General features: G+C 45.6%; 1 protein-coding gene across 1 annotated transcript; it reads left to right on the top strand.

Moving 5' to 3' along the window:
* Nucleotides 1-7,077: 7,077 nt before the first annotated feature.
* PPP1R14C (protein phosphatase 1 regulatory inhibitor subunit 14C) lies at nucleotides 7,078-56,600 on the top strand. The gene is made up of 4 exons (XM_084284138.1): nucleotides 7,078-7,490; nucleotides 44,281-44,364; nucleotides 45,705-45,737; nucleotides 55,309-56,600. The coding sequence occupies exons 1-4, from the start codon at nucleotides 7,209-7,211 to the stop codon at nucleotides 55,381-55,383; spliced, it is 474 nt and encodes a 157-aa protein (XP_084140264.1). The 5' UTR covers nucleotides 7,078-7,208; the 3' UTR covers nucleotides 55,384-56,600.
* Nucleotides 56,601-71,251: the final 14,651 nt, after the last annotated feature.

The following is a 71,251-nucleotide window of genomic DNA, read 5'->3' on the forward strand; positions in this document are numbered from 1 at the left end:
AAACAACAAATACTTGCCTTTTTCTTCACGAAAAAAAAAACTCTGAAAATGTGGATTCTGCAGCCTCCCTAGGCAGCATGTTTTGTCGTTTCTTTATCACTGCTGTTGGAAAATTGTTCATCAGGTATAATCAAAATCTCTTTTGCTTCAGTTTAAACTCATTATTCCCTGTGCTCACCCCATGAGATCAAGAGCACAGTATTTCCCTTGTCTTTATTGACATTTCTGCATTCTTTAAACTATGTATTTTTCGTTCTGTTAGTTTTTCCCCGTAGGTTATTAAAGAAAGGACATATGGTTTAGATATCTTATTGTTCCAGATGAGTTTCTCCAATTTCTGCCACATTGGTCCAATCTCACCTGGAGTCTAACACTCCTTAACAGAGGCCTTACCAACAGAATCTAGCGCAGTGAAGTTACTTCATGGCTCATATAAAGTACATTTCTCTTTATACATCCTGATGTGATGTAGATTTTTTTCACCACAGTGTGTTTCTAACTCATGTTCAGTCTGTGATCCAGATCCCCTTGGTCCTTGTTGGTAGAAGTGCTGTCAAATTTGCCTTTTCCAATCATGTACTTCCACAGCTGATTACTCCAGACAAATGTGGAGTGTTTGGATTTCTTTTATTGAATTGCATCCTCTTGTACGCTATATACTGCCAGAATGATTTATTAGTTCTCTTGCTGCTCTGCATTCTGCTGAGCTGCTTTCTTTAATGCCTGCATCCCCCGCGTTCTTCATTTGCTGGATTCTGAGTGGCGACTTGGAATACCCTCAAGGTTAGAAAAGTGCGGCCAGTCCTCTTGTAAGAATCATCCAAAAAGGCACGTGAGCAGCAGGGCTTGTTCTGCTTGGCTCTTCACTTTGCTCAGACTATAGCTGCTAGCTTTCACCAACTAGCCCACCTGATTGTTTATGCTTCCTCCATCGAAATAGCTTTTAGCTTGAAAGAGCATGCACGAGGATGGCATCAATTACTTACTGCTTTTAACAATTCCATGCTATCGATGTCTCTCGTTATAGCCAGAGAGACCACAGCCTCTTCCCAGGCTGAACAGCCCAGTATCATTCCTGCTTTCCCGAATGAGGTAACCAAGGACTTGTGAAGGTCAGCATATCATTCTTGTGCAGCGATCATGAACAGTGCCAGGTTTTAGCTACACATCCACCCCATTTTTTGGACAGTCTTGGGCCTCACTCTGCATATGTTCTTCTGCAGAGTGCTTTGGGGTGCATGCATGAGGGGACATTAGGCAGAGTGGCACTATTGGCACCCGAATTTCTAAGTAACTGCTTTCTGCTCAACTTGCAGTCATGTTTTTTCCAGATCCTAAGTGCCATCACTCAACACTAATTGCCAAACGAAATGGTAAAACATGCTACCTCCCTCTTCTGCCAAGCTATGCAGAGTAAATTATCATCATTTGTCATTATTTCTTGAGTGCAAGTGAAACAGGCTGTGGCGCACAGGTGACAGGTACTGCTCTGGGAGACTGCTGGTCCAGAATAACATTACTCTAGACACCGTGAGTGTCTCGGTCTCGAACCCATACTTTCTGTTAATGATTTTGTTTGTCTCTCTTCACGGACTAATGCAAACACTTTATCTGTGTCACTCATTTTGTCCCTTTGTATTTTACCAAAGGGTTAATACTTCCGTGTAAGCACAGCAGGACTCGAGGGCAGAACAACAATCAATATTACTAGAGGCTACGGGATGTTAATTGTCCAGCCTTGCTTCGTGGTTTATTTTGCTGGTTTTTTTTTTTTTTTTTTTTTTTTTCAAATGTTTTCCTTTATTGATCCCCTACCTCCCCACTAATCCCTTCCAGAAAAAAGGAAGGCTGTCCACATCGTTCTAAATGAAAGTGACAGATTGGGTGGCAGTGCTCAGATGAACAATCATGGATTATTTGTACCAGGAATTGCCGATGTTATTGAGGGCAAGTGAAAGTAAACAGAGGTTACCTACTTCTTGTTTAGCTGCCACCCATCCTCAGCAGGAAATACGTCTTTGTACTGACACAGCACAGCCTGCGTGTCCTAACGGGACTGAGCAGCACGTACCAGAGATGCTCAGGGATGCTGCACCTGATACCTGGGAGTGCTCTGAATTTCTGGCTGCTTTTAGGGTCCCAGCAGTAGGTGGACTGCCTGCCTCTGCCAGCTGCAGCCCTTCCAGAGAGACCTCCTGCTCTACAGGGCATCCTGTCTCCCCACCCCCACTGCAAGGGCAGCTTGGGCAGCAGGAGCTGAATGGCACGTGGGTCCCATGCCGACTGCTGAGACGAGTGCTGGCGGTGCAGTGGAAAAGGGGGCTGCACTCACACGCCCTGCTCAGATCTCTGAGACAAGAAGAGGTTGTCACTGTGCCTGCTTACTTTTCGGGAAATAATGTGTGTACAGGTACAAACTTGTGTTTCTTCTCCCTCTTCGTGTAGCATTTACCTTTGTACCTGCGTGTAGGTGGGCCTGTGTATCTCGCGAGTGCCCACCGACCTCCTCCTGAAATGCAGCACTCTTCCAAAGTTTCCTTTCAGAGTCCCAGGCTATGAACATATTACATCATAACCAAGGGGGGCCAGAGCAAACACCCCAACGTAACGAATGTTTGCTGTGTGTCATTTGCCTGTCAGCAACGAGTGTCAGAATTACTGCTTTTTACTGCAGCTGGGGGGTGAGCAATGAGCCTGTGATCCCTCCCTTGAAAGAAAAGAGAAAGAGGAAAAGGCAGCCCTTTGTGACAGCTTTTGTAGGAGGCAGACTCTGAGGAGCTTTTTCATAAAGGCAGAACAAACTAAAAAAGTGGGTTTTTTGAAGCAATAAAAGGACGGCTGCAAGAACAAAAGGTCCGGTGCTGAGGAGGATAGATGAACGCAAACACCGCGTCTTTGGAGTATGCAACATCACAAACTGATGAAAAGCGATCGAAAATGAAAACAACATCACAGCCCGGCTGGGGAGCCGAGGAAGTTACCAGTCAGAGGGAGGGGCATTAATTAGGACATGGAAAGTAGAAAATCACTTAGAGACACAGAGCCCATTAACAGCTCGTAGCCCCAAGCTAAATTGAAGTGGGAGACACAAAAATGGTACTTATAAAACTGAGGGACACAGATGGGCTGCCACTGCACTGAAATCAGCGCTCAGTTTTTCGTTGTTCATGGCCAACACAGGGTTCCCTCAAAATGGTTTTCCTTACTGATGGGGAAAATCACTTGGGAAAGTGTCTTCAGACTTCTCAGAGGCAGTCAGTGGGGGGAGGACTGACTATCTGTTTGATGGATATTTACGATAATTATGGAAAAGAGAAGCCCTGGGACTGTGCTACTGTGCCTGGAGCAAAGTGTCAGAGCTCACCAGCAAAAATGGCAGGCAGAGCTCTTAAATGGCAGGGTACCTGGTAGACAAAGGCAGCCTAGCACTGCACAGGTAACAGAGTCTGTCATTACACACGCAGGAGATTCCCTGGCAACTCCTAACCCAAATATTTTGTTAGCAAGCCAAGGAGTACAAGCATGAAACAATTCACGTGTTCTGAGAACATACAAAAGCTAGTATGCATATCAGGAAGGAAATAAAATCAGCGGCCTGCCTGTATTTTGCAGTTTAAACAAATCTGGGTTGCTAAAGATTTCCAGGTAATGGTCAGCCTGTGAGTCTTCTGCTCAGTTCTAATCCCCTAGAATTCTAATTTCTTTCCATTTTCTTAGAAAAGAGGCAAAGGGCAAAGGTTCTTCCTTTGGGCAGTCTCCCAGGAAGGAAAACTTGCGGAGGGAGACACAGGGAAGATGGGGTGTAGTATTTGACAGCATAGGAAAAATGTGAATTTAGAATGTCACTGAGGATAGCAAGCCTAAATCTTGCTTCCTAAACAGCAAGAGAAGAACCTTTAGCCACAGGAATGGGTCGATTACGGCATTGGTGGCCAGCGCTGACAGAAGAGTCAACTGCTTAGGAAGGGAGCACACCTGCTATCGAGCAGGGTTACTGTAGGTGAAGAGACAGTTAATGGTCAGAGTCTTGAACCCTGAAAGATCACGGCATAAGCCTCCTGAAAGGTTAATCTGGCTATTCTTAAATGTTTTCTTTGGCTGTAAACAGGTTAGGGCCATGCAATACGTGCAGGGGAAGTGCATACAGCGTCATGCAGCTTGCATTCTTACGGAGATTCCCACAGCCACCATTTGGGAACAAAACAGGGAAGTGCAGGTGATGCAACTGCTCCTCCGCCTTTTGTGTTTCCTAATCCATGCTGTCTGTTCTTCACTGATCTCGGGCCTCTCACTCACTACAATACTCACTGTATTTCACCCTGTGCTCTTGTGTGGGAGACCCGGACATGGTCACACCGAAAAAGCCCAGTATTTCAGTGGCACTGTATTTTAGCTTCCTTTCAGTTTTATTGATCAGCCATTAGCTTCAGATGAAATGCAGCATCACGATTATGATTTAGCTGCGGGAAGATGCTCATTTGTGAAGCATCTCTTATGTCCTGAGTCCACTTCTAGAGGTAGCTCTGAAACTGAGGCTGAAGGGTTGGGAGGGATTCTTCCTTCCTCTGCCACATGAACTCTTGTCTTTCTTAAGGGCATAACCACTTACGGTCCCATCAGGGTACTGAGAAGAATTTGCTAGGAAACTTCCGTATCTTCTTACTCCAACAATTGCTCTCATACACCTCCAGACACTCAGGAGAAGAGATTGTGCCCACACAGGGTTGCATTGCTCATTCCCAGGATGTTAACAGATCTAGCCATTTTTGTTCAACTTTGACTTTTAAACAACTAGATCTTTCTTTCACATGAAACAAAATTGTTTCAGGAAAGATTCTTGGCAGTGCTTTTTACCCTGGCTTCCTGAGGAATGCACTCTCTTTACAAACTGAATGAAAAACCAGTGGCACATAAAACTGCCTTATGACAATGCTGGCAGTTCTGCCAGCTTCTCATCCACCCACATTTACCAACCACTACGCATTATGTTAGAACTGTAATTTTGAAATGATAACCTCTAAGGACGTGCTTTTGCATCCCCACTACCTCATTTTCTACTTTAAGAGTGCTGTGGAAGTGCTGTTTGAATAGCAGGTGACAGCTTTTAACTGTCTGCAGTGATTATAATATCCTATTAATAATAGTATTGAAAAAGTCATTCAGCTAAGACTTTCTGGGTTCTCACGCTCAGAGTCAATAAGAGTGTGCTAGCCATCTGTAAACCCGGTATTAACGACTATGCCACCTGTACACCTGATATTTGCTGCACCAGGGAACAAAAAATCTCAGTATTTTCCAACCAGGGCTAATGCTTGGAAATTTAGGTCCAGTGTGGAACACCACAGAGTTCTTCTGGCTGCAGAAAATATTCTATTATGGCAATGATTTGTGTATTCTTGCTTTATATCCCATGGAAAAGCAAGTAGGATCCTTACTATGGCTTTAAAATATCTCAAACGCAGTCTTTACCACCTTTTGCACAAATGCGTTTTTTCTCGGATAACTACTGACCTATAGTGAATTCCAGCAGCTGAGAACAAAGTTGGTCCATAAAGATGAAAGTGTTTCTGCTCTGAAGAGGAAAGTTTCGAGTTCTGTGGTTCAGAACCTCAGGACCAGGCTTCCAAGATGACACGCAGCGGCGAAGGCCCAAATTACAGGCCACTCCAAACACACAAGCTTAAAAGGCAGCCGCTCCCCTCTTTCAAAAAGTCCTCTGCATCGTTTTGGTTTCTCTAAGCACAAGCTGTTGAAAATGGTGTTTTCTTACTGTGTTTACCCAAGCCCAGATTTATAAAAGCCAGGCAGCACCACGCAGCCGCAGCTGAAGTCTGGGTTTGCCTGGGTCATGGCAGAGGGCAGGGCAGACGCCCCGCACCGAGTCAGACCTGTGGGATGTGGCACTCGCTCAAGCTCTGCCTGCAGCCCAAGCTCCAACCATCATCTGATGCCCAGCTGTGGTTGCTCAGTATCGCTGAAAATCATGTGGTGCTTAAATACACATAAGGAGCTTAACTTTATATGCTTTGCTTTGAAGAACTGGCTTTTTTTTCAGATGACAATCTGAAAGCTATTGTAGCATTTAAGCCCAATAATAGTATTTTATCTCTTGATCATATTAGATTATGATCCCTTTAGCAGCACAAGCTGGGTTTCACCTAAGCAACCTGATGAGGCTCAGATGCCTCATGCTAGCCTCGTGCTCAGTGGTGCTGCCCAATGCAGAGAGCTGAAGAGGCTGAAACACAGCGGGCAGCATGTGGGCACACTGAGTGGCAACAGGGATCTGGCTGCAGCAGAAGTGGTGGTCATGGCTGTGATCCCCTTCGCCTCTGACCCAAGACATCCTCCCTGTGCTGGTGCAGGGCCTGGAGGACTCAGTCCTGTGAGGAGCGGCTGAGGGAGCTGGGGGTGTTTGGTCTGGGGAAGAGGAGGCTCAGGGCAGACCTCATTGCTCTCTGCAGCTACCTGAAGGGAAGGTGTGGGGAGCTGGGGGTCGGCCTCTTCTCGCAGTGATAGGACCCGAGGGAATGGCCTCCAGTTGCCACCAGGGGAGGTTCAGGCTGGCAATGTGGAGACATTTCTGCTCAGAAGGAGCAGCCAGGCACTGGGACGGGTTGCCCAGGGAGGTGGTGGAGTCACCGTCCCTGGGGGTGCTCAAGGAGAGGCTGGACGTGGTGCTTGGGGACATGGTCAGTGGGGACACTGGTGGTAGGGGGTGGTTGGGCTGGATGATCTTGGAGGGCCTGTCTAGCCCTAGCGATTCTGTGTGTGGTCAGCAGGGCAGGATGTGCTCCCCATGGCCCTGCCCCAGCTGTGGGGTAGCGGCTGCCCCCATGGCTGCTGCCCCCGTCACAGGGAAGCCTCTTCGCTAACGGACCCGGGCGGGCCCCGCCAACCCTCCCCTCCCCTCAGCGGCGGCGGCGCTGTCCCCGCCCCGGTGTGGCACATCCCTCCCTCCCTGCCTCCCTTTTTCCCTCCCTCCCTCCCTCCTTCCCTCCTTCCCTCCCTCCCCGCGGCGGGGCCGGCCGAGGCTCCGCGCCATGCCCGCCTTTAAACGGCAGGTGCGGGGGAGCGGGGCAGACGCGCCACCGGCGGCGGCCCGGCGGTAGCGGCTGGGGCTGGGACTGTGCTGTGTGGGGCTGTACTGGGCTGTACTGGGCTGTGCTGGGCTGTGCTGGGCTGTGCTGTGCTCTGCGGAGCGGAGCATGTCGGTGGCGACCGGGGGCAGCGAGGCGGCGGCGGGCGGCGGCGGCGGGGGCCGCGTCTTCTTCCAGAGCCCCCGCGGTGGCGGCGGCGGCGGCGGAGGAGGAGGAGGAGGCGGCGGCGGCTCCTCGCGGGAGGAGGCGGCGGTGGCGGCGGCGCAGGTCCAGCAGCGGCGGCAGCAGCAGGGGAAGGTGACGGTGAAGTACGACCGCAAGGAGCTGCGCAAGCGGCTGGTGCTGGAGGAGTGGATCGTGGAGCAGCTGGGGCAGCTCTACGGCTGCGAGGTGCGGGGCGACCCGGGCCGGGGGTGCCGGGGGCTGGAGGACGGTGTGCGGGGGGATCGGGGCTGGTGCCTGGTGCTTCGCCTTGGCACAGCTCCGCCAGCAGCATAACCTTGTGGTACCCCTGGTTTGCTGCTGTGAAGGGTCCAGGTGCTCAGCCTGCACCGAGGGTCTCGCCCGGCTGTGCCACCCGCCTTGGCTCAATGAAGCCATTGGGAGCTGGGCTGGGTGGCAGCTCCCACATCCCTGGAGCCCACGGCTCGCCCTGCTACACCACACCAGGATGGGCTCGGCAGGGCCCCAGGTGTGCTCGGGGAGCCTGAGGTATGCAGGACTCGGTGCACGTACCCCAAACTGATGCCCGGAGGCAGCCCCTTGTCTCTCAGAAGCAGCTCAGCAGCAGGTCTGCCAGAAATGGACTGGCCCTCACCAGAAATGCGCACGTGACGAGGGAAAGCCTCCTGAACTATTCGTGCCAGTGAACTAAGGGAGGGAAGGGTGCCGGTGGGTTAAAAATAAGCAGCTGCTGCTCTCCGCCTTGGCGCGGCTTGCCCGTGCAGCCGCCTGCTTCATGAGGCCGTGTAACCTGTAGGCTGAGAGGATTTCTTTGGGGCCAGCAGTGCTTCAGTCGGTCTGCATGAGCTGATGGATTTGTGTTTGCATGAAGCGATAACGTGGTCAGTAGCTGGCTTGCTGCACCTCCTGCCGCTGCTTGACTCACGCTGCTGTAACCCCGGGGCCTGTTTGGGCAACGTGTTGTGTGCTTTTGACACATAGGTGGAGTTGTTCTTTATGCAAAAAAAAACGTGTCGTACGTGGGACCAAACCAAGGTCTGAAGGAGTTATTGCTGCTCTTAACAGTGTTCAAAGAACTGGCTTGCTGCGTGGAAACACTTGAGGAATAAATCTTATAGTCTTTTCCTTATCATAGGTGCCACCAATGACTGAAACAGAAGGAGGTCTGCATTAGGAGAGGGGCTCTCCGTTGAGATGGGGACTGTATATGGCTGCATAATATATGGCTGTTTTTTCTTTGATAACTGGCTTTCTCAGATGTCTTTTAGTAGAAAAAATGGTTTGAGACAACAGGTGAAAGCGTTTTTAGCTTTGAAGGTTGAGGGCAAAATGTGTAGGTCGTCGGCTCTTTGCTGCTGTGCTGGGACTCCGTCCAGTCTCACACCGATGGCAGCAGTGAAAAGGTCAAGTAATTAATGTGTTATCAACATCAGGCTGAAGATGCATGATGTGTGTAGCCAATAAAGACGACAGCAATTTGATGTAAGATGCTTTGCTTGAATCTGCCTGAATGACTTCTAGGCTTACAGATGCAGCTCTTGTGCTGAAACAAAATCTCCTAGGCAGCGTTGGTAACTTTGTCCATCGGCAGGCGGGGGGCAGTGTGGGGACTGCTTGCTTCAACCTCTGTAGGTCTACCATGACTTCCTTGATGTTGTGACATTTAAGTTCTGAAACAGCCTCAGATCGGCTGGAATGTCAGAAATAGCCTGAAATTTCGAAGCCTGAAAGAGCTAACCAGTGTTAGCTTCTTCTAAAGAGCAGAGCACACCGTTCCTGGGAAGAACAGAAATAAGAGAGCAGAGCATGCTTGCAGTGCCATATGCTGAAAGGCTGCATAAAGACCTGGGTGTCTCTTTGTAGGACTGAGTACATGTAGTGCCTACCCACTTTTTTCCATGTAAATAATGTTTTCTGCTGAATTATGCCAAGATCTATCAGTAAGTGGACACCTACAGAAAGACTGCCTTTATTCAAAGCTAGACATGTATTCGTAGCCTCTCAAGTACCTGCAAGTCAAGTCAGCTATGTGCTCGTGAGTATGTCTTGGCTTGGTGACAAGGTTTAAGAGATGAGGTCTGGAAGTAAGGAGACAGGTTTGCTTTTCAGGTTCTTTTCCAAGTGAATCTTGGTTTTACCTGTACAGGTTTTAGTTTCAAAAATTAGATGCCAAATTGGGTAATGGAGCTGGGGGAATGTAGTTTAGAAAGAGCTCTTTGAGACTGGTGTTGATGCTGACCACACATACATCATCCAACGATCAGCTTTAGAAAGGCTGCTTCTTCATGAAGCGGAGTTTAGGGATAAAGACCAACCGGAGGGGTGAAGGATTCCCATGGCAGTAAACTTCAGTGGGACCAGAGACTCGTAAGCAGGGTTCATTTGGCACCAGAATCCGTCAGGCTGATTTACTAAGGACGAGTGCTTCAGGTGAGCATCAGTCTGGCTGTTTGGTCATGGAGCTGCTGTCATTAAAAAATGAAGTTTTATAACCTGTTCACTTTGGTTTGTATGAATGCTAAAACTGAGGATGCAGTCTCAAATTAGGGCATTGAAAATGCAGTGCCTTAATCACAGGACTTGAACTGACTTCAGCGTTGATCTTTACTACATGTCTGGTTTCTAAAAATAGTTTCTCTAAGGATGCTTCATGTTTTGGCCTAAACTCATTATTGGTTAAGAATTGCTACATAACACTGCACAGCACAACTTGCATCACCGCTATTAATGATTTGTAACTTGTGTGTCAGAATCTAAGTGATGACAGCCCGGTTCTCCAGGTATAGGATCCGCAGTGTACGCTCCTACAGAACTAGTACAACGTTATATATGGAAAAAGCTGCTGTATTTGACCCCAGAAACCATTCTGCTTTTCAAGTACATCACTGTGCTCAGGTGTACTGCCTACCCCCGAGTACAGCATTTGCTGTAGGTGGCAGAATGCTGGTGGAATAAGAGCACAGAGGACAGACATATGGACTTTACACAGCATTAATAAACAGCGAAGAAAGATTTTGCTGTGCTATGGGTTTGTTCCATGTAGAGGCATGGATGGTCAAATGGAACGAGCCCTTAGATTTTGGACTCTAAAAGTTGGAGGTAAACTTTTTTCTTCTAATATGAGCTGTTGCTGAGCATAGTTGAGATAATCCACTATTTTATGAGAGTGTGTCTAATCACGTACGGATATCAGTGCTTGGGATATGATCTTGGTTTAGAAGCAGCAGGGAAATTACATTCAAGCTTATGCCTTCTCTGTTGCAGGGCAATATACACTTATTGTGGGATTCTATGTTTAAAAATTCAACACACAAGCAAAAACAACTGGAAGAGCTGCCCACAAAAGCCCCTCAAGCATTTGATTTCAGAGCACGGAGCCGTGCCAGACCCAGGATTTGTTTGTGCCAAACTGAGGATTGTTGTCACACAGGGTTCTCTTCCACTGCCTGGTACATGGGGACTGCAAGGACAGGAGTGGCATAAAGCCCTGCACTGGGTAAGGGATTTCATGTTGGCAGGGCCAGTCATTGCCGCTGTTTGTTTAAAAAAAAGGGTATTGGTGGGGAATGGGAGGGAAGGGAGCCCTTAAGTCTGTTCCAGCACAGGCTGATCTCCCTTCCCCTGGGTGCTGTGTGGATGAGCACCCTCTTTGGCTGTTTTCCTGGAGCCGCTGGGATGTGCTAGCAGCAGCAGCTTGTGCCTAGCGGAGCATCGGGGGGAGTCTGTCGGTCTGTAGGCACTTGAGTTCGAACTGCTCGGTGCTAGACGGGAGGAAACAAGAGGAAGGCACTTATCTAGGCTGAAGAGCCGGATCGCGAAAGCAGAAACTTCCTGGCCCTCCCTCTCCCCTCCTGCCACCCAAATGTTTTGGCTGTGGTGTTAGGGCTGGTGGCAGGCTGTGAAAGGTGGCGTGAGGGCGGCAGGGAAGGTGTGCAGTCTGCCTCCTGCCAGGCTTCCCGGGAAGGATGGACTGGTGCAAGAGGGGCACAAATCACTTAACCGTGACCTCCGAAGAAATGAGCTGCCTTGACTCTTTTCCAAGATGTATTTTCGGTACTGAATCCATTTGCAGATGGATGCAGGAGCAGTGCTGCATATGCAGAATGACTGGATGCTCTACAGGGTACCCCAGGCAAGTTTTGTGAGCTGATGGACTCATCTGCAGCTGCTTCTTCCCCAGCCACTTGGGCCTGTATTCGTGTGCTCACCGCCCTTCGGCACAGCGTGGACCACCACCTCCAGCCCATCCTGCCGGCGTGCCCGCGGGTCCCGTGTAGCTGAGGAGTTGCCATGGCTACTGGCGATCTGTTTCGCTCCGGATTGGAAGAACATTGAGTACAAGGGCCAAATGCTTTATTTTTATTTTATTTTTCCCCCAAACACACCATTATTTCCAAAACAGCCTGCTTAGTATGCTGCCGAGGCTGCCCTTCAGTAATGTGGACCTGATGGTATGACCAGGTACAACTTATTCTTCAGGCTACTGTGAGATAACGTTTGAAGTTTATTATTCATTTCTCACAAAGGTGTTTGCAAGGAAATCAGCTGAATAAAACACCACGGCAACAAACTCACTGACTGTCTGACTCTTTGAATAGACTTCCTCTGACTTGGACAAAGACCTCACAAATGGTAATTGTGTGTGAACTCGTTTCGAAATGGATCCGAAGTGGAAAGAGACTGAGAGAGGTCTGAGAATTAGAGCCGTTCTGTAAAAAGAAGCATGTCAGTAGCAAGTGCAGTAAAGGATTTCTTTCTTCAGGAAAACGAGTATGACAGTCTAGATGCATTGGAGTATACGTAGAGGCTCATCAAATTGCCTGCCTTCTTTCTGGATGTATTTGAGTTGTTTCATTTGGACGCTTATTTCTGATGCCAGATCTCCGCGGTATGAACCTCACAGCACTCTCCTGAGGGCAGGGATGCTGCTCAACAACCAGAGCAGGTCGAAGAGTTGCTATCATCAGAGACCTCCGAAGGATATGGGCAACACCGGAACAGCACAGGCTTCTCCAATCATGTAGCAACCACGGAAAGGTATTTGCAGAGTCCCAAGGGTACAAAACAGAAAGCTCAAAATGGCCTATAAAATGCTTGGAGCTGTAAAACAACCCTCGTAAAATGCATGCTGCTGCTTTCAGGAAGAAGGAATGGGCTTAAGTACCTGTGAGGGTGCCGAGCACCTGCTGGCACTGAGGCCAGAGCCTTTTGTCTCTAAATGTGCAGCTTAAGCTCTGCGTTGAGGTTCTGAAGACCCTAATCTAGAAGGAAATGTGCCGCCATTCAGCTACCTTCCTCCTTTTTAAATGCAAAATTTTTGCTACATCCCGAGGAGTCCAGGAAAATTATTTTTTCAAACCACTTGAGCTTTGTATGGCCTGAGTGTCGTAGCTCATTGTTTTATATTCAGTAGCAGCAATATTTTCGACTTGTAATTTAGAAGCTTTACAGTGTAAATCTTAATCTTCCACCAGCTATTCCATATCAAGCCTTGTCCTTTCCCTCTCTGTTCAGGACTGAACTGGTCTCTTTGCCGAAGGGGTAGGTGTGGTGGTTTTATGACGAAGCAAAGAAATAATTGATTGCTTACATCACCTTTCATAATTGCACTTCTTAAAAACAGTATCTGCCAACCGTTGTGGCTACAGCCTCTTCTGCCTCCAGGCAAAGTGCTTTACATACACTCGGTGCCTGATTATCCGTGGTAACTGGGGTGGGGACTGGGAAGGGGTGGAGAACATGGAAAAACTGTGGATTTAAAAATAAAATAAAATTGTAAACTCTGCTACAAATAACTCAGCAAACAAACAGCTGAAGCGGGGAGGGGGCGGGTTGTTTCTCTACCTTTTTCTCCTGCTCAGGTTCATCACACGCTTTTGCTTTTGGACTCGAGTCTACCCTGGATGTGCCTGTACTTGCAGCACAAACTACAGCATGGATGATCTGTCCCCAGATAGCTGGGAGCTGGTTACTTCGAGCTTTGCTGCACTGCCTTGTACCCCTGTGCTCTGGCAGGGCAGGAAGGAAGAGGCTCTCCCCCATTATTCTCAGAGCTTTGCATGTTTAGAGCGAATCTAAATTGCTATAAAACCAAGTGCCTGAAACAAAAATAGCTCTGTTTAAGTGAGAAAGATTCGTCTTTCATGGCACGTCTGCCTCCTGTTAAAAGGCATAGTGAATATTTCGAAGGAGGTGTCGGATCTAAATAAAAAGATGTTCTACTTGACGTAGATCTTAACTGTTGCAGTACTTCTGCAATTAGGGCTGTCGCCTGCCTTAACTATTTCTCTGTTGATCCATGCATTCTTGTAGCTCTCCCTTTAGATTAGGTGGTTTCCATCCACTTGAAAAGGCACTGTACCTGTCCCCATATCCAACCAAAAAAACCCTGGGCAGTTTTGTAGTGCATGCTACTATATATGGTCTGCGTGAAGCAGTTCTCCAGGACTACAGCAAATGCTCGTGAAAAAATAGGCTATCGCATCTCTAACCTGATTCAGCCTGAGTTATGGTCACCTTGTCTCTTGTCACCACAGGTGATAAAGCAGCAGCAACATCATCAATCCATTCTCCCAGCAGCCTTGTGTCTTGCCTGCAGTATAAGAAGTCTGAGTTCTCATTTTTCCCTTCTCTTTTTATTTTCTTTCCTTCTATCTAACTCCAGAAAGTTCTGTTTGACAGCACAAATTGAGTAGGTTAGACATGGCCATCCATCTATGTCACTGCAGCGTTTGGCTGCCTGTCATAAAACATTGGCAGTTTCTTTTGCTGCCCCCCAGCATGACACACGGAATTATCTGAGTCAAGATTTCCAGAAGTTATTAATGTTGGAGAAGGTGGGGGGGGGAGAAGGATAAAATCTTAATTTTATGCAGTCTGTACAGCAGCAGTATGACTGTATTTCAAAGGTAGAATAAATTTAGCGTGTTAAAGATCTTGGAACGAAGAACGGTTTGGGCAGAGGTGCACACTGAAACAAATCAAATCTCCTTTGAAGTGATAAGTGTTTAATTCTGAGGCTCGCATTTGAATAGCAGAACTGTTACCTTGTTTTTCCCCCGAAGGAGCATGGTATCTGTTCTAGGAACCAGTTCAACGCAGTATCTTAAGCTGTTTTCAAGGAACACACAGATCACAGCCCCAGAAGGCATCTTGTATCTTTTTAATATACGTGATATTTATCAGCAGTGCAGATCTAGTAGATCTGAACCTAGAGAAAAATTATGTGTACTATAGATCTTTAATTATTAGAACGTTGATAGCTTAATTAATTCCATGTATAATATGGAAGTGGAGCAAATCTAGCACAAAAGCACTCATTGGAAGAGATGTAATGGCAAGTGTGTAAGTGGCTGGCTTGTGCGGTGGGAGCTAGGCTACAGGTGACATGACTTTTGGATGGAGAACACCTTTCTGAGTGTGGTGCTAACAACAGGGTCACACACTTCAGTCCCGTGTGTTGGACTTGATAAATAAAAATGATGGCACAGCGAATGCCTAATGAAAAACCTCGTATCAGACTGTCTTAATAGGATTACTTTCTAGAACACAGAATTGGGAAGGATCTCCTAGAGTCTGCTTTTTCATTTATAGATAAGCTCTTCTTTGCATTTGATACCATTTTGTAACGGAGCAACTCAGTTATATGATGTTTCTTTCCAGATTACTTCATAAATTCATAAGTATACCTGTCAGGCACTAAGGTTTTTTCACTTCTGTCATAAATTATAGAAGGCCATAGACAGAAGGCTTGTGCTTGCTTGGCATCTTCTTGTCTGGATTCTCACTCAGGGGCAAAGTTTTAATGCACTTTATCATGTCCTTACTCTGAGCATCATGAGGGTCAAGTGATGACCACAGGAAAGGGGCAGAAGTATTGAGGCAGTGACTGCTGTAGATCACTTACTACCTTACGATCTGTCGAGATTACTACCTGCCTCTTGACGAGATGTCTGCAGACTGCAGGAGAAATGTGCTCACTAATATTTCATAGAGTTAATTTAGCAATACTTGGAAAATATATGATGGTAACCGCTCAAGATCCTACCTTCAGCATGTGAATGATGCCTTCTTTAAAATATATATATGAATTGACTCTAGCATGATTTGTTCTTCTTCAGGTGAGTGATTATAACGGTTTGACACATCTACTTCAAGCACAGGGAATTCCTTGAGCTTTTGTGACTGGCTGCTTTACGTTTTGAAGGATAATACCCCAAACACATATTGCAATTCATGTCAGAAAAGAGCTCCAGATGTTCTGGAATAAACTCTTGGTTCTTAGTTTTGTTGTGCTGCTGGTAATTGTACTGTTTTAGTACACTTCAGCCCTTACTCAGCTGTCCCTGCAGTACGAGTTTAAACCTTTAGCTAAACACACTAGTAGTTGACTTGCTTGTAGGTATCCACCTGCTGTGTGCTGGTCAAGACCAAACGGAGGAGATTTTCTGTGGTGTCTTGAAGTAATTCTGACCACCAAGTACACCAAGATGAGGAAGCAAGGCCAATCCTTGTCTTTGTCATCTGGAGGCTGCCTTGTCTCAGGCTGCCTGCAGTGGAGGCCTCTAGGACCACTTCTATGAAAGAAAACACCTCAGTGACCTCCCTCCTTTGCCTCCTTTTCAGTAGGTCTCTGAACACTTCTTTCTGGTCATTTCTTTCAGTTCGTGCTAGATTTCCACTTGAAACGTTTATGTCACGACTACTATTTTAGCTCTTACTCTGAGTTAGTAGTTTGCATGTAGCAAGCAGTAGTTTGAACGCAGCAAGTAGAAGAAGGCAGGGCCAGGTGCCAAAATACATTTTTGGGAACTGGCAGGCAGAAGGAACAGTGGGATCACACAGTGGACCCACACAGTCTTTGGCTCCCTTCTCCTGGGGTTTGTTGTCCCGGGCGGGCTAGTCGCAGCAGATTATTCCACTCCCTGGATCTGAAGCAGTTTAACAAATTCATTTTAAAGATTCCTCAGGCGGTGCTCTATCTTTGGCAGTCTGGGGACTTGCCCGGGGAGCTAACCGATGTCTCTGGCCCCTGGGGAAGAGGAGTGCCGGCTTTGGAGCGTGTTACAACTCCTGCTGATGCCTCTTGATGCTGGTGGACCCGGGCCAACACGCATCAACTGCAAGGCCTGGCTCATCTTCTGCTCAAAATTAGTGTCTGGGGGGAGGCAGAGGGAGGCCTAGGAGCCATCACCGTGCAGAGGACACTGCTCGGCCCAGCCACCACTTGGAGGGATACGGAAAGCTCTCCAGGTCTCTTGCCAGCTGAATTTCTGACAGGATTGTGTTGCTCCTGGATTCTGTGGAATGTGAGAGCACTTGTTTTGGTTCCACTCGATACAACTTTTTTCCCCCACAGAAGACAGGCTTCTTGTCTACCATGTCAAATCTGGCATGACCTAATCCTTCTGACCGAAGAAATACTGGCGCTGAGAAACCGTCTGTTATTCTGACCAATAAGGCTTTAATTGACTGGTCAGACAAAAATGTGGTGAGGAGACCATGACTGTGTCTGATGCTCGATGTACCCATCCTGTGTGACTGATGGTGGAAGACAATTTATGCACAACTTCTCGGCGCAGAGAAAATGAGTTCTGGAAACTAACAGATGGTTTCTGCAAGGCCGCTGAAGCTGAGGTGAGGAGGGCTATTTAGAGGCCTCATTATCTCACATGCTCTCCCCTTGTGTTCTCTCAAGTGTCCTGATGGAGTAATTAATCCCTGAAGTGCCCCAAGAGGCAAACCTGCTTAATTGCACTGCTGTTTAGCCTAAATTCCCAGAGCGCAAAAGACCTGGTGTTGATCCTATTTGGTTGAAATTTTTTCTTAAACTCTCTTCCTTGGGTCTTTTCCACCTCCACTCTTAGAAGAAAGCAGTCAGTCTGTCAGATCTGATCTAGGGTGGTCCTAGGTTGTCAGGGGTCATGTGGGGAGAGCTTGACACCACTGTGGTCTGTCTGAAGGGGAAAACTGCAGATGAATCTCAGGGCTCCTCTGAAGTGCTAGGTTGATGGTTAGGAACCTCAGCTAGCTCTGTATGAGTTTTATTTCCTTCTGAAAGGGAAACAGATGGAAATGCAGGGATGAGGTGTGTAACCTTTAATTGCAGAAAATGCCCTGCATGTTCCTCCTGCGTTGTCTAGCTGTGGAGCTCAGAGCACATTCCAGCTTTGCTTCCATGTAGCACAGCTTGCCCTCACGAGCACTTTTCGTTCCTAGATGAGAAGTCCTCTCTCCAGTTCCTCTGGTTCACCATTACCTTCTGTGTGGTGCACCAACACAGTATGGGTTTAGCTGGCTTCTCTCTGTCGCGTTCTTCCCATATGCAGAGTTGTGTACAAATTGCAGGGAGGAATCAACTGGGCTCCCACTATTCTGTGGTGGTGACAGACCTGCTGCTGCGGATCAGGCAGTGGTGGGGATGTCCTGTGATGGCTGTGGGGAGAATCATCCCACCTGTGTAATGCCCAAAGTACCACCATTTAGAAAGCTCCCAATGGCTTAACTTACTGCACAGCCTGCCCAAGGGTGACTGTGTAACAGTGATTTAGAGTACGACATGTATTTGCTAATACCAAACTATTTCTGCCTTGTGCGAAAGTGGATGAGGACAAAAAACATGACATGTCCTCCATATCTGCTCTGGAGTGTTTTGTTTAAGAGAAGTGACAACCATGCATAGACTTAGCATGTCCTATTTTTATATCAAGAATACGAGGCATTTGCTTTGGAGACAGCGCTTGGTTTTCAACAAATGTTTCACTGAGATTGGATCTGTGTCATGGGTATGGTTAGAAAGTGCTGAATGCTTCTCTTACTCTTCTCAGTGTAGTTTGTGATCAATGCCTCTTCGTCATTTGGCAATTTCACACTTTAGTGGTTCCTTTAGACTTCTGTAGAGATACACAAATTAGACAAGAATTCCTTAACCAGTGTGTTATGGATATTTTTGGGTAAGTTGAAGTTGTTTTGACAGTTCAGTTATGAAAACAGTAAAATACCAATGTTAGTACTCAAGAAGCCTAAATGAAGTCTAAACCTTACCGTGACTGGATGTCAGCTCCTTCTCAGTGCTTACTAATGACGCTGCAGTTGCAGAATGCAAGATTCTTCATTTTCTCTGCATAATGAGCAGAGGTTTATTTATTTTTATTTTTTAAACTTACGCCTGAATGGAATTCTTGATGTACTGTGTTGTTAAAGGAAGTTCTTCTGGGGGAAGCAAAAAAGTATTTTGGCATCCTAAAATATTTTTCTTACGATCACATCTTCTCACCAATTTATTTTATTCGGTGTTGTGATAGAGCAGATAGAGAGCTACAGCTGTCGTAACACAGGATTGACTTATTATCAGTTATGAGCACCAAGAGTTGTAGTTTCCAGAATTCAGAATCTTATGGCATTTGGTCTTGTATTTCTTGTGGTGCTTGTTTCCCATAATTTAGCAGCAATGGCATGAAGCCCAGGTAACTTGCTGCTCCACCTTGTGTCGTGCCCACACCTCCACCTGCTGGCTGCATCCCCGCTTTTACTGCCTGTGGCTCTTAGGGTAATTTACCCACTTAAATGCATACCACAAGGGCATATCTCCTGCCTTGAGAACTGCTCTAAAATTTAAGTGCATGAGAGAATGGAGTGGTTGGGAACTCTTGGGACCCCTTGTCCTAGAAAGTGCAGAGGCTGCAGTTGCTGATAGGGCTGTGAGAAGACAGAGAATTTCGCACCTTTGCTCCACTTATTTCTCCACTGCAGTGTCAGCAAGTTCTGCTCAGTCCTAAACGCCACATATTTTACTAGGAGAGAGCAAATACTCCTCTCTCCTCTAAAGCTTGCTTTTGTCCATCTGTGTGGTAGGCAGTAGATGGGTATCCACTGTCCCTGAGCCAGCTGTTGGCTTATTAGGACCAGGCAGGTAGGCACTGGAGAAGCAAAGGAGAAAATGGAAAGTTGGGTGGGCCTGGAGAGGCAAAAGTAAGGTAGAGATGGTGGGATGAGAATAGCGAGTCTTTGGCAGGCTGCCTGCCCTTCTCTGTTTTGCCATGTTATTTCTTTTCCCTAGTGAGTACATCGGGTTTAAGTATGTGGGTAGATGTTCCCTTGCCTGAGCTCTGCTGGCTTGCTTCTGGCAGCAGCTAGGGTCAGTAGGAGCTGCCAATTTGATACAAGTAAGCAATTTTTCAGTAAGTTATTTTTCTTCCTGTTCCCCCAAGCCCCTGATCCACCTCGTCCCCTTCTATCTTTCTCTTCTCCGTTAGGCTTTAAAGACGCAATGCTCACACTGTAGGTATGGTGGAAGAGGGAACATCTGAAGTTAGGAACTGTAGGGACAATGAGATTGACAGTGCTTCTGTTTTAAGTTGGCTTATCTGGCTCTAGAGGCTGCTTTTGGGACAAGTGGGTACTGTAATTTTGTATTTTAAGAAAACTTCTTTTGAATAAAGTTTAAAGCAATGCCAATATTGAGGAATCTGCAGTAACACTGGGAACAGATTAAGGGAGAAATACTGCAATCACTACCAACAGCTGCTGGCCTTCCTACAAATAAATGAGGATATCTGTACATTTAACTCTGAGCTGTGATGTGCCCAAATGCTTTTAAAGTATTTGGTTTTAGTAACTTTTTTGTTCAGGGGGTCTGGGCAAGTGTCTTTAGGGACACTTGTGCAGTTGCCAACGTGCTCGAAGCGTACCACTAGTGGGTGAAATGGTCTTCTCAGACTTTTCTGGACTGACAGATGTTGAGCGAGATAAATTGTTGATGGCATTTCATGGAACAGCAAATGCAGGGTCCAAATGTCTAAGGTACAAGCTGTAGTAGAAACAGAATAATAGACAGTTACGAGCTGTTTTTCTGCACCCCGTGCCTCTGAGAGGAATGTTACGAGGCAAATTTTTTAATAGAAGCAATTTTCCACTCGCTGAGCCCATCTTAACACTTGTTTAATTTTAGTACTCCAGCTATGCTAGAAATAGTGTTAGAAAGTGGTGGTCTTTTAACGTTAGGCTCAAAGTGACCTGTTCACCGTCACGTTACAGCATCTGCTTCTGCTCCAGACTATTACCATTTTCTCATCCTTTGATATTTTTTTTAACCTTTATGAGAAGGCAAAACCTGAACTATACATGCAATTACTTCTGCAGTGCTGAACAGAGATGTGCTTCTGAAGCGCTGACTGTCTGGCTATGCCTTGAAAAAGCAGAATTTTTTTTTCCCCCTTCTGATTTTCACTGCTGCATTGTTAGGCATAAAAGCAGTGAGGCTAGAGTATGTCTGACTGTCCTGCTCCAACACTGGCTTGTCTTTGATGGCGACTCCAACCCCTCGGATTGTTTCTTTTAGCACTCATCTGCCTTTCTGCTTCTCTGCTTTGCCAGTGGTCAGTTAGCAAATTGATGTCAGGAAGGTTAGATTAAAACCTAGGCTGGGGATTTCTTCCCTCAAAAGACAAGGTACACAGAGGAGGCAAGGCAGGGGAAGCCATCCATGCGTGAAGGCAGGCTGGCTGGCAGAGGAGCTGAGCACAGCGGCTGCCTTACAGCTGCTCTGCTGCTGCAGGAGCGGGGGCTTTGCTTGCTCTCAGGTACGGGGAAGCGAAGCAGAGCGTGTGTGCGTGTGTTGTATGAGGGGAATTAATGTATGCAAAGACATGCCCACTTGGCATTGCTCCAGCTTAGCGTTTGAGATGCTGCTGGAAATGAGAAATAGAGTGAAAGCTGGAGGAAAAGGAGTGTGAGCTCTTCTCTCACGAATTAAAGCCTTCTCCGCTCACATCTTGTATTGCTCAGTGCAGAGCAGCAGCGATGCTGAAGCTGACTCCTGGCCAAAGCGTGGCCCTGGAGCAGCAGGCCTGCCTGGTGGGCTGGTTGGTGACAAATGAAGGAAAACCTGTGCGCCCGTGGAGAAAGCAGAAAGGTTGACAGCAGTCCCGTGGTGCTGGCTGGGAGGCGTTTCTGGAGCTTGCCTCTGCGGCTGACTGCGAATACAATACTCGGTGAGACATCTTCCTTTTCCCTTCCTGTGCTGTACAGCAGAGCCGTGATGCTGCTGCAGGGCTTGAGCAGCCCTGGGCCTTGTTGCAGGTTCCCAAATGTGCGGGCCTGGCACCCATACCATGCATGCTGGGCTGAAGCCAGGCCAGGACGTGGGCCTGCGGTGGGGCCGGGCTGTGGGGAGCTGGAGCCCGGCCCTGATGTGGCCTCGCTGGGGCTGGGGCTGGTGGCCCTGGGCTGATGTGGGGTCCTGGGGGCAAGCAGGGACAGGCAGGGCTGGCGGTCCCCTCAGGGCGCTGCACTGAGGTTGGTTTGGCTCCTGGGGCTGGCTTGCCTGTGAGCATGGTGTGCTTTGGGATATATTCTTATGAAAGGCTTTTAGTTCTGGGTGTTTTTTAAGGCTGTTGGGGTCAAGTGTCAGAAGTTCGGCCTTGTGGGGGAGGTCTCTAGGTCTGGAAGAGGCTTTGATGTGTGGGTGCACGATGCTGGGTTTCAGAGGTGTCCGTACAGACCCAGCTGTTGTGCCACAGCCAGAGCAGCCACCCCACCCCAAGGGAAAGGTGCGTGTCGCACCACTCATTTGCTTTCTGTGGGAAGACTCATTTCTGATGTGCATTTGTACAGCCATGAAACCCGTTTAAATGTCCATTTCTGGAACAATATTTCTTCTCTTAATTTTTGCGTATTGCAGCAGCTTGGTATGCCGAAAGATTCGGCTTGCGACAGGTTGACAGCACTGAGGGTGAAACAGGCAAACCCCAGGGGCCGGCAGCGCCGTGTGGAGGCGAGCTGCGTGGACCTGCCTGACATGGGAGCCCTGAAGGCAGTCCTGCAAGGGGCTGAGTGCTGGGCAGAGGTGTGAAAGAGTAAAGATGGGAAGAGCCCGAGTGCTGATTGGGATCCAGCATTCTCCCAGAAGTCAGCCATACAGCTCCCTCCTACCTCATGGTCATGGGAGTGCAGTGACAGACAAGCACAGAAGAAGGGAGTACAGAAAAGTCTGACTCCTCCAGTTGCATCTTCCTCTTCTACAGTGCACAAACAGACCTGCAGATTTCTGCAGAGATTCATGTAGGTGAGGAAAAAAGAATTAAACTGGTTGGATAGTACTTTCTTTGCAGCTGTGTAAGCCAGCCTTGGCTGCTGCTGTGTTAATGGTACCTTAAAGAAAACTATCAGCATGCTAATGGCAGCTCTGAAAACAGAAACTTACCCTGCACCATCCCATTCATCTCCAAAGAGATGGGCATTTCCAGTCCTAATGATCCATTTAACTGCCAGTATTAAACACACATCTCAAGAAAAATTATATGCAATTAAACAGGAAGAAGCCTGTTAATGTAACATCATGGCTGTGTGACTGAGGACAGTCAAGCAACTTCAAGACAGATTCTAAAACTGAGGTTAGCTTTAGTTCGGCTCTTATTCACAGTATTTTATTATTCCCAGGTAAATATTTGCATTGCATTAGTTCTAAAGTGCAGTCAGTCTCAAGTGCTCAAAGGTTAATGAACAAAGCGTCAGAAATAAGGGCTAGCTAAGGATTTCATCCACGTCAGAGATGAAAATGATCACATTGTGACTTGCCCAATGTCACACGTGCTCCTTGGGAAGACGTGACTGTAAGGTTGTTAGTCTTTGCTGTCTAATTGGAAGATGACCTTTATTTGCTATCTGTAATTCCTGTTTCCAAAGTGTGAAGCTCTTCTCTCTGCCAAAACAAGCCTAACTGTGAGCGGTAAACTTTTGCAAGCCCTGGAGAGCAGTCTTGCAGTGCTCGAATGAATTCAGTGCTCAGCTGGATGTTTCTTCTGCATGCCAGGACGCCTTGCACGTCAACCATCCCCAGCTGCAGAGCAGGTGGACTAACCTGGGTTGCTAGCCCCAGAGCACTTGTAAACAGCGTGGGTTGCAGTGTGTGCCGGGGCACTTGGGTCACATATGCCCGTTGCTAGGACTGCTGGGGCTTTATTCCCATAGCTTTCTGCTGCAGCAAGCCGAGCTGCTCCTCAGTTCCCAGTGAGCTGGGGGAGCTGGTTGGACCTCGGGGCATGTTTTGAGGGGGCAGGGAGGAAGATATTGTGGGAAAGCATCAAATGACTGAAGTTGCTGTAGGGCTCTAATCAAAGGGCTGTAATCTTCAAAAGGTGGAAGAGCACCAGCCCACGAGTAAGCAGCACTGGGGGATTTGCCTGTACTTCCAAATAGGCTGGGAGTGGAGCACCAGGGTGCGTGGTGCACTTCTCGTGTGGTCCGAGCTCGCTGGGAGCAAGGCATGAGCTGAAGCTGACTTGCCAAGAGTTTAAAGAAGGCCAGAATAGTTTCTTATGGAAAAAAAAAAAAAAAGTCATAGAAGAAAGATACCACTGCCTTGACTGCTAGGGCAATGTAGAATTGCTTTGATGTAAAACTTTAGCCCAGCGCTCAAAACAACTCTATCACCTGAGCCAGACTGCCAGGTTGAACGTGTATGTAACACAGGCCATCAGGCTGTGCTTACCAGGGGATAAGTAATTCTAAACTGCAACTTTAATTTACCCTCACTTGTTCCTCTGTGTAGGTTGAATCTTCCTTGTAGATTGGAAGCTGTGAACCATTATTTCTCCTCGGCTATATCTGAAGTATTTAAGGACTTACCACACTAATATTCACTATTTGCGTGGATATCCTGGGCTGTCCTTAAGCTATAAAAAATAGATTCCCCTTTTTTCTGTGTACAGACATTTTTTGCCTGTTTGTTAAGAACCACGACATGGAGAGACGCAGAAATTAACCTGCTTTCCTAACTGTCTTTGCATAAGCAGTTATCCAGAGCTGCCTCTGAAACCACAGCAGGAAATGAGTTTTGGTCTGCCTTGAAACAGAGTGAAACTGATGTCCCAATTTTTCTAATTAAATACATAGTTGTTTAATCCCTTTGGATTGGAAAATGGTGTTGCAAGTGCATGTATTTCGGTTTTGAATATTTTTGTGTTACAAATCGTCTTATGTTTTGGCTTGTCTATTCAGCAGCAGGTGCCAAAGGCATAATATGAAGGATCTTCAGCATTTTTAAGATGGAGCACATATACGAGTATTCCTGGCATAGCTCACCTCCCGCTTGTGGCTGTAGGTAATGGGGTTTTTAACAAAGGGGAACTGGATACATTTAATTTTAGCAAGTGGCAATGGATTAACTCCCTATTCCATGAGATTAGAGTCCTTCCTTTTCAGAAAGTGCTCCCTGGGTGCTGTGTTCTGCTGTGCTGAAACGCCCAGGCGATGGCTGCTGCGCCCATTCTGCACGCAGTAGATTTTAGCCTGTGAACCATGACTATGGAAGGAAACACTGCTTGTTATGAGTGTAGGATTTATTAGGGCTTGCCGGAGCAAAGCTTGCCTTTGGATGCTGCAGAAGTGCGGAGCCCAGCTCCCCTTCGTCGGAGGAAAAAGTCTGCCTGGGAGGCTGGATTCAGGCCAGTTGCTGTACAAGAAGCTTCTCATGCTGCTGCTGCGCTCTGGCACGCTCAGTCTCCCTGACCAGCTCTTGGAAAATTGCTAGTGTTTCTTTAGCACTGGAGCATGTCAGGCTACTCATCCAAACTTTTAATTTGAAACTGGGTATTCTATTTTTAGCCAGAGCCTGAAGTGGTTTTCAAAATCCACCTGCCACTTTCATTATCCTCTTTCCGTTTTTGTTTTTTTCTTTTTCCCGTGCTCATTGATAAGAGAAAATACTAAAGCGTGCATCCCTTTTGGCTTGTGGCTCGTGTGGTTCACCAACATACTTCAGAATGCATAAAAATGAGAACTTGGGTTTTACAGAAATCTGGTAATGCAGGTCGGACAAAGAGATACTGCATGTAATCCTGGTGCTGCATGGGGAATCCTCTGAAGCTCGGTCTATTAATTTGGGAAGGAAAGAGGTCTTTGGGACTACCTGAGCACTGACTGACCATTGCCAGTTTTAAGAAGGACCCCTTCTACTGTGGAGAGTCTTTGGAGCTGGTACTACAGGATGCTTAAAAGCTGAGCAGGAACAGATTACTTTTATGGGCATCAACACTTGTAGCAAGCCCAAAACAGCTTGCTGAGCCCGTTCAAATATAAATCCTGAAAGCTGCTTCTCTGGCCAGTACCAGGTTGGACTGCCACCAGAGCAGGGGGGTTGTGTCAGGGGCACTGAGTGTATTTGTCTCCATTATTAAGCTAAAATGGTGAACCAAAGGTGCTTGGCAGAAAATCTGCGTGTGCATATGTGACTGCTGCCAGGCTCACTTTTATAACATGAGTTTGAAATTGGCTGGGATGATACCTTGACGATTTAGCTGCCTATTTTCACAAAATTTAGAAGCCCCATGAGTACCTTCATTGAAGGGAAGATCTTTGTCCTTTATTAGCTGGTAGTGAATCCACACAGCTAAGCTGCTGGCATCTAGCAAGGGAAGAGCTTTATTTGTGCACCTAGGAATCGAGACATGAATCACAGGAAGCCCAGGCTCCCTGGGACCCACAGCTTCCTCACCTGTGTCCTTGTTTCTGCTCTGTGTAAGAACAGCTGTAAGGAATCCAGCCACAAACGTGGTATGCAGCCCTCTTCGAGTAGCTCCTATGTTGGTCTCTGACAGACCAGACATATATCTACTACTTTGAAACCAGCAATTTATCCCTTCCCTTCCCTTCCCTTCCCTTCCCTTCCCTTCCCTTCCCTTCCCTTCCCTTCCCTTCCCTTCCCTTCCCTTCCCTTCCCTTCCCTTCCCTTCCCTTCCCTTCCCTTCCCTTCCCTTCCCTTCCCTTCCCTTCCCTTCCCTTCCCTTCCCTTCCCTTCCCTTCCCTTCCCTTCCCTTCCCTTCCCTTCCCTTCCCTTCCCTTCCCTTCCCTTCCCTTCCCTTCCCTTCCCTTCCCTTCCCTTCCCTTCCCTTCCCTTCCCTTCCCTTCCCTTCCCTCCCCATGCTGACTTTGAAGTGCCTGTTGTCCTAAAGAAAATTACCTGTTAGTAGCAAGTCAGACTTTGATGTGAAACTTGTTTTCAAGCTAATGCCCTCATCTGCATCTACTTTGCTGATGTGCCACTTCATTGTCAAAGGGAGTCATTGCTCTTTGTGTGCCACAGTTTAAAAAACAAACAAAAGAACAAAACAAACCACCTAAAAATAGCCTCAAGCTCCCGTGGTCCTATACTTTGCCCTGAGTGCTAGGTGAGCGCTCTTGTTCCACCTACAAGAAGCCCTGTAAAAATCAGCAGTTTCAGGACACATTGGATGTAGCTTGTGCTGAAAGCTATTTTGAAACTGAAATCTTTTGGAGTGGGAAACAACAGAAATAAGAGAAAGGAGCACATGGAGCTTCCTCCCTTAGCTCTTTTTCCCAGAGAGGGAAAGGGAGTGCCTGACTTTGATCTTACTCCCTTCCTTCCACCGGGTTTTGCATGCATGTGCATGCAGTTTCGTGTCTGAAGACTTGATTACTGTCTCTGGTACCCCTGGAACATCTCCCACTTGAGAAGATCTGTAGGTGGGAATAGAAACAGGCCTGTGAGAATCTGGAGGGATAAAGACTGTAGGAATCTTCCTTGTGAACATGTTTGTGCTGTTGTGGCCTAGGTCATCCGCAAAGGAGTCTTTCAGGCTTTATTTTGAATTCATTTGAATTCATCCATGTCTATACCCCACGGGATGGTGATGTTATGTTTCCTATATACACTTCACTGCCGTGCAGTCTCTGGATTTAGATGTATGTGCTAAATACAGCGTGTCAGTGGGAGCACTGCTGTTCTTGGAAATATTTATTTTAAATTGTAATGTTCACCTGCTTGACATTTTCTTCCCCTGCACTTCCAATCACATCTTTGATTTCAAAGGTGAAGTTGTATGAGAAGAATGTGAAACAGCATGAGAAGAATGTGAAACAGTCACGTCTTTGACTAAGGTGTGCTAATGCAGAAGAGCTACCTCCTGTTCTAAGAAGTGCAGCAGGGAGGATGCTCAAGCAGTGTTACTTCCCCTTCTTGGTGTCTGCAGGTAGAAAACTATTTTCTGCAGAAAAGACTATTGCATTATATTGAGCAAATTAATTAAAATCTGTCCAAGTTAACAAGTTAATCTTGTTAAAATCTGTCCACGTTAATATTTAACTTGAGGCAGCTAAGTTTTTTTTTTCCTTTTTCCCTTTTTTTTTTTTTGGCACTGAAATTAACGTTTGTTGGGTGGTCAGAGTAGCCAGCTGGTAGCGCCTGTCTTTAGAACTTTTGATGTGTTTCTTTTCAGCTGGTAGCAAAAAAGTTTCGTCTTAAAATACAGTCTAACAGATGGAAGAACTAAATGACATTCATTGTGATTTGTAACATGTCTCGTTTGGCTAAGGAGGATGAGCAACACCAGAGCCAGTCCTTAAGACAGTCTGTCCTTGGTCTCATGTCCTGCCTCAACCTTCACCAAGGTACATGGGATAACTTCTTCAAGATCTGAAGAAGGGCATTGGCTTGGCCCTGCCGGACTAGGGTGGACTGCTGTGTGCATGTTGCCTTCAGGATCAACAGTACCAACAGTGACCTTCAGCGTCTGCCATATCAGGAGGATGCAGGTCTTCCGTGCTGGTATCTGAGTAAGATTCACCTGCCCTGAGGCAGACCTCTATGCTGTAGGTGCTTGATTCTCCCTTTTGAGTCTCCTTCTGTTTACTGTAGATGGTAGACATCTGAAGCCAGGCAAGAGAAATCTCAGCTTTCTGAGTCCTGGGTGTCAGTTAAAAAAAAACAAAACACAAACCAAACCAATAAAAAAAAAAGAAAAAGTTTTGTAGGTGTACTTTAAAATGTAGCCCAAGATGGGACAGTTTATTTGAAAGCAGGGCAGAAGAGAAGAGGACGGAAGGAGAAGGCTAACCTCCAAGTGCTTCCAAGATGGAAGGCAGTGGAAGGAAAAAGCAACACACAGGGATGAGTATTTGGAGTTTGAATCTAGGTAGATTGCTTGAATGATTCCTTGAAAGTCTGCTAGAGGCTAGAAACTAGCCAGCGTTGTCCAGAAGGATGAAACCCATGCTGCTGCAGCCTTTACCTGGTGCTACTCAAGCTTGTCTGGCTCCTCGTTGTAAATAGGTTGTGTGGGCTGAGTCTAAGACATAGAAACATCGAGCCCATGTTACACAAATCATAATTTACAAAAACAAAGTTGATCTGCCTCTTCACACTTTAATTTCTCTAGCCAGCAGCTCCTGAATGATGCCAGCAATTGCAAACTCCCCGTGATTATAATGACTTTGGTGGCCGCTGCAGGAGCTTTTGTCAGACCAAGCAGCTAATATTAGAGCCCTACTGTGACAGGAACATAAATGAGAATTAGTCCTTCCTGAAAAGGTGCTGCTGAGGGGTCTGGTGACGGTGACTGTAAGACAGTGCCTGAAAGACACAATTCGTGTGCCTGAAATACACATTTGAACTTCTCATGATGGTTTACAGAGAACTGGAATCAAAACCTTTAAAACCTTGTTGCTCTGAGACTCCCGGTGTGGAGGTTCAGCCGCTTTAATGTGGGGAAGCAGAACATTCTTCAGATAAATGGCAGCTTATCTTGCTCGGGCACTACAGAAATACCAGTCTCCTTACTTGATGCTTCACTTCAGGGCAGCTCCGTGGAGCCCCAGGGCTGCCTACGTGTCGTGTTTTGCTGGTTGAGTTTGTTGCCGCTGGGATCAGGGCTGTCATAACAGTGCTCACTGCTTTTTTCCTGGGGTGAGGTGCAGGAGTTGACCTGTAGCACCTGAAGGCCTCGCAGGAAAGCCTGCCCTCGTGGTTAGTGGCAGGGGAGGGGAAGGCACGCTGCTGTCAAAATGTGAGCGCTCGTCTCTGGAGGTGCCTCAGAACAAGGCCTCCACGTGCGTGGCTCTGGGTTAGCAGGCAGGGAAACCACTGCAGCAGGCACGGATGGGTTTCAGCAGAGCAAAACCAGGCGTAGTGCCGTGCCCTGCCTGATCCCTTCTGCTCCGGCCTGACAAAGCTGCTGCTCCCTGCTGAACCAGACTTCAACTCTGGTTATTTTTTAAGAGCATCCGTCTTTGTTGTGAGGATCGAAGTACACGAGAGGTGAAGTGTCTGAGGTTTGTTTCAGAGTTTAAGTGTGACAACAACTTGTTCTGGTGAAGAGCAGCAAGTAGTTTGAAATTTGCGTTGTCAACCTGTTCATGCTTTTCAATAAGGCTCGTGCTGTGCTGGTCTCCCTGCTTGACATTCAGAGGCAGAGGGATTAATATTTGACTTTTAGCCTAGCTCTCTAAACTTAAGTGCTATGCTTACTTATTATTATTTTTTAAGATGCAAAACAGCTGATTTCACAAATCAGTGGTGTCTCAGCGTGCTGCAGATGATACTGGCTATTCTCACATTTCTGTGCTTTTTAATGAATTTGAGCATCTTTTAGGATGGAGCCTGGAGAGCTCTGAGCTTGGGAAAGTTATTAGTTTAATCTTTATTCTTTTGATGCCAGCATTTCTAGGAGGAGGAGTGAAACTGAGATTGCTGAGACTTAGCTTAAAAATTTTGGAACTATCAGAGAACTGTTTTGTGTCTCTTTATAATAGCTGGCCCTGACAGTTTAACAGAGCTTATTGACCATCTGCTTTGTCTAGTTTGCCACATGGCAGAGTACAAGTAAGCCAAAACACTGACTGCAGAGTGTATTAATTAAACAACTTACTTGCGAACGCTATCAGGATACTAAACTGATTGATATTACGCATTTAACTTTGTCCTTTCCTTTGCTGCAGTTGCTGGATATGGAGCCAGGGAACATAAGATAAGTGGGGAGACAAGAGGTGTTGGGCTCTATGTCGGAGTCACTATTTCCCTCCTTGCCCGCTGTCTTCTGTTACCCACTCCCAACAGATGGGACACGGAGTATATTACAGTCTTGTCCCCCCGCTGCTCCTTCTGACTGCTGCTCTTTGCCTCTCACAAAGCTGGCAAAAGCAACAGCTGTTCCATAATTTCCCTGTTTGAAGGCAGGAACATAGCAAGGGGAGGGGGGAGAGGCTGGAAGACTTGTCATCTTGCCTGCGCAGGACTAGAGAGAAATGTTGTCCTTGCCTCTTTTTTTAAGAGCCAGTATCTCTTCTGAGAAGAACAGATTTCATGTTCGTCAGTGTTGGTGCTTCTGAAAATTCAGTGTGCCCTTCTCCGAGGTGAAAGCAGAGGTTCAGAGCTTGGTCATGCCTGCATATCTAGTGTGAGGAACCTGACTCTGGGCTGCCTGGTGGCGTAGCTAATTCTGCTTAAAGGCATGGCCCCTTGGGAAGGCAGATCTTGAATCCAGACTGTGCTGGTCGCAGAGACACGCAACGTGTTCTCTGGAACGGCTGTGGCAAGGTTTTGGCAATACCCAACAACTGTCTGCGTGATTGAGGAACACGCTGTAGGTAGAGTCTCTGCAGCTAGAAGCTGAATCCTGCCTAGCTTGCTGTGATGAGCAGATGGCTCGTTAGTGTGCTCTGCCGTGCTGTGGCAAGCAGCAAGCTCCTCCAAGGCCTTGCCACGCGCACTTTCATTGCAGAGTCTGTGTGCAGATTCTTTTTCTGCTGGTACCTTGCTGTAACAACAGGTAACTGTTCATACATAGGCGTGTGTAGGCACATATTTGTGGTCTGTTAATAGGCTTCTGAAGGACTGGTGTGTATACGTGTAGGCTGTGTGTATAGTGTGCTGTGGGATGGCATAACATGAAATAGTATGGCAATTCAGCACAACGTCAGACTGAATGAAGCTACTGTTTGGCTATATGTTTAATATACCAGAGCTGCTGGAAATGCTTTGCAGAGTAGGTAAATAACTGTAGGAGAAAACTGAAAGACTGCTGTACTGGTTGGGATTCTGTCTGAAAAGCTGTGTTTAGTCAGCCACAGACAAAGCCCCTGCTGAACACCTCCTTGTTTTGGCCTCAGGGATCTCGATTCCGACCAGGAGCATCCCTCTGACTGCATTTTGCCTTCAGGAGTTGCAGAGGATCTTTGATTTACACCAGTGCTTTGTACCCTAGGCAGTCCTGCTGTCTGTTATCCTGACAGATTCAGGAAGCTCTTTGAGAAACGGGATCTCGAGCGTGCATGTGAGTTCTCTCCTTCCTGGGAAGTGCTGAAGCTTTGGGATCCCTCCTAATTGAGGGTGCTCCTTCCGGCATTTAGAGCACACTTGAGAAAATTGCATTCCCCTTTAAACCTTCTTCTCCTCTCCACCCTTTTTTTTTTTTTTTTTTTTTTTAAACTTACAGTATTAATTAGCATGTTTAAGAGTAGACTACTGCTCTTTTGTTAGCTTGAAAACCTGAGGATTATAGCACTTCTGCCAGGGCACCAGCTTGGTAAAGAAGGGCTGGGCTTGATGTAGCTTTTTAAAAATAGCCCTTGCCTGGAGCTGTATTTCAGTCATAGGAAACACTTTTAGTAGTTGTTTTCTTTAGCATGTATGTGGGGGGTTGCTACTAACAACATTTAGCTGTGTTCCTCCCTCAGCAGCCTGTTGGGCATCTTTCCCTTCGGCTCCGCCCAACCACAATTTCTTCGCTCTCGGTATTGCCAGCCTGTAAGTTCATTTTATTTTAAAGCCCTCGGCATTGCTGGGCTTGCTGTTTGCCTGCATCATCTTTCAGCTACGGTGGTTTGCGAGGGCTCGCAGCTGTTGCACCAGCATCTGGGATTTCTGCGGCTGTGCTGGAAATATCTCCTGCCTGTGCGTCCGACGAGCAGGGGGACACCTCAGCGCTTTGGCAGCATTCTCTGTTGGGCTTGCTCACCCTGTCATGATTAGGTAGCCCACCACAAGTTTCTGTTACCCAATGTGAAAAGGTCTGCCATGTGTTTCCTGCAGGCAAGTTAGCATGTCCTGGAAGATGATGGGGCTTTAGCATTTCACAAGTAAACAAGTAAAGCTGTGAGTAAATTAGACATTTCAGAATGACTTCATTTTTTACTTTTATATCAAGCCAAAACAACAAATATCTTGCCCTATGTTATACTTTGCTCCTTCAGTATGCCTTAATTGACTCTTCAGGCTATGGTTATAGAACCACAAAGCCTTCTTTCCTCAAAGGAATAAAGATATCCCTATCATCCATAACTCTTAATTCTTCTGGAATGCTGCCAGTAACAGAAACACACATTTTTCTTTGGTCTCTGACCATTTCCAGCAACACAGATGATTAGAGATCATTGACAAGTCCTGACTTTGCATGTTTGCGTCTCTGTGAAAAATAGAGGAAAATATCATAACATATCTTTGTGATGTTTGTGGCTTAAAATAGATAAATCTTGGAGTAGAAGCAGAAAGAGAACAAACTTTTAGGCTGACCACAGCAAAGTGGGAATTCAGCTGAAAATGTGCCTTATTTAAGGATCCTGGGAGCTGAAATGGGAGTTAGTGATGCTGCAGGGTACCTTGGAAGGCAGTGAGACTGGGATCTGTTCTTGAAACAGTTGCTGCAGATTATCTGCTGACTCTGACAGATGATACTTGCTCCCTGTGCATTTTCAAGATGGCAGGATCCTGCAAACAGTAGTGTAACCCTTTATAAGGCTGGTTGTTCAGGGTACAATTCCTCAGCAGTGAGCAAAAGCTCACTTCTCTCAGGACTTGTAAGCAGTCCCGTAGGGATGGAGGGGGCTCCATGGTCAACTGGGTAGAAGAAAGTGAGAGGAACTGGAGCTTAGAAGGGTTTTATGGAAGGTTTTCTTTTAGTGATGCTTTGCAGTGGTCCCAAGGAAGTGCCCTTAATACAGAAATACAGTGTCTCCTTACAAACCTGTTTTTCAGAGACTCTCAGAAAAGAATGAATGTATGTACTTGAAAATAAATGAATGGGAAGACATTTTTATCAGGCTTCTTAGAGCATTGAAATGGAGGTATCCTACAATAAAGTCTAAAGCTTAAATTCCTTCCAAACTTGCTGTATTTGAGTGTAATGACAGAATTTTGGAAAAAGAACTGGGCTAAAACATATTGGCAATTAGACTTCAATTAAAATTGGATGAGATGACATATAGGACCAGTGAGCAGATATGTGAAGCGGTGAAACGGTGTTTTTTGCAAGAGTGTAGGAGGGGTGATGCTGCAAGACAGAAATCTCAGTTAACATAGCAGCTGGGAAAACAATGCTTCTGTTCAAGAAAGTAAACTGAATGCCTCCATTGAAAATCTCCATTTTGAAAGGAATTAATACACCCTTACCAGTAGTGTGCAGAGAACGTAGTATGAACTTATATGTTCAATTTTCACCTTTCAGTGCTTGGTCACTTTTTCTGTTTTTCCTTGATACCAACTTTTCAGATGAGACTTTTTATTAAATTGGCAAGTGAGAATGAAAATGAACTTTCCTTTTGTGTTTCTTACTGTCTTGTGCTCTTCCTTCTGTAGAGAAATGTTGGGAAAGGTGTTTTTATCTAACTTAGCAGCTGCGTCTCCATTGGCATCACAATGACTTTTCCTTGTAGACCAGGCAAAGATTTCCCTGCCGGAAGAGGAAAGCACAATGAGGAATTCTGCCTGCTCAAGAGAAGTTGCCACGTTTCTGTTGTACTGGGCAGCTGCATCAGTGACATAGTTAAAATAATCTGATTTTCAAGGGCTGTCACAATTTTCACTTGAGTTCCATTTTCTGAATTAACCAATGTAAGTATTTGAGTGACTGATAGGGCCACGAACCAAGCAAGGCTTGCCAAACTGTGTTTTTGGCCAGTTTGGGATTCCTAGAAGCTGTTCTGTTCCAAGTCAGAACCTATTTTGGTTTCTCACTGTTGGATGTTTTGTGGCAGATCTGAGCAAGTGCTTCCTAAACAGCTGCTCATACAAGAGCTACTGTGTACAGACAGACCAGAGTCAGTACTGTAAGTGTGTGACCCCTGACTAGTGTTTCAGTCGCCCGTTCAAGAAAGGGGGAAATGCCAAACTAAAAATAGCAAGTCCAAGGCCCAGGATAAGTGTTTTCAGTCACCTATATAATGAACTCTTTTGAAAACTTGTTCTTAAAACACAGAATACTAAGAAATTCATTTGCTGAAAAAATCTGCGTAGTGTATGTATGCATTTTATTCCTTTTACAAAAGCCCCTTTGGCAGCTAATTAGAGGAAGGTTACTCCTGTTGATTCTTTGCAAATTACTTCCTTAGCTCTCGTACAGTTAAACAAAAAAATCTGGGAGGGAAAAAGCCTTCAACAGAATCAGTGAGAGGAAGAGTGAAAGGGTCTGTTATTTATCCTCGCTGGCTGAGGTGCCTGCAGAAGCCTCCAGTGCTGTTTATGGAATTGCCGGCTGCATCCATCCGTGCAGAGCTACCTCCCTGCTGCTGACGGGAGAAGGCAGCCAGCGAAATGTGGCAGCCAGCCCGTGCCGGCTGCGAGGGCATATAAGTAAAAAGGCACGGCCTTCTGAAGGAGAACAGAAAGCCTTCCTCCCAGCCAAGAAAACTTGACAGGTGTGGTAGCGACCAACAGTAGGCAGTGTGTCTGCTAGACAAGCCCAGCCTCAGCTGAATTGGCAGAGTTTGAAGTGCAATAAAACTCCAGTTTAGCTCTCTTAGCACATTATTCTCTCAAAAGCAGCTTTGTGGCCCTGCTAGCAAGCGGAAGAGAGAACTGCAGAAAGAGGGGACCAAGGTTTCTTCTTGTGCAGACAAGGTTTTTGACTGAGGTCACCACCGCATTCCCTCATATGGTCTGCATAAACACAGAAGTGTCCCTGACAGTGGCAGTCACACTGATGCAGCAGTATAGAGTGAATTTGGATGGCTCATTAACCATTACTGATTAAAGAGAGCCCCTGTCACACACACCCTGACCTCCATTTGGGTGTAGGTAAGCCTGCATAGAGATAACACGCCTTGTGTCGGCACAGCTGGGTGGCACAGGGGAGTTTAGACGTGCCATGCAGCACCTGCCGGCGGTGTGTCAGAGTGCAGGCATGGCAGAGCGGCCGTACTTCGTGTGGCGCCACTTCTGAAATCCTGTAGCTGCACAGCCTCTATGTTATGAGCTCTCCTCTGAAACTGGCCCTGCCTCCCTTCACTTCGGTGAATGGCTTGGTAGTACTTGTGCTTGTCTCCCCTTCCCCTCTTCCAGCTGGCCTGTGAGGCGGTGTGGGGACTGGCGGCCATCTTACATCTCCCGTACCCCTTGCACAGGGTAATGTGGTGTACGTGCTAACCGCGTTCCGAGGTGGCACCTAAGCAGCTGACTTAAATTTAGCTTTTGGGCAGCCTGTAGCCTAGATAAAGACTTGGTCCAGAAGAAACCATGGTGCATTCCCACCGTCTTTCTGCCCTCTTGCCCTTTCATCGAAAGGAAGGCAAAACTGCAATGGCAGCTATAAAGGCAGCAGCTGCTGCTGTGTGCGGTGTCAGTGCAGGCTGGCTTGTTTTCTGGGGGAGGGTGAAGATATTCAGGGAGGCTGCATGGGGGTGAGAGGCCTTGCTCTGGATGTGGAGGTTCTTTCCCTATCCTCTTTCACAGAGGCTTGCCCATAAAGGGAGCTTTCATAGGAATTGCATTGAGGGATGTTATTCATACCTCTGCCCGTAACCGTGATCCCCCCACACTGACAGGGGCACTCCAGTTGAAGCGAGAGCACAACTGAGTTGCTTCTTTTTGCATCACTGAAGCACCAGGGTTGTGGTGTTGCTATTTCGGTATACTGGTGCTCTATATTATAATAAAAATGTGGGCTGCGGGGTGTCGCTTTAGAGGTGCTGGCTCTTTGGATAGAACTTGTGATTGGAATAGCATCTGCCCAGTTTGTCAGCTCTGCAGTCGCTTGAGGGCCAGGAGGAGAGGACAATCTGTGGCAGTGCTAGCTCAAAACAAACAACAGCCGCGTGCAGTGGCGGAGGGAAGGGACAGAGCCAGCTTGGATAATGAGACAGAAGAACTTGGCTTGAGTTGGCTCTCCTCCCCTGCTTGGTGAAGATATCAGTTGTTGTTAATTGCTTTAATGAGGTTCATAACCAGAATTTAAAATGTTTTGTGTGTGCTGTATAGCCATTGCCCTGCAAATATATCTTTCATTTCCATTTGAATTTTGAAACTACAGCTGTACCTAACTCCTGGCAGACACACAGACATTAAGATCCCCTCATACTTAAGTGATTCCCAGATGTTGTTTAAATTTGATTTGCACCATTTTTTTTCTCTATAATTTTTTGTAAATAAGGAAGGTAGAGCTGTTCTTGGCTATTGGTAAGTAACACATAGAGGATGTGTGTCCCGGTTTGCCCAGGATGATACCTTTATACCGGGATTGTCCTGTTTGCCATCATTCTGACCTGAATGATGCCTCCCACCACCCAAAACCTACCCCCAGACCTGTGACCTTCATGTTTTATCCTTGCCAAGCAGCTTGCAAGAGAGTACTGGATGATGTGCTGGTTTTTTTTTTTCAGGTGATATAACTCATATAGAGCACGTCCCTGTTGCATGACTGCATCCCTTTGCATTCTAAAAATTCTGGTCCCAGAAAGTCCCTGTTTTCCTCACAGTGTTCGGTTGGTAGCCTTGACTGTCATCTAGTTGTGACAGCCCGAAACCACTTGCCAAGGTTAGCAATTTTTCTTCTCGAGTACATCTCTAAATTTGTCATTGTCAAGGCTGGTTAAATCTCAGCTTGGGTTCTTTCTTGCCTTTAAGGAACATATTTCTCAAACTGGTATACCTGTTTTTATATACACCTGCATAACATGAAATGATTGTGGGGGTGGGTATGGAGGAGGCCAAGCTACTTAGAGGCTGCCCCTATACATCTTCAGCTCTGTGTCTGTCCCTCTGTGTCTTTCTCAGCTAACATTGTTCTTTCTCAGCTACCCTGTTCTTTAGATTCTTTCTTCAGTAAGGAATTAGTGATCCTGAATATTCAAAATCTGAAAGAGTCATTAAGTAATCATTCTCACAGGATCCCTCTCCTCTGTCTGTTTTGTGTATTTTGCCCAATGAGACCATTTATTTCAGATGCATTCTGGGCTAGTGTTTTTTAACTAAGGATAATGTCTGATCACTGACTTAATTCAGATAAGGTTATTTCTGCAAATCTGTCTCTGTATGTTGAAGTGGATGTGCTGGAAGGGTGCGTTTGCTCATGGTGGGAGAAGGGGAGGAAGGAGAAGGAAGAATTTCTAACCACTCTGCTTCAGTGAGGGCTAAGTGCTGGGATGGACAAGCTCAACCAATCATCCAAGGAACATTGTGGTATCCATTTTAACTGGCAATCCTGTGCTTTTTCTCACGTGTCTCTGGTTGGGGGCAATGCACATCTAGGTTGCATACTGATATGGAGCTGGGATATTGTTAGGGTGTGCTGTAGACCTGGGAACCCAAAAGTGCTCCTTCCTCCTTGGGTTCAGACATGAATGTCCAACAAGTCTTCTCTTTGGGAGTTCCTTGGGTAAAGATGTGCCCTTCCTAAATTTAGCTTCAGGCTTTTTGCCCACTTATCTGCTAAAAAAAAACCATAGGGTGAATTGGCAGATGCAGGCAGGCTTTAGCTAGCTCTTTGTTCTCTGGGCCAGCTGGATGTGCGTGAGCTTTAGTCTGGAAGTCTGATTTCCATGTTAATATACTGTGGCACTTGAATGTGAACACTCTGCCAACAGATTTTTTTGGGTTGGTCCTAAAACTGCATGCATGCAGCTGTAATTTCTGGGCCGTCCATGCAGTTTGTGCACATAGGGCACAGCAAGCTCAGGTCCAGCTGTTCCTGCGTATGTAGACACTGTCATTGGGCATATCTGCCCATCCTTCTCATCTAGCTAAATAGCCTTTTCCCACAGCTTTCTGTTATATCCTCTTTATTTTCAGGCACTAGTGATTCCTACATAAGCTCCCCTTTGGCTTCACAGCAATGTGTGGATTCCTCCTTGCAGAGCCTTGTAAGCATTGCTTTTGGCATTGCCCTTGGTTTAACAACTGGAAAACACGCTTCTAAAATGCTGAGCTTGTCCAGCTTGAAACCATCTGAGCTGAAAATATTAATGGTAGGTACCTGCCTCAGCTGGAATAGCTTGGAAAGACTTTTAGGTAAGAGTTCAGTTACTTAAGATGTTGAGCTGAATTAAGGAGGAAAACATGAACAGTGTTTTGCCGCACTGTGTGAGCACTTTCAACAATTTAGTTGAAGCTCTAGTATGTCTTATCTTGGAAATATGGGAGGGAGTAGGCTTGCTTTGTGTCAGAGATGCCCATGGCCAGTTGCTGGAAGTGTTCTCAGTTTAATCAAGCATCTCCCATTCTCTTTCACAGAAAGTTGTCCTGTGCCCTGACTCGTTAAAGTTTGGCAGTAAGCTCCAAGGATGAACAAGCTTTCCAAACAGGGAACTCGGCTGGGCTCTTCTTGCTGTTCTTGGCAGGGAGCCCCGGTCACAGGGCCTGGGAGCTGAGAGTCGCTCCTTCCTCTGCCCCTACTGGTCCTTCCTCTGGCCCTCAGATAGGGAGAAAAGGTACTTGGGAAGCAGGTAGAAGCAACACCCCCAATGAACAGCAGCAGAGGAGGTAGGATTTCTCAGGAAAAAAACTATGAGAACAAAAGTTGAGGACTATGTATTTAACAACAGGAGCAGAGGCAAACGGGTGCTTGAGGACAAAAGTAGACTGCTGTTCTCCAGACCTGAGAACTGAGTCTAGGTCTCAGAAGACATTTTCATGCCCTGCCAGCAACTTGATGGGCCCTTGGGGTGTTTGTAAAGTGTTACCTCCCTCTAGTGGTGTCTGCAAGGCCCTGGGCAGTCCTGCTAGCTTCAGGGCCAAGGGCAGGTCAGATCCACCCTATCGATAACCCCCTGTGCCCCTAACTTGCATCCAGCCATTCATACCGTATTAACAACTTGCTTAAGCCATCGTGTTGACTGCTGGGCACTCAGTGCCCCTCTTCTGGCTATTCCACTTGATCCATGTGAGGTCCTGCTTGAAGGCAGGCTCAGCACAGGAGGTTTCTGTAAATAGGGGCAGTGCCATGGGTAAATTATGGTTCACAGAATGGTTTGGGTTGGAGGGGACCTTAAAGATCATCTAATTCCAACCGTGTTGTCATTAGATTCTGTCATTAGGTTCTGTCATTAGATCATCATGCTCTGACATTACTGCTGTTAATATTTTAGGGTTGGAGACAACACATGCTCACTTAGTAATCTGATGTAACCACTGTGAAGGTTCTTCATCCTATTTGGTGTGCTGAGCCCAGGCATTTCTGAACCTCCTCTTGTGGTCGTTAACATCCCTTCCTAATCTTCTGTTCCTCACACCATTTGATAGACACTAGCAGCTGTTGTGTGTTGCACATGGCTTCATTTTAGCTGTTGTATATTTTTTTTACTCACCATTTAGCCAGGATTAGCTTTAAGTGCAAAATGCTTATGTTTGATTACAGATTTGTAATTTTTGACCACTAAAACTACTCTTTTTGTTCTCAATTTCATCTACTTTCGTCCCAGCTCACAAGTCCTCAAAGACGACTTGAATGCATTGAGAAAAGGAATGCATGGGTTTTTCCTGTGTGTTTCACACAGGACTAGATGGTAGCACTCCCTCACCTGTACTAGGTGCAGACTAGTCATAACCCCACCAGGATACTCACACAGCCAACACCTGCTAGTCCCAGTTATTCATAGCATTATTTATCACCCTGCGGTGTAAGCTGTTACCTTGCACTGGGACAGTGCCACCCATACCTGCAGGTGGACTTGCTTATGGCTGAGTGTGTTAGGTGTCCAGCAGAAGGCTCTGAAAAAATAGACACTGCTTTTCACACACTAAATGGATACTTGTAGCATAACTGGTCCTGTTTCCCAGTTTGGTCTTCATTCTTTGAAACACCAGCCTCCCTCCAGAACTCCAAGAGCAAAGCCTGAGTTATTCTCCCTGAAACTTTCAGACATGTGGTCTCTCCTCCCTTTTCCTTCACCTGCCTCTTGCTGTGCTTTCTAAGGGTTTGCTTCCAAATTCAGTGTACAAATGGTGGCTCTGACTCCGTGGCTGAACTTTCCTTGCTGCACTAGGCTTCTTCCAATTTTCCCAAATTTAAATCTCAAGTGAAAAGCAAACCTGTTTAATTATCTCCCAGCAATATAGTTGAGAAGATGACATAGAGCGTATGGGCAGTGATGCTGTGGAATAGCAGGCTAAGTTGAGAGCTGGGTTTTTAAGTTTAGCCATAGAGCAGGTATTGCCCCTGAAATTTTAAAGCCTCAAATCCAAGTTCAATTAATAAATACTTGCAAGGATTTCAGACCTGCTGGTGCTGTGCCTCTTGCAAAACACAGCCTCATGGCTTACGTGGTTTGGGAGGCTCAGACCTGCTTGTTGGCCTCGCTGAGGAGCGCTCACCTGTTGTTCCATCCGCTCTTTGGGGTAGTGTCAACCTCTGCCAGAGGCCAAATTGCACACAGTTGGGACGGTTTTAATGTCTCAAACTGCCGCAGCTATTTACTAATTAATGCACGTCTGTGCCCCAAGGTCTTTTGCCTGCAAAGAATTCATGCAATTTAAGCAACCACGAGTCTGTCACCCAACGCAAGGTTGAATTTAAGTTGCATTAAATAGCACAAAAGTTAACTTTGGTGATATTTTTGGACTTCTGAATATTCAAGTGGGAGTCAGCTCGTGTCCCGTGTCCTGCCTACATTGTGAAAGCAGGCTGGAGAGGTGCTTAAACAGAGAGTGTCCATCTTCTCCCTCCCCCAGCTGCTTCAAATGGTGGGTGTTTGCACCCCCAGCCCCGTACCTCTTCTCTTTCAGCTTTTCAGGGGGCTTCGTCCTGTTGGCATGCTGTTTGTGGTTTCTTATGGCATTAAGAAGCCCGTTGAAACACCTCTGTTCTGCTATGCACAGCCCCTTTCGGGCTTGCCTGATCTAAGCTGGATTTGGCTGCTTAATTGAGGTAGGATCAGCTGCATTTATCCCATGGGTAAAGTCAGGCACACAGAGGAGACAACTGCTTCTCCCTGTCCTCTGCCACTACAGCTGTCGCGGGGTGGTCAGGCTGCTGACCTCAACACGTTTCTCGTGCCTGACGTAAAAATCTGAGCTCCTGCCTGCTCAGTGTTTCAGAAGAGAAAAAATGCTTTTATGATGCCCCAATGTTTGTTCAGCCAAAAATAGGAGCAGGAGTTACCTTTGAAGCTTGCCCCCCTCTGTTTGGCTTTGTGTCAGCGTTTAAATCTGCTGTGAAGTGTTGAAGATGTGTGTAACATATCACAGATGGTGCCACAGAATCAAATGCCGGTGTATCGGACAGAATTACATCCCCCCATTCCTAAAGTATTCCTAAGCTGTTCCTGTTTTGGCTTTCCTTGATGCAGAAGAGCTGTGCTAGCTCCTACACCAAAACTTCAGGGAATTACTGATAACGCTGCCCTGTGGACTGGTGGCTGCTTTTTAGCGAGCCCGGCTGACACAGCAGTGGGTGCTAACTCAGGGCTGGGTGACCATCATTTCCAGGCCATCATTTCCAGGGGGAGATAACGTGCAGCAGCATCTCAGGCCCTGGGGAGCCCTGGCGACAGCACGGGTGTCAGGGATGGGAAATACTCGGCCAGAGGAGGAAGGATTAGAAACCTCGCAGAAGAACCTGAGGCCTTCAGGTGGGAGAGGGCCAGAAGATCCTCACTGAACCTGAAGGGTCAGGTCCTGGAGAAGGCGATCTGGCAGCTACCTACAGGATGGGGGAGGCACCGGGAGTCTTACCGTGAATATGTGTTTCGGGGAGGTGTGCTGGGGATCCCGGGAGGGTCCTGAACCAAGAAGCTGAGGCTGCTGCTGGCTAGGGTGGAGCCGTGGGATTCAAGTGTCAGTGGTCAAAACAGTGCTTAAAAATGGTTTAAAAAAGGATGTGGAGTATCATCTGTTCGTGGGACCATAAATGCCTGCTGGCTGGATGTGTTAAGCAAGCGTTGGTGTCCTGATGGGCTCCTCGCTCATGGGGCCACTAACACTAATCTTCCAGGAGCTCCCAGCTTCAATGAAGTGTGATCACAATAAAGCTTTATATACTTTCTAGGGACTTCCCCCTCGCTCTTGTCTTTCTGCATCATTCCAGTTCGGCAGAATGCAGCAGGCAAGAGTTCAAAATGTGAATCTGACCAAAATTGAGCGTGCTGGCCAGCTCGTCTGGGTGGAGGCAGACACACGGTCGGTGTTCGTGCAGGTCCGTGGACGCGTATTTTGATAGGTGTCTGCAGTATTGGTGATACCTCCAGACTCCCCGCCTTAATAGTATTTATAGTAAGCTGCTTAGATAAAACGTTCAGGAGGTTTACTGTCTGCGTGGTGAATTTCTGGTTCTTGGTGTGATACGGGAATTAGCGTGGGGTTGGGGTAGTAAGCGACGAAGTGCGTGCTCCGCCGTTGTGGATTAATCTTTATCCCCTCCAGTTCTGATTGCTTTTACTAAATGCCTTTGTGGTCGGGAACTTTCTTTTCTCTCCCCTTCCCCCCATTGTTCAAATCCCCTCATTACCAGCATGTCTTACAGTAGCTAGGACTTCTTATGATTCATCTCAGCAAATGCCCACACTTCCCTCCTGACTAAAACACAAGCTGCAAAAGAGCGAACGTGCTAATTGGGCGAAGGACGTGCTTCATATTTGCTTATTCATTGCGTCCAGCAGCCCGCACGTCTGCTCGGTCATGTTCCTGCACGTTTTCTTCCTAAGGTGGGGAACGGGGAACTTCAAATCATCCTTGGTGTGTCCCCACTCCTCCCACCCGGACAAACCAGCTGGCAGTTCAGCTGGAGCTTCTGATTGCAGTAGTTGTTTGGTGCTTCGGTGGGGGTACTATACCTTCATTACATTAACTCCAGCTGGTTTGATGTCTAGCTTTTGTTTGAACTCTTTTTTTTTTTACCTAGTAGAGGACTAGTTCTGATATCACCCCCAGTGGCTGCTATTGAAGCTGTCATGCTATGTCATAGGTGGTAAAACCATTTGGAAATTTGATGGAACTACCATGTTTTTGTCAAAATGCTTCCTTAAGGGATCTTTAAAAGCATCTGTGGGGTTCAGGAGAACAGCTGCCTCTATGGATAGCGGTCTGGGTGCTTCCTCGTGACTCGTGACCCTCCCCTTTGGCTGCTGCCAGGTCCCTGTCATTGCTCAGGAGGTGCCGAGGCGACGCGGTGCTAGCGAGCCGATAGCAGTGCTCACGGGGCTGGGGGAAGGCAGGCTCCCAGGGTCAGTGTCTGGCACTGAGCTGTCGGTAAGGTGGGACTGGGCACTTGGTGAGGAGGTGTGTGCAGCACAGTGCTGAGGCTGCGGTGTTTTGAGCCTGTCTGTACCATTTTTAGGCACCTCTCGTCGTTAGGAAATGCAAAAACCAGCCAGCAGAATGCTTTTTGCAGAGCTGTGGATGCAATGAACAGTGAGATCTGTGGACAGTGAATTCTCATGGGGATCCCAGAACTTGAAAAGGGTCCTTCAGAAAGAGGAGACTGCAGCTCTGGCTTGGGAAACAGCACGCCTGGGGTGCTGGTGGTGCAAAAGGAGAGGTGCATTGATGGAGGAGGCTTAAAAATACTGGTAGGATACTCTGTGCCTTAGACTTTTGCTTCACTGCAGGCACTGGAAATCCGAGCTTCTCTGATGGGGCATGTATATCATCAGCCTTGTAAGCCACCTTTGAGCAAGAGAGACCTTCTGTAGCGAAACCAAATGTTTTCAGAATGTTCTCAAAGCAATTTGGTAGCTTGCCTCAGCTTTTTTCTACTTCCCTTCCCTGACCTCTTCTCCTCTTTTCATCCTCTTGTCCAGTGCTGTGAGGAGAGCTTGACTTGTGCTGCTGGGCACAGTAACACAACTCCCACATTTGGGGAAGGGTTTCTTAAGAGCCATCACCTTCTCCATGGCTGGGGCTCAGCCTAATGCCTGCCCATTACAAGCAGCAAGCCACCAGCCCTTACAGATTTTCTTCTCGTCTGTCTCCAGGCAGACTGGGTGATAGGTGCTATCATTAGGCTGGTTTTTAGGTTAATTAAGGGCTATCTCTGTGAAGTAACTGGGAGTTCTCCCTTTTCAGGAAGAAGAGATGCCAGATGTAGAAATTGATATTGATGACCTTCTTGACGCAGCCAATGAAGAGGAGAGAGCTCTCAAATTACAGGTAATATTATTTTCTAATTTTAAATCTGAATGCGGCTGAATTAATGCACCTGGGTTGATATCTTCGTTGTGATTGAATCCCCTGTCAGTGTAGCATTAGAGCTGAGAGGTTCCAAGTTTTGAGTTTAGCATAATCTACTGGGCTGTGTGAAGGTAATCACAGTCACTTAGGATAAGATATTTCTGGAAGGTAAGTGATAACGGGAGTAAATAAGAGTTCAAAGGATCCAGTAATATAGGGGGATATGCTAAGACAGATTAGAAAGCCCAACAATTTCCTCCTCTTTCTTCTTTAAAATAAGTATATAAAATAAGTATATAAAATGAGTGTGGTTGAGAGGCAGTTGTGATGACCAGATAGTTTCTCTGCTTGACTGCAGCAGCAGCGGTATGCATGTGTGCACATACAGACCACAAATTCTCCCTTGTCCTCAGGATACTGGAAACTGTTTCTCTAGCTGTACCAGCTAGAAATTGGAACTCATCAAGTTATTGGGGATGAGATTATCAGCAACAGGAGTTAGCAGGGACATTCAGAACCTGTCTGCTGAATTTGTACAGTTCAAACCAGTTCTCTGAATCCTGCTTGTGGTAAAAGTCAATAGATGGAAGAATGAGGTGAAGAGGAAAAGAGACATAATTGTCTTAAATGAGATGCATATATATCAGCTAAGATGTGAAACCCAAGTGAGGGTCTCCGTTTATGAACTTTCCATGTGCACAAAAGGAAGGAAACCTGTACCAGAGCAGTGGTTTGCATTTCAGCCCACTTCTAGGGAATTGCTAACTTGGTGCTTAGGTGCACATCTCTGTTGGGAGTGCCTATTAGCATGCTTTTCTCAGTGCCCACTGCCCAGCCACAGAACCGTGGGGCATGTCCCCAGGCTGTTTACTCAGTGTTCATAAATAGCTTTGCTGTTTCTGCTTAAACTAGCAGCTTGCAGCTGCCCTGCCAGGAGTGCCTGACCTACCTAACGTCTGTATTTCTGCATTGCAAATATTGTGGTGCTTTCAAAGAAAGCTAGTTTCACATGCGTGTTGCTGGGAGAAATGTTCTTGGATTCTCCTCTCCCCAGCTGTCTTGGAGGAGGGGATTTTGTAACTTCCAACTTGGAGGAAGCAGCCATCATTTCTCTCCAGCTGCAAATCGTTTTGGTCTACCTGGGGAGCAAAGGTGATTGTTGCTACAATGCTCGGTGTTTGGTAGCATCTTCATCCAGCGGTGCCTGGTTCTTGCTCCTTTTCTCTTTCCCCACTCCCTTGTCAGGTTTTCTACTGTAGAGTTGTTTAAGTTCACTGGTGCTCTGTATTGAAACTAATGCTTTTGTCTTTTGCTTCTAGGAAACTCTTGTAGATTGCTACAAACCAACAGAGGTAAAAAGACTTTTCTTAATTTCTATTCACCTGTGGATAGTATGGCTATGCTCAAGTTGAAGTAACTTTGTGTATTGATTTTAGTTATGATAAAGCTAATATAGCAATATCCATGGGGAGCTGATGACCTTGGGGCTTTATTTGCTGGGAATGTTTATGCCTTTCATTTGACTACAGTAGGAACAGGATTGAGCTCTGTGGTGGGACTGCTGTTTGTACCAGCTGAAGTACCAATGTTGTCTTCTGTAATGTCCTGATTGACTTCGCTGATGCTTAGGGCTGTTATGATACAATAGAACTAAACACAATTTTTATCATATGGTCAACCCCCCTCTCCCCTAAACCTACTATGTTTGCATGAATTTTTATTTGAGAGATAGACTGCGTGCCTTTCAATTTCAAACCACGTAATTTTACCTTTGGCACTAAACCTGTTTGTTCTGGAAACTGTTACGTAGATACACTCCTCAGCTAGTTCCTTCTGTGAGTGGACTTCAGTAGTGGTGGGACAACCTGAACTAGTGGGATTCAAAAGTATTCAACTTTCAACTTGAATATTTATTAACACGTACAGTGCCAATATAGCCTATTTCTCATCTAGTAATGCATGTTTACCGAGAAGAGTAAATATTTTTAAAAAACAAGGGCTCATTTAAAAAAAAAAGAAAAACCCAAGTGCAATAACTAGAGTAATGAAGCAGACAACAAGGTCTGGACTGCTGGTTTGTTTCTCCTTTCAATTTATTACAGTCAGTGCGCTCTGACCAACAGCCACTGTAAAGTTTTTAATAGGGTGGATGGCTTAAAGCATCCCCCAGTCAGTAACCTTTCAGCTGTGTGTGACTAGGAGCCAGGCTGGTGGTTTCTGAAACAAGGCTGTCGTACAGCTTGGTTCCTGTTCCATGATAAGCAGTGCTGTAATGCCTGTAATTGTAGCCAGTTAAACAGCTGGGCTTTTAAGACAGTCATACTGTCAGGAGGAGAAACAGTTACAGACACTTCCCAGCCGCCCAGATACTTTCTTTGGGGCCTTTTCATTTTTATTGGTTCCTGTGGTGGATTGGGCAAGTTGTCCAGAATTGCTGTTCCAGTTGCTGGCAATAACTTTTTGACAGTGCAGGAAGCTGGCCCAGAAAGGCTCGCCTGGAGACACTTGTATAACATGGTCTCTGCTGTTCCGTGGCTCCTTTACAGCAGGTAACACTCATCTCCCAATATCGAGATGCTACGCCAAAATATCGAATCTCCAGGCGTCTCGCTATGCTACTCTGCAGATGACCCCTGTCAGCCTCCTCCAGCCTTCTCCATAAAGCACCTTAGAACCTGGTTTTAATTCGTGATGCGGGTCTGAAGACTGATACTGCGTTTGGAGCCTGCTATGGTTCTTGTCACAGGACAGGGAGAGAAAGTAGGGGTGGTGAGTGGATGGAGGGAACAGGTTGCCAAGAATTTAGCAGCCACTTCTGTACTCTGTCTTACAGCCCTCTGTTAGCTGAAGGTCGATGGAGAAGGCAGAGAATCAATTACCTTCCTTCCTAGTTTGCTGAACATGTAATATATTTCTCAGCTCTAAAGTTTGACACAATACAAGGGCAAAATTCAGAGCTCTTGCAGGGATACATGACAGATGCTAGTGAGTTTTCCACTGGAAAGCTTGCTTACAGAACTGCAGAAAGTATTTGTGCTGTGCAGGTAAATTAAGTTACATGGCAGATCACATGAAACAACATCCTGAACACGTATGCTGGTGCTAAACTGTCCTCAGGGCACTGGAATAAGGTGAGATTTTAACACTGTACTTTTGACTTGTCTCTTTAGTCCTCTGCTGGTGGAATGGAGGTAGCTCTTACCTGGCAAAATACCCATCTTCATTGACAATCTTCTGAGATAGCCAAGTCGAGAGAAGTACTTAATCCAGTCTGCTGTGAGGGTAGTTGGGTGTTGTTGCCTGGGACTGTTTTCAAAACAGCAGCTTTTCTTCTTCATCTGTAGCATGATAAGCCCAATAATACCACATCACTGCTAATTTAGGCCATTTAAAAATAAATGATTTTTCACCTGCCAGCTGTGGACTAAGAAAAACCTGTAAGCTGGCTTAAATTTGGTTTATGAGGATCCACAGTCTTCAAGAAAATCTGCAATCCTTTCCTATTTGCTGTCGTTTGATAACTATTGAGGTAATTAATTTATGGAGAAAAGATGTGAGCTGATGGAATTTGTCTTTACCAATCAAATATAATCCATCAAGTGCACCAGCAGTTTTAGCATCAAGAAATGTACAGTTTGAAAAAGGCTGTAAGCCCTAACAGGAGAAAAAAATATGTGGTATGATGTCTCTGCTACTGAGAACATAAGGAATAGTGCAGGCAGAAAACTCAGTAACGTGGAGCTCTTATGCTGCCTGTAATAAGTAAATAAACAATAGCTTAGGTCAGTTTTGCTTAGTTTCTTCCACTTATACTAAAGGTCAAAGAACAACTGTGAAGTTTATGCATATATTCTGGATTGTGTTTTCATCAGAAGAAACAGAATTATCCAGGTCTCTTGAAAGGTGGCAGGAATTTTGAGTCTCTGTTCTCAGCCTCTGTAATAAATCGGCAAAGGACAGTAGCTGACAGTAACTCAGGAGGAACTGCTATGAAACCTTCTAAAGGAAGCATCTGAGTGGGGCTTAGCTGCATACTGGGGTTAAACCACAACAAGGAACTATGGCTAGGCTGTTGAATGTGCTCTAACATTTTAAAAGCTTTCCTGAGGTAGCAGTTACTGCTGTTGTTTTAATCCGTATGGAAATACGTTTAATGTGGGAACCTTCCTATAAAGCGTGGCTTAATCTCAAACAAAGCAAAAAAAAAGTTAATTAGGGAAGTGCACAGTGTGATTTTTTGTGTACTGTTAAGTTTACATTAAGGATCCTTATATCAAAGATTTGGTCTGCTAATCAAGATTGATGTGCCTTATAACCGAGGTGTCATTCAGTGATAGGCATTAACTGTGTAAAATGTGCCAGACGCGAAAAACAGTGTCTGGGCATCATTTTCCAACTTGGCTGTTTCTACAAACAGAACAATAAACAAAAACAAGAACAAAAAAAAGAGGTTTCCATGCCTTCAGACAGTCTGTACCTCTCCTCTTCCCCTTCTCCCTTCTGGTACTACCATACCCAGTTCAAAAGTGGTACAAGTCATGCAGACTTGATGTAAGCCACGTAAGCTATGAGAAGACAGCAGTTCGTTTCTGGGACTGCATAAGCCTCAAGGGTGTGCTATATGCAAAATCAGCATCATAAACAAATCTTGGATCTGCATTTTTGTGGTTGAAAAGGAGCAGGGAGCAGCGCCATCCTCTTGTGCTGTCCACGTGGCCGGGGCAGTCAGTGCTTCTCTGTGCCATGCACTGCCTGTGCAAAATCCCGCCCAGACCTTTCTCAGGTGCCTATATCAGGTCTGTGTGGTGGAGAGACTCATCAGAGGTCCCAGGGAATTCTGAATCTTAGTGGTGAACGTAACAAGGAAATTTAAGTATAATCTGTAGCTTCGTCAATAGGGTTTTGTATTTGAGAATAGGCTTGTTCAGAATAGGAAGACTGTTGTGGAGATGAGATAAATGAGGTTTTATCAAGACAAACTTTGAAGAAGGCTGGCTAAATAGCAAAGACAACCTGTTTAGACTGGATTTTGTAGAACATCTGAAGTACTTGTGGCTTGATGTGAATTAAAGCATCTGCTGGTGGGACTGCCAAAGTGATGTGAGGAGAAATAAGGAGACTCTCAAACTGCTGTGAGAGGGAAATGGAATGGATACAGGCTCAAAGCTGTGGTTGAGCTACACAATGTTTGCAGAAATGTTTGAGGAGAATGCAATAAATAAAGTTTGGTGTTTCTTTGTTTCTTTCTTTTCTCATAGGAATATACAAGCTTTGGGTGAATGGGCTAAGATCTCTTCCACTGAGGCAGGCAGGAATAAATCTATCCAGACCATCTCGTTAGTATAATTCTTTGCTCAGTGCAAAGAGGAGAAAAAGGAGATGAAGTAGCATCATAAAAGAAAGCTCTTTTGCTGGGAACTTTTAATTAATAGAATTTGCAATGTTATTTCAAAAAAAAAAACAACAAACAAACAAACAAAAAAAAACAACCCTGTGTTAAATTGCTGCATATTTTCAGAAAAATTTGGTCAGAGATTTAAGCCGTACACTACGCAGGGTTGCTTCAGTGTCTGGACTATTGTAGCAGCTTTCAACACTTAATTTTGAGAAAGGTAGAGAAGTGTTTGCTTAACTGTATGTTTCCCCAAGTTTAGCTTCTAGTTGGAGCAAATGTCAGGCTTGTGATGCAGCTTTTTAGAATGGTCCAAGCACTGTGGTTTTTAAAACTATTTGGGTATGTCTTCAAATAATGTTTGTATTTAGTATACAAACTTTATTTAGATGAATAGAAAGCTCAACCCTTTTGAAATGGTACTTCTAAACTTCTGAAAGATCATCTATTTTTTTGGTCCTGATATTTAAATAATCACAAGGCAGCAGTACGTGGGATGCCTTTTCTAAGTAATAGAAACTGAAGAAGTGTCCTAAAGCCTCTGTGCAGTGCACTGCCTTACAGCCTGGGGAGCCTAGAAGCTCATTCATGGCAGCTCAGCTGATGGATGGTAATTATTAAGTAACAGTAAATGTATTATATGTCCATATTACTTAAATCCAAATAGGGCATTTTGTAAAGAAAAGTTAAGAAACGTGCATGTTTAAAACAATGCAGACAAGCACTTCTAGAAAAACATGTTTTACCATGTATGCATTTGACCACTTTGAATTCAGTGAACTAACACTATTGATACGACTGCTGCTGAGATCTGCCCTATATTGTGCTACAGCGTTGGAGAGAATCAAATTTGCATGTTTGCATTTCAGCAAGTGCTCCTGAACACACCTGAGAAGGACCCATAGCAGTATTTTAAGGATGGAGGGGCAAATGGTGATTTGACAATAAGCTGTGCTTGCATACGTGCTGCTGAATTGGAGAGTAACTGGACTGTGTGTCCTGACCACAGCTAAGCTTTGTCCTATACAGTCAGTTCCTTGTCCAGGGCTCATCAGGAAACTCAGCTGCTGTGGATTGTCCTCGGGGCACTGGTGGTGCTGGTGGGGCTGCCTGGTGGGATTGTTCATTGAGGCCACAGAGATGCTGCACCAGTTCCTGCTAATAGAAGACAGCTTCTGGCCCCGTTTCAAGATTTGAGCCAGGTGGGAAGGGAAGGTGTTTGGAAATAGGGTTCCCTCTTCCTTTTCTCTTTACTCCCCCATTCATATGGCATTTTTGAGTTTCTTCCCCAAGTTGTTGTGTAGAGTGCTCTCCAGGATGACAACTTTTTACGTTCAACTGACTGGGCTTTCTCCAGGAAATAGCCTTAGGCAAACAGTCAAAGAAATCTTGATTTTTGACTTGGCTGCAGGGAAGTAAAGCTGTGGAACAAAGCTGGTTGAGGATTCATTTCATGCTCTGGTGAAGCAGGAGCACGAGACACCCTTCATTTTGGTTTAAGACCTGGTCCTATTACATGTGTTCTGTTTGTGGGAGAGAAATCTGGAGAGACAAAGTCTAATTAGTCTCCAGAATTAATTGGAAGGCTTGAATAGTAAGCCTCGAATTCATTGTCTGTCAAATGACCTCATTAAAACAATGAATCACACCTCCAAAGTAGAGAGGTGAAGTGATTTCCTCCCCTTCGCAAGCAAAGGTGAAATGATAATTCAGCCTTCTTTATTTTTTGTTCTGCATTAGATGAATGCTTTGGCTAAACTGAATGCCTTGGATTCTAGGAAAAGCATTAGGCAAGGGAGAAGACAACTGCCTAAGGCTGAATATAAATGAGTTCAAATGAAGTATGGATGTAGTCTCTGCTTCTCTCTTGACTTTGCCTTCAGTATTAGAAAGATGCGTCTTCTAGAAACAATCTTGTGTTGCAAATTAGCAGGACTCTCAATACTTGTAACAAAAAGGTATTTAAAGGTGATCTCCTTGCAAAAATCTGTAAAAAGAATTTAAACTAGGTTTATGTGCATTTTTCTTTCTTTTTTTTTTTTCCATTAACCAAGGCCCAAACTGTTGGCACTGGATTTTTGTTCTATTAAAAGTACAGATGTGCCCTGTGTATTTCTGGCTGTAGTCCTCAAAGGAATAGTTTGTGAGTTCTTGAGTCCTTAACTGAGTTATTTTTAAGTGTTTTCCAGCTATGAGAATCAAATAAGTATTAATAAGTAGATAATCCAACCTGCGTTACACAACTACTTTTAACTTAGATTGGTGCATGATTAGCTTTCAAACACATGATGCTAAACTTCAGCCCAAATCCTAGGGGGGATTTCAAGAAAATGCTCTGTGTAAAATGAGTTTTGTGTATGAGGTTGAGATAGATGTGGGTATTAAGCCTTCTATTAAGCTTCAACCCAAATGTCCACAAGGAATAAAACTGCAATTTTGAGTGATGTTTAAAGGAAATAAATGAGTATTACTGTGTGTCATAAAGCTGACTCAGTTAGCTATAAAGTGAAGGCTTATTAAAATGTTGTGAAGCCTTCTTATCTGCCTCCAAGAAGGAAAATGTGCATCTTTTCCAGAATGCTACTTTTCCTAATGGAGAGCCACAAAACAAGAAAGGCACAAGCACCAGAGCACAAATGTACGAATAAATACAGGCTCAGTGCAAGCATCAGATGCAAACTGATACTTAAAGCAAATCAGAAACATCCCGAGCCAGTGCTCTGGTTTGCACACCTGTGGGATGCGCTCTGCAGCGCTGCTGCACTGTGTGAAATGTCTGCCATGTACAGAATGCTCTTTCTGGGTTTTACTCTTCAGTTCTGCAAGCCCTTATTGCAAGACAATTCGTTCCCGAGGGGTAAAGCATTTGTCATTATTATATGTACTTCTTCAAGTGCGTATGGCTGCCTTCCCCTTCCAGAAGAAAACAGCCTCACTTACCGCAGATCTTATTTTAGGGGATTACCCCCACGCAGCTTGATTTATTTTGATGCACTAAGGAGTTTTTTGCTGCCTTTAAGATTGAAAACTTCAAGCAAGTAGATTATCTTGCAAAAGAAGGTGCTTGTGGTGCTGCCACAACAAGGGGAGGAACTCTCCTCCTTTGCTGTAGCTTTGTGTTGAAAAGCAACTGACCCCCTGGCTGCATTTCGTACCCAAGGGAAACTTGCTCCAAATTCTTCTGAGTTATGGCAGAAAATGGACAAAGGAATGGAAAGGGCCCTTTCAAAGAGGTACACCCTGCACAGCTACAGCCAGAATAATGCCTGTAGATTTCCCTGTCAACTCTGCAGGTGCCCTGTCCTTCCTTCCTACTTCTGTGAAGCTCTTGGACAGTCACTCGTTGCAGTATCTTGTTGCTGCCATGATGGCAGGTGAGAGTGGTGTAGAATAGTGGTAGCTTTAGCAGAAGACTGATCAAGTCGTCCAAAGGGAACAACAGAACTTCAGCACTTTCTTTTCTTTAGTTGTCTTAATCTGATGTTTTGGGATAAGAGTATAACGTTTTGTTGAAGGAGCTGTTGAAAGGCAATACCAAGTGCTTCAATCCCAGGTAAAAATCTTTTAAGATCACTTTAGAAAGTTTATTTCTATGACGATTTCACTGCAAGATTTCATTTAATACAATAATAATAAAAAATATCCTAAAGTGTATTTAATAGAATCACAGAATGGTTTGGGTTGGATGGGACCTAAAAGACCACCCAGTTCCAGCCCCCTGCCATGACCAGGTTGCTCAAAGCTCCAGCCAACCTGGCTTGAACACCTCCGAGGATAGGGCATCCGCAGCTTCTCTGTGCCAGTGCCTCACCACCCTCAGAGTAAAGAGTTTCTTCCTTCAGACAGCACCGTACCTCATTAGATTTGCGTTGTCTAGCAGGCCTTTACAGTGCTGAAAGGATCAACGCATAGTGCAACGCATAGTGAATGTCTCTGCCCTTCTTCTGACCTCTGAATGGTTAAGTGCTATCCTCTGACAATTTCCAAGTGGATATTGTTGCAGTGGCCTGTGCGTATCTGGAAAAATAGTTCGTAGGGGATGGAGAACGGGGATTTTGGATCTTAACAAATAAGCTTTTCCAATCATCTCTTTAGGCTACAAGCTTATCTGTATGGGATGTGCAGTATTGATATGCACAAGTGTATTCCTGTGCTGGCCTTGGCTGAGCTGGCTCAGGAGTAGAGGATGGGATGGATACGCAAGGTTCTTGGTGAGCTTTTGTGGCCCACATTGATATGAGTGGTGCTTTGCCTTTGGTGCTGTTACTTGAAGCCACAGCTAGCGTGGGTGCTTCAGCCATGGCACAGCAGCGTGTGCAGTGCAGTTTAGGTGTGCATACACGGCCAGGAAAGGAATTTGGTTTGTTGGGGTGGCACCTGCCAGGTCTGTGGCTCTACCAGAAAAAAATGGACCGCTGTCAAGTGGAAATACACATTTGCAGAGACTTCCCTTACGCACACTGTAGCACCTGTATAACGTGTTTCAATGTGACTTTTTTTATTTGGAAAGGTACTGTGTTGTCATGCAGGTGGTGACCTTGCTCGCTGGAATTTCTAGCCTCGAGCGTTCAGCTAGGAAGTCGTGCTTTTTGTACTTGCACATCAACCTGACTAAATCCCTAATTACATGCCCAGTTTAAAGCTCAATGATTTCTAGATAAGAACCTTTTTGTAGGTGCATACGCAGTGCTATGGGTAAACATCAGTCTCCCAGAGTGACAGTAAGTGCATCTGCAATTATTATATGAAATTGTATGCCAGAAGAATTTCAGATAATGGTGCAATTCTTTAAGCTCCTGTTCTCTCATAATGTAAAAGGAGAAAATCCACTGAAGCTGGGGAAGATGTCACTGTGAATAGAGTCCTGGTCCATTAATGTCTTTTATTTCAGATTAGTGTCATTCACTGAGCTCCACAATCAGTTTTTGCTGAGAATAATCCAGTGGTGCTAGCTCTGGCTCCTTGGTCGTGCCTTCCCTCAGACTGGCAGGAGTGGTGGAGTGAGGCTGAGCAGTGAGCCCACTCAGAGAGCTGAGCAAGCTTGGAAAATATCAGGGAAACAGGAAAACAGCTGAATTTTTAGCCAGACTAGCTCTCTGCTCCAGCTGGATACGCAGCCAACCAAAATGCTAGTGCCGGCATGGAAAATGGTGAGACAAACACCTCTTTTGGCAGCAGCGCTAATTTCTGTGCGCGCTGAAACTGAAATTCTCCTTTGACTATTTGCACTGTATTCAGTCATAGATTTCAGTCGATTCAACAGCTGGTAGAAGGCCCCGTGTAGTAAAAGGCTGGAAGATGACTAGCAACTAAGGCAGAACACTCACGCAGAGTCAAAAAACAGTTATTCCCTCCTCCAATATGTGACAAGTGTATGCACATAAGATTCCTGCAGATCAGGCTAAAGACATCCCAGCTTAGCAGTAAAAGCTTAAATAAAAATGTAACTTGCTTTGATTTTTTTTAAACTCAAAATCATGGTGTTATGGGATCTTAAAAATTACTCATCTTTTCTAATCTTTTTTTCCTAGGAATTTATCAAAGAGCTGCTAACTCGGATAAGAGGAATGAGGAAACTCAGTCCCCCTCAAAAGAAGAGTATATAAATAACTCGAAGTAGTAGCACTCTGTAAAAGACATGGCAAGGGAAATGGGACTTTGAATACAAGACCTTTATTAAAATAGTTGTCTTTCTCCACAACTTTTTTGATTTCATTCAGTTTTGACTCAAGGAATTTCTTTTGTGTGTTTTAAGGGTTCTTTTTTAAATGTCGATTATTTTTTTTATCAAGAATATCAACGTTTTGGATGCTGCTCAACTTTCACTTGAGGATTACTGAAGCAAGAGAAGAATCCAAGAATTAGTGATGGGGGGCAGCAAGCCTACGTGGTGAACCAGAAGATCTTGTAAATTTACAGAGCTGGGAGACTTCTCCTTGCAACTAGTTGGATAACATTTTTTAAGTTGGTTGTACATTTAACTCATGGATGTCAAGTTTCTTGTGCTTGTCTGTACATAAATTATAAAGTGGGTTGTGAATACTGTTTCACATGGATGGAAGGAAAAGTTTGTTATGGTAAATTATTTAAATGGTGGTTATTGCAAATTTGCTACCAGAAGGTACCAATTTAGATGACTAAAATGAGTGCTGCCATTTTTCTAAGTACCCTTAAAGCAACCCAGTGAAGAATTTCATCATATCTCCTTATTTAGACCGCAGCATATGAGAATTGGGAATTTTAAGGGCTTAATTTGTAGACTTAAAGTTATTTTAACTTTGATGCTTTGCCAGATCATTTCCTCCCCGCCTCATGGTGTCTCGGAACTGTGCTAACCTGTACTGAAAAGGGGCCTGCAGTGATATCTAGAAAAATGTCCATCACCATTTAAAAGCTGCTTCACAGTGGAGGAAAAGGCAGTGCTACCACCAGAACGACTTAAAAGCACTGCCTTGCATTAAGTGACGTGGTCTTTAATCAAGTGAAGATTCCTCTCCCGTTCAAGTAGGCAAAGGATATTATGGTCTTTGTTTATGGCTCTGCCCTGAGAAGCAGGGAGACTATAATTTGGGTTCTCGTACTTGTAAAAGCAAGAATAGAGAGATCCCTGCTCCCTCCTCGAAAATGTCCTAAGTAAAACGTTGAATAAGCTACCATATGCTGGTAGGTGACACTAGTCAGGCATTTTATATCAAGGGTGCTCTGAACATATTTTATTTTTCAAAAGAAGTACATGTTTGTGAATTTTATGTATACTGGCAAGCTTTTTTAATGTATTTAATTTTGTAATGTTTACCGATGATTTTATTTACCAGATATTTACTCAAATAAATGGAACAACTTGTGACTTGTTACATGTACACTTTACAAGACTACTGTTGCTGAGTAGGTTGCTAAGTGGACTTGCTTACCAGAAAGAGAAGCCTGTGAGGTGGTAAGTACGTGGGAACTCAGCTGCATAGACCCTACCTGGCTTTTAAAGGTACAACCAAAGCCCTTGCCCAGTATCACTCAGCCAAATTCCTGTAACCTGGTGGACAGCCTCACCTTTGAAAGTCTTCTGTGTTTGAGACCTGCCTTCCCTGGAAATGCTCAGCTAAATACCACGGCTCACTGCCTTCCTTCTCCCAGAGATCAGTCTGGGGGAGGGCTTACCACTGGGCAACTCCATTCTCTACCAAAGGTCTGGCAGCGGGGTATCTTTCTGCAGGAAAAGATACCTTTTCCTCTACCTTTTCTTTTTTTTTTCCCTTTGCAGAAACTTCAGCAGCCATGAGAAAAGACTTGGTTGTTTTGCCTTGCAGCATGTTAAGTTTAAATCGTGTACCTAGCTGAGGCTGCAGTTCTGCTCTGGTTTCCAATGGAGACTTACAGCAAACTTTTTTATTTTTATTTTTGAATCAGTATGTGAAGAGAGACTGGTGCTCCAGGAAAATGGGCGGGGTGACAGCTTGTGATTTCTTCTGTTTGTATGTCACTATCTCCCACTATTGCTGTCAGCATTATCAGTGAACTGTCTTCAGAAAGAGGCTCCTGTGAGTGACCTCTCTTATCACAAGAAGGTTATCTCTCCTTGGTCTGTGCTCGTAGCAGAGGCTCTGATGTAGCTAGATCGAAATGACCAAGCTTGGATCATGTTGATGCCTTTGAAGGACGGATGTGTACTTGCAAAGCTTCTCCAACTCCTGAGGTTAGGGGCCTTTTGTTAGATTTTTCACTTAACTCTTGAGCCAAAAGTCTCTGATGTTAGTAAAGAAGTCTTAGTACCTAGCAAACACCTGGTATTTGGGTAGGCAAGGGCTTTCATAAGCCCTTTGCTAGATAACATATTTTTTCATATACTAGTGAGATCCTTTTTGCAAGCACCAAGTCTGTTACGTCCAAAAATGGATAAAAATCTTTTGATTTGAGATTTGTCAGTAAAGTCCAGAGTTTTGAGCTGCTGCCTGATATGCAGTCTGCTCGTGGCTGCCTTTCCCTGACTCTGAAGCGTAAGTACATACATGCCTCAGCAGCTGTTGGCATGCAATGCACCTTTTCAACTTCTGGGGTGGTTACAGCTGCCTGCATTTTGCAGCTGCTATTTAGAAATGACCCCAAGTCTGGAGAGAAAGATTCGAGTCATTTCCACATTCACAGATGCATTTTATCGCTTACTACTTCAAATATATATATATTTTTTTCTTCTTTTCCAGTAGTGGTGTGCAAAATCAGAAATGTGAAATGATGGCATCTGTGCTGGTTATTTCTCTTCTCCTAGAGCAAAATGCTGCTCCACAAGTATTTTTTCCTTATGTTACTCAGCTAAAAATTGCCTAACTGCATGCATCACCCATTTGCATCTTTTGTCTTAATTTTCTTGCATTGAAGTAGTTGTGGAAAATATCAGTCTGTGCCTTTTGGAGGCAATCAGAGGTAGCTGGAACAAGTAATAGACCTGTGAACAATGAACATTGTGATGGTCTCCACTGCTTTCTTCTGTCATGTGTGGAAGGGGGGACAGCCACTTCTGTGAAGGGCTTCCTTCCCTCCAGCTCTACATGTGTCGCTATCTTACAAGTGTCAGTGAGCAAAAATGAACTCTAAATAGCTGTTGTTTGCAGCTGGCATGGTTTTCCCCGATACAGGGTCTCATTCTCGCTGCTTTTCACTTAATGGAGATGCTCTTGGCCTGGGTGTCAGTGTGGGGAGAACCAAGCCATTCACTAAAGATCTCTTTGTGCTCTACATCTTTATACTGTGCGGGTGTTCTTGGCTCTGGGCGATGTTCAGGGGGCATATCAATAGCACACTGTTGCTGAAACAACTTGAGATTAAATCTTACAGCCCAGGCTCCTCGGCTGGTCAGCTTTCGAACGGCCAAGCCTGCAACGAGCACTTCCTCTGGGCTCTTAAAGTGGCTACTGAAAGGAACTGAAGTGCCCTGTAATAAATATGTAGCAAAGCTGAGTTTGTTGTGCTGGCATTAGAGTGCCTCTCCAGTACACAAGACTGCCTGTGAGAGCACGTGTTCCTGGGGTCTGCTTCACGGCAGAATTAGCCTTTGCATGCTTACAGCAGGAGCCAACAGTGTGATGTCTTCCATGGCTGCTCCTCCAGTTGGCTTAGAAAGAGGAGGAAAGTGCCTGTAATTGTGTTCAGTGCTCCCCGTGAGGCTGCAGGGACAGGATAGTGTATTCCTGTGGGACACAAGAAAGTAGATGAGCCATTCTTCTGCCAGCCTCGTTTTTTGCCCTTCTCCCTAATTATTCCTGTGGTGGGTTTCACTCCTAAGGTTCCCATTTGTGCAGGGGGTGTCTGGGGACCAGACACCAACAGAGTGCCTGTCACCTGGAAGCTGGAAGAAGCTACAGGGCCCGTGCTGTACCAAGAGCTGAACTTGAACTCCTGGTGAAGAGCTGTGACACAAGGATTAATTGATTCTTGGCTGCTTAAGGTTTGCCATTGCCAGCATCCTCCCCAGATGCTAAACAGGTACTGAATTACTGCGTGCAATGATTTTTAAAGGATGTTGAGGTTTTGAGAGGGAGAAAGGAGTTCAAGTACTAGGAAGTCTAGAAAATAAAATCACTAGGGAAATTGCCCTGTTGTATCTTCAGCCATTAAGAAGACTGAGAGGAGTCTTGTGCTGTTGCATATATTTCTGTATGGAGAGAAAATGAGAAACGTTTTCATTTACTGGAGAAAAGCATAAGGAGGTGGGATGCCTGGAGGATAAAGAAAGGGAGCTGGAGGTAAGGAAGGACACAGCACACCTTGGTGGTGAGCATGAGGAGCCCTCTGAGCCTGCTACTGAGGGGATAAATGAGATAACTGCTTATTAGTATCCTCAGATCGAAATTGGATGCTTTTCTAGGTAAGTTCATATTCAGTTCAGTCAACATGATCAAAGACCTGAAAACTCTAAACATCTGACTCAAATATTTATTTTGGGGAATTGTGCAAAGCAGAGGAAACGAGACAAATTGATTTGTATACTTGTATATTAGGTTTACACAGTGGTCGAATCAGATTACCAGTATCAATTATATATATAATACACAGCTCCATGGCTTTTTGCTTGACTTCCATGTTACTTCTTCCTTTTTCTTTATGGTGAGAAAATAGCAGGTATGAGTATAATTAATGCTGCTATCAAAAGCAGGAGAGAAATTGAAGTGGAGAAGAGAAAATGTGCTTGGAAAGCACCCAGTGCTGCAGAATTTGTTCTTGTCACCAGAGGACTCTGCCATCAGCGTAAATGCAGAGTGTTTCTCTAGTTCTGAAATTGCTGTTTATAATTTATCTAGTGATGGTGGGATTTTTTTTTCAGCTTTATTTTTGTGGTAGAAATAATGACCAAGTTCTCTGAGCTATTATCTTACACTACTTATAGACTCTCCTGGTTTTTCAACAAAAGTTGACATTAGCTATTTAAAACTGAAGAAACCAGGCTATTTGAGAAGTTAGTTTTAAAAATATATCTAAGAATGGAAGTAATTGTGGAGGTACAGACAACAGATTTTGTTTGGTAGTACCTGGACAGCTCTCCGTGGGCAGGGAGTGGTGGTGTGCTGCCTCATGATTGTGGAGGACCCCACAACTTGTTCAGCTACACTAAACCAGCAGTGGAGTTGGGCTCGGCCTGTGTTAGAGTGAGCCCCCAAGCAGTTTCTCACCTCGTTCTTGCAATTAGTCTTCAGTGATCTGCATGTCTTCTCTTGGGTCTCTCTGGTCTTACTTCCAAGCTTACCAAAACAGTAGTTCTAGCATTCGTTGCCTCCAGTACCGTCACAATGCATTTCTTTATAGGCTGTGTTAATATTCCCCTTTCCTTCAAGTTTAGTGCCTTGATTATTTCTCTTCAGGACCTTTTACTATGCAGTGGAAATGGGAAATGTGTCACCTGATGCTATTTCTGCCACAGAGGCTCTGCTGCCAATACGAAATCAGTCTGAAAGACTAGAAAGGCTGCAGAAAATTCAAGTGTCTTATGAAATATGGCCTCATACTGATGAGACATATTCACTTGCTCCCTTTTTTCTTTACTTCACTTTCCCAAGTAAGTCTTCAATGTCTAAGTGAAACTAAGCCACATACAGTAAGGAGAGAACAAAGCTCCTGGAACTGATTGTGCGTTTTCTCTTACATTTTGGGAAGAAAGAAGATAAATGTAGCCTTTATTTTTTTGTCATCTCCCAATATCTGAAAGATAAGATAAACTGCAGCAGCAGTTGCACAAGGCCAAAGAAATGGTCTTGTTTGGAAACCTGAGGGTGTAGCACAACTGAAAACAAACAAACCACCAAGAAGTAATGGGTGGCAGGTGCACGAACTTGCCAAGTGCAGACCTTCTTCGTGTCCTTCAGAAAAAAGCCATCCGTGTCTCCTGAGTTCAGCACCCATGAAGATGAACGTCCTCCCACCAGGCTCCACTCAGCTTTGCTCTTCATTTGGGAGGGACAGGAGTATGTTGCCAACCCATACTTAAACAACTCGGATCCTATAATATAAATACCTAAAACCCAAGTATCATGAATACAGGTATAGTTGTACATATGCTATTGCCAACTGACAGCTTCTGTTTTTGATAGAAAATGAAGTTGTTCAATGGTTCTTTTGTCTGGACCTGTTTAATTCCTGCCTCCTACACTCCAGCTGTCCTTTTAATGCAGCTTTCCCAGTCATCAGAAAGGCTTTAACATATTTCTTTCGAGAATTTTTCTGGTTCTGGTTTAGATTTAAAACAAGCACCAGCTGATCCTATGTTGGAAAAAGGCTGCATAAGCTATAACTTGTTGCTAAGATTCCTCTATTTATACTTGTCCAAGGTGTTTCTGTTCCCATATCAACAACGTACCTCAGTAGTGCATGTCGTATAATGGTAAATCCTTAATTTTAATGCTCTACCTCAGTGCCTGCTCTTTCGTCTTCCTATGTGTCTTGGTCAAGAGTTGCCACTTAGCATATTATATTGCTTATTGCTTCATCTATGAAGCTGTACATTGAGCTCAGCACTTAATCACTCTGAGGCTGGCTTTTCTATCCTTGGCACAAGGACAAAGTGTTTAAAAATATGTCAGCTCTTGAAAAATAAGCAAGTAGTTTTAATGCCAGGGTTGAGTGAAGTGATAATTGTTTAACATTTCACCTTCTGGTTACCTCTCAAATCTGATAATCCAAATGCTTTCTGAAATTAGTATGATTTTTTCAGCCTGATCTTGTTAGCTGCTTCCTAATTCTCTTAGTACTTATTTCTTACAGCTTTTATTTATGGCTGCAGTTGGTTCTGATCTGAGAAGTGTTCCCCCTCCTTCAGAATTTCTCTCTGTTGCTCTCATCCCTTTTGCAACAGAAATTCAGATGTGTCAAAATTGTACCACCCCTGCACTCCCAGCAGAGATAACTAGGGAGGGGTTCAAGAGAAGTTAAATACATCAGACTATCCCACAATATTTCTGTCTCTTCTTTGCTAAGAAAGTTAGGTTATCTTGCCCAGCCCCAGTCCTGAGTTTCACATCTTTTCTTTTGTGCAAAACCATCCACAAGAGAGTGGGAAGCACCTGAAAGAAAGTACTTAAAGCTCTGGGAGTTGGTTCAGAAATCTCAGACTGGGCTTGTGCATGAGGCTGTCTTTTAGAAAAAGTAATATATATATATATATATATATATATATATATATATATATATGTATATATATATATGTATATATACATGTTTAGAAGAGTGGGACCATCCAGAGCCTTTCTATCCAACCACCGACTGTTGTTAATTAGAGATTGAGGAGCAGCTGTCAAATAGGCATCAGGGCTTGGAGTCCAGATCAAGTAGCAGGTACGGCACAACAATACACTCTACTTCTTCAAAAGGCTCTTCGGTGTCTGAACCTTGCTTGTCTCACATGCTCAAAAATCATGAGGTAAGTAATGCATGCACTCTGAGGCTACCTGCTCCTGCATCTTTTATAATGCATATTGGTTTGTGTGCTTGTTTCTTGAGATGGTCTCTCAGAGGCCACTTGTGGTTCTTTTCCTCTGCTGCTCATGGCCTGAAATTTCCCTTTAAATGAAGACTGAGACTTTCCTGTCTCCAGCAATTAGGAACAGGAATCCTAAGAACGATGTTGGGATCATGATGAAAACATTAAAGTCGTGAGCAATCAGGAAAACACATTAGCATTTGCTGTGGTGCCCTTCTTGGTGTATCCCACGTAGCCCACAGAGGATCCCCCTGCACTGGTCAGCTTGTGCACAGAAACCCATGAGGTAGACAGGCTGGATAAAATGGAAGTGTGCTGGCATCACTTGGGTTTCGAGTTGTAGTTTACCCTCTGTCTGGTTTAATGCAGGCTACTTGTTTATTTCATTCAGTAGACAGTAAGCTTTCTTTAAATTCAGTTTGCTGATAGACGTCTTTTGTATTTCACTGCTGTGCTCAGCTGCACTCCATAGGGACCTTGGTGGGCAAAATGGTTCTTGGGTAGGTGCTGGAAACGAACAGCTCATTTTTTGTGTAAATAATTGAAGATAGAAACAAGCTGGTTTAAACAATGTGTTTATATTGCAAGTGTGTCGCAGTGGAGCCTAGCTAGCACCCCAACCAATTATACTTCCAAATTTTGCCCTTTGGGGACAGGAAAAGGCTGTCAAGTGCTGGACTGTCTGCAAATCATAGAAGCCTTTGAGTTCTTCTCATTGTTAAAAGGGTCACTTAATGTGAGCAAACAACTCATAAATCAACAGTAGTTGACACTCAAAGTTTGGCAGGAGGTTTCAGAGCTGTGTAATGGCATTTGGGAGGTGGATCCACAGCTCCCTGTGCCCTGCATCCGTGGGCCAGGGGGAGCGAACTGAAATGGCAGCTCTTCATGACAGCCCTTCTCTGCAAGTGCCAGGTGAGGTGTGTGGTTCAGATACCCACATGTCTTTCCCACATATTCTTTTCTTTTTGGTCATGCAAAACCCTTTTTTCTGTTTCTGCTTTAAGGAATACCACAATTAGACAAGAGGGGATAACCACAACTGTTTGTAACTTACCAAGGACTGTGGAGGGAAAAGATGGGCAGCCGGTGCTTGCTTACTGTGCAGAGCCTTGGCCGTGGATTATCTCACAAAAGAAGTGTGGACTGCCACGGGGAGTTGTTCAAAACAAGTGATACCCTATTCAGAGCCCCTTCTCAGGGTAATGCAGGGCATCAGAGCAGCTGTGAGGAAGGAGCAGGGCCACGGGGAAGGGGAGGTATTCCCACCAGCCTCGTGTGCCTTGCAGCTGAGCCCAGTAAGTGCTTCATTCATTTCCAGGGAGGTGCACAGAAGTGAGCTCTTACATTTAAAGTAAATGCCACAATCATTTTTTCCCTTACCTGTTGGCATTAATTAAATGGAAATGGGTTTTCTACTTCATCTATTGTTTTGATGCCCACTCACCTGTCTCGGTCTGATTTTTTTTCCCCTCCAGCCTGTTGTGACCTCAGTGTCTCTCTCTCTGTCATTTTGTTGTCTGACTGTTCTCTTCCACTTTGCAGATCTTGGAAAAATGTTTTCCCCCAAAGGGTGTGAGGCAGCATGTTGCACTAACCAACTGCCACGACAGAAACTGGCTGTGTCATCCTGCTTCTTGCCCTGTCCCTGCTTGGCTGCTGGCAGTATGCTTTGCCTTTTATCCATCTCTGCTTAGGGAAAGAGCCTTAGGGGTGAGCACAGCATGCCAGCCTGTTCCTCCTGGGGCTCAGGTAAAAAGCACAGAGCCTTGCACTCTCATGCAGGAGCAGCCTGAAGTGCTGCCAGCAAGTGCCACAGCCGAAAAAAACCTGGACACGGGTGGTGCTGCCTGCCCGAGCACTTCTCGGAGGGACGTGTCACCGGTGCTTAGTCAACAGCAGTGCCAGAAGACGCAGCACCTCCCTCCTGATCACGGAGCTCCTAACAGTGGATGCACTGAAAGGTTTGTGTGCTGCACAGCCTGCTGCCCCGAGGAAAACGAACACGCTCTCCTGCATCCAGTATTCGGCCGCATCGTGTAAACAGACTATGGTGATTCTCTCCGGAGAAGGGAAGGAGAAGTCTCGAGCTCAACCCTCAGTGCCCTTCACAGCTTAGGTAGCAGGGCTCATCAGGACAGCAGCTTCCCAAACACAGTGCTGCAATTATCTGATGGTATATCAGTATTTTTCCTCCCCTGCTGCCTTTTTTCTAGTTTCCTAAAGGAGCGGCGTCGGTCCTTTTAGCAGCTGCCATGTCAAAAGCATCCAGGAGGAGACTGCAGGAAGATGGCAGTGCCTGGGAAAAATGAAGCAAAACTGCAGGGAGCCTCCTGGCTGAGTCAGTGGCTTTCTAACATCTTTCCCAACCAGTGCTGCCCACTCTCACTGAGCTGGACCAGCCTCCTGGCAGCAAAGGCCCCGTCCGAGCTGCTCGCATCCCAGGCAGAGTCAGCAGGCTGACCTCTCCGGTTTGTGAGCATCAGTGCTTTCCCCTGCTCAGTGTGTGCACCTAGCCTTGCTAGTGCCTCTCCAGCTCCCTTTCTCTCCTCCATCACCTCTCAGTTGTTGACTGACAGGAGTCGTAAATAACATGGTAATATTTTCAAAATGCCTTTGAAAAACTTAAAATAATTGATGTGAGCTGTGTAGAGTGAGATTGCTGGTGGGGAACGGCTATGGCAGATGTAGCAAATGGGAACCCTGCTGAGGGACTGTTGTTGTTGTCTGGGTATGGTTCAAAGGTTTAAATAGGATTAAGATATTGATGGTAAGTAACAGTAAAATAATCTTTATCTCTCCAGAACATTAGTGGTGCCATGGAGGAATACTGCATGGGTAAACACAAGCTTCCTGCAGTCTAAGTAGTCCAGCTTGAAGCTCACCCAGCCTAGCTGAGGATTTTCTCATTACTAACACTACAGACCACTTATTCTGCTGCACGCTTGCTAAGGCCAGAGGCTGCAATGCCCATGAATTAGCTACTGGTTTGAAGGGCCTTGGTTGCTCTCTGTTCGTGCATGGACAATTTAAAAAGACCTTTATTTAAAAAATAAATAGCGTAACTCTCTCTTCACAACACTTCTCATCTGCAGCACTGTGACGGTGAGGCTCCCAGACTCGCTGCCCATTGGTACTGATAATGGGGATGAACCGTGGGCGTCTGGTTAGGCAGTGGCTGAGTGCTTAGTGCCCTAGCAGTAAGTAAATACTAATAATTAAAAAAGGACAGGCTTTATGCTTACATAAACTGTCATTTGCTGGAGGGACAATGTTAATGTTATCTGATTTGTGTAGTGGGCTTTTTTCTCCTATAAAAACAATGGTTTGAATTAGAAAGCCTCCCAAACCACCCACTGTTACCCCAACAAGTCCTTTTCAAATGCATTTGCACTTGATAATATTTCGATAGATAGCACTGGGGCTACATGGTGCGTTTTTGAACATGTGGTGAGGTTTGGAGGATGCTGGGGTTGCTACCAGGTCTCAGGATGCTGGCAGAGTGAAGGTCAGCTTCAAACAGTGTTTGCTGACAACTGGTGGGTGAATTCCTGTGTGAGTGGGCACTAATGAATGTGAATGAAAGAGGAAGCATTGGATCCTGTGCCTTGTTATGGGGTTTAGCGTGAAGCAGTTAGCTCTGGGCTCTGCTGCCCGCTGGCTGGGAGGTGGCAGGGCACTGCAGGACTCTCTGACCTGGCTGTGGAGGAAGGAAAAAGCAGAGCGTGTGCCCCGCTGCAAGGTTTCCAGCCCAGTGGGCAGCCTGAAAAGGGATGAGTGATTCAAATGTGTGATGGAAACACTGCAGCTGCTCAGGGAAGGAAGTAGCATGTGCAGGGTGTCTTGGGTGCCTAGTCTGGTTTTAACCTTGTGTATTGCTCTTTTTTTTTTTAAAAAAAAAAAAACACAAAACAACACCACACCAAAAAATAAAAACAAAAAACTACCTCACGCTGCTTTGGCACCTCTCCTTTCAGATGTTGCCAACCTATGTTGGGCTGGGGCTTGGTCCAGCTTGGGAGGAAGGCCAGGCAAAACTGTCTTGCAAGTGGGGTTGTCTGGAATAGAGAAAAAAACATGGCTGGTGAGGGACTCCACATGCTGAGATTTAAGCTTGCTTTTGGGCACCCCATGAGACATTGAAAAGCTCCTGCACATTGGACCCCCTCTCAGCAATGTCCCAGGGCTGATTTTGTCCCGGGGGTGTTATCAGGATAACCACAGGTGAAGCAGGGAAATAAGGCAGTGGCACGAGGCGCTCGACTGTCTTGTGAGGCAGGCAATGAGCAGGCTGTGTAACTCGTCTGCAGAGCTTCACCTCTGCGGGGTGAACTTCCTCTGATCGCTTCAAAACTGTACTGATGTTTTAACGTGGAGAACAAATTCAGCCCCAAAGTCCGTCGCACAGAGACGAGAGAGGTTATTTTTAACAGTGTGGGAAGTGCAGTACTTACAAGGCTAATGCTACCTACAGTACATGCCTCGCATTTTACTCTGCAGAAGCAGAGCCCTCTTGGGTTACAGGGCTGGAGGGGAATAGCAAGCCTGTGTGCTAATAATTGCTGTGTTACTATTTTTAAAGTTCTGCCTGCATTGTTTGTATCATTGTTGCCCAGCAGTGCCTCCCCTTGCCAGGTTACTTGAGGCAATGTTGGGGTTTCCACTTCAGTGTCTGCATTGTTTTTCTTTCTAATTGTTTGCTTTTTTTTTTTACCCCTTTATTTGTACATAAGTACAACTATGATCTTGTATTTATAATGATGATAATAATGATGATGATGATGAAAATAATAATAATAATAATAATCTTGAAGCCAGGAGAATGATTTTGACAGTTTTTGTTGTCTGGCTCAAATCAGAGTTGCACTTGTAAAGGCATGGGGCATCCTCCACCTGCCCTTGTAGCCTCAGCCTAGCAGGAGGTGGCTTCTGTGACTCCCAGCCTGATGGCCCAATGTTTTCCTCATCCGCTTCCACACTCAAGCAGTGCTGGATGCACACGGGTGGGCTGACAGGTCATGTCATGGTGGGCACCAAGCTCCCGTTTGGAGTCCACCTGGCTGCTGCTGTGATGCTGCGGCAACAAGCAGGCATCCGCCCTGCATGAAGCAAACACAGCAGGGGGAACAGGGTGGGCAGCTCATTTTCTGCATCATGACTGCGTGGCTGATGGACATCTGGAGAGGCAGAAGGTGCGAGAGAGGCAGCAGCAGTGGAGGAGAGAGGAGGTGGGCTGGGAGGTCTCTGCACCAGGAGCCACCTCTGTCGTCCCCTGCCATTGCCTCCATGTGCCTGGGCAGAGGTGGGATAGCAAGGTTAAACCAATACGCCACTGCAGGCTTCATTTTTATTCCAGGCATTTTTAAATTATTAATGTGCAGCACAGCAGTGACTGAGCCTGCTGTTAGGCAGTGCCTCGCAAGCCCATTTTAAATATTTAGCACTTACTAGCAAAGCAAAGCAAACAAACAAGAGTAACTAAAGTGTTGAGGACACACTTAATTTTTAAGCAGTTAAAAGCAAATTAGGCAGCACTTAGCAGGCGACAACACCAAGGCCGTCAGCTGCGTGCAGAGCAGGAGCCCCTCTGGCTGCTCCCAGCATCGCGCAGGGCTGCCTGACCAGTGCTGTGCTGGTGCAGCTGGGGCGTGATCCTGCAAGGTCAGCTCTTCTGTGGCCCCTGTTTACCTTATCTGTCCACCGCTGCAGGAGCTGGGCACTTTCTCCCACCTTTCTTCCTTTCTAGAGGTGCATCTGCTGTGGGCAGACCTCACTGTGGTATGTTCTTGCAGCCCTGGGCTGAAGCCACCTCTCTGCCAGCTTCCCTCCATCATCCCTTCTGCATGGGTGGATGTTGCCAAAGTGAATGGATAGCGAGCGCACTTCCCCCACGGCAAAGAGAAGAGAAACCATTCCTCAGCAGCTTGATTGATTGCTTATTCTGAAGTCTTGCTTATCTGATCAATACTCGTGGTACCCTATATACTTTTGGGTCATCTCACAGGCTGGTGGGTGACTAAGTAGGTGCAGGAAAGCACTGGCTTCCCAATCTGCTGGACCTAGAATCACAGAATATCCCAAGCTGGAAGGGACCCACAAGGACCATCGAACCCAACTCCTGGCTCTGCATAGGACCACCCAAAATCAGACCATATGTCTGAGAGCATTGTCCAAATGCTGATTTTTTCTTCTCCCTTTTGCCACCACAGGTGGCACCCACAAGATGATGGCCAGGAGGAATGGGCCTGGCTCCACCTTGCCTGGCTGGGGCCTGCTCCCTCCGCATGGCAGCGGCAGGGTGCTGAGAGGCTCCGGATGGTGCTGGAACAAAAGGGGTGTCAGTGAGAGCTGGGTCTGGCCAGAAGAGGTGTGTCTGAGAGGAAGGATGGGGATGGGAACTAACTGCCTGTAAGAGCAAGAGGCAGGGACCAGTGTGCATATGGGGGAGAGGGGAGGAAAGAAAGGGGGAGGGAGCTTGAGGTCAAGGGAGAAAAAGTGGAACAGAGTACAGGCAAGTGATATTAGTTACAAAAAAAGACCAAATACAAAACTCAGCAAGAGCTAGAGAGCATAAAATGAGGTGTGGCTGGGGAAAACGAAGATTAAAACCATGGAAATAAAGTAAGAATGACTGGGGCTGCAGGAAGAATGGAAGGTAATACATTAACCAGAGAAAGTGCACACTCATTTACTAGCATACATCAATGCTGTATTTATTTGGGTAACAGATACACATCAGGGTTGCTTAAAAGGATTGCATGGTTCTGGCCAGAGCATAGTGAGTGCTGGCTGTAATATGTGACAATAAATAATTATAGGTGGGAAGGGCAGAGTTACTAATTATTAAGATCTCCTGACCCTGCTCATTATAAGATGCTAGTTTCAGTTACTTACAACTGAGAAACTGACGGGCTGTAATTTTCCATACCAGCTGTCTGCCTCAGGCTGACTCTTTGACAAACAGCATTTCAAGAAGACTGGGACAAGACTGGGAGCTCACAGCAGATGGAAACAGGGACACGCAACAAAAGAGGAGCATAGAGGCATCACTTGTGTGCCTACGGACAAAATCCAGAAGACCAAAGCCCAGCTGGAGCACAGACTTGAGGCAGACTTTAAGGGTATCAAGAAGAAATCCTGCAGGTATGTTAGCTGATGAAAGAAATTCAGGGTAAGCATGGGTCTGCTCACAGATAAAGGAGACAACTTAGCCGTGCCTGACACAGAAAAGGCTGAGGTGCTCAAGTACTTGAAGAACAGTCACAATGATGATGGACCCAAATACCCCCTTCAGTAGTGCTGGCCCATACGTCAAGGGGCAATGCCCAAAGGCTGTTCAGGAGGAACAGGAGGAACAAAGGGAGTACTGCAGCACAGGAAAGGTGTCTGAGAGGCTCTAGAGGTTTTTGGGACTGAGTTGGACAAAGCTGTGACTGACCTGACATGGCTTTGGTAATAGCCCTGCTGTGTGTGGGAGAGCGGCCCTTGGTTCTGTGGTGCTGCTGGGCAAGTTGTTGCTGTGACTATGCCAGAATAAAGTCCAGTTACTTTCTGAAGTCACTTTTTGAAGTGACTTTTTGATATGAGAAGCTTTAGTATCTCTGTACTTTAGTTTTGAGAGGTGAAAGAGGTTGAATATTATTAGGTCATGGGTAGAGGACCTAAAGCACTGTCCATCAAAGCATCCTTTGCTCCTTAGCCCACAATGAGAACCCAAGGTTTTCTCTTTTGCTGTTCCTCTGCAGTCAGGAGGCATATTCGAAAGCCTCGGGCAAAATGTCCCATCTTCCCTGGTGCCAGAGATGATGAAAGAGACAAACCAAGCTCAGCTCCTGGTCATGTTTCTGTTTCGAGTGGCAGCAGTCAACTGTGTGTCTGAACTCCGGGTGTGTTTGCACATATTTTTCCCCATTTGACATGTGAATGTTTCTGACATGCTCAGAGATCTGATAGGGATGACAGCCTTGAAAAGAACTGGAGGAAATGACTAATTCTTCCTTCAGAGCAGGTATTAAATTTTGCTCCATACATAAATATAAAGGGAAAAAGAAAATATTGTGTAACTGCTAAGTGAAACCCAACTGCTTCATACAGTAAAGAAGGCAAGAGTCCTTTGGAGAAAAAAAAATAAAAAATAGGACATTACAAAGGCCATATAGTAAAAGAGAGGACCTGCCAGAACTGATGTCTTTTTCTTCCCAGGATTTGCTCACCCATGCCGTGCTCAGTTCAGGCAGGTCTGAGCAGGAAGAATCACTGCAGCAGCCTTTCAGGCCAGGGTCTCCTTTGCCCCTGACACCAGGGGAGGAGCATCTTGCTAGCAATGTGGTGGTACGTTTGTAGCCCCCCATTTGTGAGGTATGTGAGGGATGGGTGCAGGCAGACAGCCACTGTAGCTGTGTATCTTTCATCTGCAGGGCAGCAATGTTAGTGATATGGTGACAGGAATTCAGAGATGTGGTTTTTAATGCAATGTGTGTGAGACACCAAGCCCAGCAGGACAAGCTCCAGACCTG

The sequence above is a fragment of the Netta rufina genome (genome assembly GCF_964035555.1).
Source record: "Netta rufina genome assembly, chromosome: 3".
Classification (NCBI taxonomy): domain Eukaryota; kingdom Metazoa; phylum Chordata; class Aves; order Anseriformes; family Anatidae; genus Netta; species Netta rufina.

Bases quoted from the DNA above. Each gene is read 5' to 3' on its own strand.
- PPP1R14C (XM_084284138.1), top strand. From the start codon at position 7,209: ATGTCGGTGGCGACCGGGGGCAGCGAGGCGGCGGCGGGCGGCGGCGGC. The intron at 7,491-44,280 runs GTGCGGGGCGAC...CTCCCTTTTCAG, and splicing joins GGCAGCTCTACGGCTGCGAG to GAAGAAGAGATGCCAGATGT. The intron at 45,738-55,308 runs GTAAAAAGACTT...TTTTTTTCCTAG, and splicing joins ATTGCTACAAACCAACAGAG to GAATTTATCAAAGAGCTGCT.